At 31.9% G+C, this 62,146-nt stretch overlaps 7 protein-coding genes and 2 pseudogenes across 9 annotated transcripts; 7 read left to right on the plus strand and 2 right to left on the minus strand.

The window, feature by feature from the left end:
- Nucleotides 1-6,679: 6,679 nt before the first annotated feature.
- On the plus strand, nt 6,680-7,712 carry LOC140181482 (sesquiterpene synthase-like). The gene is made up of 2 exons (XM_072225092.1): nt 6,680-6,904; nt 7,422-7,712. Exons 1-2 carry the CDS (start codon nt 6,680-6,682, stop codon nt 7,710-7,712), a joined length of 516 nt encoding a protein of 171 aa, XP_072081193.1.
- A 1,082-nt stretch (nt 7,713-8,794) lies between these two features.
- LOC112770893 (protein HIGH CHLOROPHYLL FLUORESCENCE PHENOTYPE 173, chloroplastic) lies at nt 8,795-14,582 on the plus strand. Of its 2 annotated transcripts, XM_025815366.3 has the most exons (13): nt 8,795-9,637; nt 10,592-10,804; nt 10,914-11,118; nt 11,273-11,348; nt 11,451-11,586; nt 11,717-11,821; nt 12,327-12,407; nt 13,046-13,135; nt 13,271-13,336; nt 13,636-13,692; nt 13,791-13,868; nt 13,951-13,998; nt 14,125-14,582. In XM_025815366.3, the coding sequence occupies exons 1-13, from the start codon at nt 9,074-9,076 to the stop codon at nt 14,194-14,196; spliced, it is 1,791 nt and encodes a 596-aa protein (XP_025671151.1). In that variant the 5' UTR covers nt 8,795-9,073; the 3' UTR covers nt 14,197-14,582. The 2 variants fall into 2 exon arrangements, 1 of the variants encoding a protein (XP_025671151.1); XR_011875999.1 differs by lacking the exon at nt 13,636-13,692 and having other exon boundaries at nt 8,800-9,637; nt 13,271-13,367; nt 13,764-13,868.
- A 162-nt stretch (nt 14,583-14,744) lies between these two features.
- On the plus strand, nt 14,745-17,964 carry LOC112770894 (uncharacterized). Its single transcript, XM_025815368.3, has 3 exons — nt 14,745-15,906; nt 16,601-16,645; nt 17,496-17,964. Exons 1-3 carry the CDS (start codon nt 15,452-15,454, stop codon nt 17,551-17,553), a joined length of 558 nt encoding a protein of 185 aa, XP_025671153.1. The 5' UTR covers nt 14,745-15,451; the 3' UTR covers nt 17,554-17,964.
- Nucleotides 17,965-22,902: 4,938 nt separating this feature from the next.
- Nucleotides 22,903-23,595, plus strand: LOC114925807 (uncharacterized). Its single transcript, XM_029294955.1, has one exon. It carries the CDS (start codon nt 22,903-22,905, stop codon nt 23,593-23,595), a length of 693 nt encoding a protein of 230 aa, XP_029150788.1.
- Nucleotides 23,596-32,693: 9,098 nt separating this feature from the next.
- On the minus strand, nt 32,694-35,032 carry LOC112773215 (uncharacterized oxidoreductase At4g09670-like; annotated as a pseudogene).
- A 1,331-nt stretch (nt 35,033-36,363) lies between these two features.
- LOC112771154 (protein COFACTOR ASSEMBLY OF COMPLEX C SUBUNIT B CCB3, chloroplastic) lies at nt 36,364-38,436 on the plus strand. 2 transcript variants are annotated; one of them, XM_025815787.3, is made up of 3 exons: nt 36,364-36,505; nt 36,592-36,635; nt 37,768-38,436. In XM_025815787.3, exons 1-3 carry the CDS (start codon nt 36,463-36,465, stop codon nt 38,344-38,346), a joined length of 666 nt encoding a protein of 221 aa, XP_025671572.1. In that variant the 5' UTR covers nt 36,364-36,462; the 3' UTR covers nt 38,347-38,436. The 2 variants fall into 2 exon arrangements, with proteins under 2 accessions (XP_025671572.1, XP_025671573.1); XM_025815788.3 differs by having other exon boundaries at nt 36,399-36,505; nt 36,592-37,272.
- A 918-nt stretch (nt 38,437-39,354) lies between these two features.
- Nucleotides 39,355-42,396, plus strand: LOC112770514 (uncharacterized aarF domain-containing protein kinase At1g71810, chloroplastic-like; annotated as a pseudogene).
- Nucleotides 42,397-45,200: 2,804 nt separating this feature from the next.
- LOC140181483 (uncharacterized) lies at nt 45,201-45,881 on the minus strand. The gene has a single exon (XM_072225094.1). It carries the CDS (start codon nt 45,879-45,881, stop codon nt 45,201-45,203), a length of 681 nt encoding a protein of 226 aa, XP_072081195.1.
- A 3,385-nt stretch (nt 45,882-49,266) lies between these two features.
- LOC112772751 (uncharacterized) lies at nt 49,267-56,182 on the plus strand. The gene is made up of 3 exons (XM_025817752.3): nt 49,267-50,637; nt 50,797-50,898; nt 55,864-56,182. The coding sequence occupies exons 1-2, from the start codon at nt 49,554-49,556 to the stop codon at nt 50,877-50,879; spliced, it is 1,167 nt and encodes a 388-aa protein (XP_025673537.1). The 5' UTR covers nt 49,267-49,553; the 3' UTR covers nt 50,880-50,898; nt 55,864-56,182.
- Nucleotides 56,183-62,146: the final 5,964 nt, after the last annotated feature.

Here is a 62,146-nt window from a genome sequence, read left to right on the forward strand (position 1 = left end):
CCTGAAAGCTTCATCTTCATCATCCTTGCACATTAAAAGGACCCAATTTTTTTCTCCGATTTTGAACGCCACACATGTTAGCAGTATCATGACTTATCCCTTGTCAGGGAAACATTGTTAACGCCTTGGACCGGAAACACCTACCCCGAAGAAAGAATCCCCAACAACCACCTTTGATGACACATTAGTTGTGATAGGCACATGACACATTAAAAACGCACTTCATTCACCACTATCCCTACTTCCACATTTTACTTGCAGTTCACCTGTATAATTTCTTGTATCTCATTTGGTCATGATCGACATGCATTATGTATTTTCTCTTAATTTTGTGGGCTAGTATTAGTAAAAGATGGCCTGCTACACATGGTCCTATGGTTCCTGGGCATCCGGAAAGAAAAAAAAACAACTAATTCACCAGGAAAGTTAAAAGTAAAACAAGCCAACATTCTTTCAATCAAACTACTAATACACATTTTGTATGTGATACATGTTTACACGTCACCAATCAAATACACAGCTATCATATTTTCTTAGTTTGCCCAAATACTCATCGAACTCATGAAGGAAGAAGCTATTCGACCACAGTATACATAAGACAAGATACAGCCTTGACATGAGCACGACACACATGCACAGAACTGATATTTCTCCTGTACAAAAATAGGGAAATAAATAGAATACAAGTTGCTCCTGCGGGGGGTTAAATCCCAACACAGCGACACTGAAACTGCTGCTTCATTGGCAGCAATCGCCACCTTCATTGCTTGGGGACGCTACCAAGTTTTCCAGTGCCGTCCATTCTACGTATGACATTCTGTGTAAGGCCAAAAAAAGTTCGCTATCAAACAATTATAACCACATGGCAGGAGACTAAGAGCACAAAATAAGCAGTATTGAAACCGGGTTCTCCCAACTGTACCTGCCTCAGCCACCTCTCAAACAAATCCTCATTTGTCCACGCATTGAGGTTCCCGAAGCTGGTGCTGGCAGCCTGTGCGGATGGCTGAGCAATGTGCCTGGAGCAATTTTGTGTCGTGTAAAATTGCTCGATGTGTTGCCCGTCGAGGAAGAAGTTAGCCCCCGCACCCCCAACACCGACGGGGTTGCGGCAAAATGGACTGCTACACCTGTGAGTGATAGACGGAGTCGTCCCATCTGCTTGCGTCGGGGGAGTGTCACTAGGGTTCCCGTTCTCCGGTTGCAGTCCCTCCTGATCAAGCAAAACATTTTCACATAGATGATCAATTCTCAATGATTTTGGGTCATCTTATGTATGCCCAACTGATTGTTCTAACAGTAAATTTGTAAATAATATTTTCATCAATTCATCAATTTCATAAATTCTCAAGAAATATCCTACGTAACTTGTTATTTTGGCCTAGTCGACTATAAAGTGCACCCTCAAGGTAGCTTAATGTCAAGACGCTTATCAATATAGATACAGACACGGTTTATTTCACAATGACAGTTGTTTTACCTACCTAACTGCAACATTGAAGGATCTGCCAATCAACATGACTCAAACATTATAATGCAAACATAGCTAGTGTATGAGTAACAAAAGGCATGCTAAGGTCAGCAAGAGGTAACACCAGACTATTATAACAAAAAGCAACAACACTATACAAAAAACTTTACCAACTTCGTTAAATTCTCTTCTGCCGGAATCACATAACATTTGAAGGTAGTTAAAAAGTAACCCAATTGAATCGGAGAGTTGTACTACTCCAACTGACATAGACATATCGTATCAAGTATTATTTTTAGGGGTGTAGTCAATCCATTATTTTGTGGCGTCACATTCTGGCAAGTAACCAAACAACATAACCCACTTGTTTCGAATCTACATAACCCACTTGTCGTCTGAGCTCCTCCTAGGTGACCCCAGAGTAGATGTGATACCATCCCAGGCGATACAGCGAGGTCCCAGACGCGTCCCTGATATGGACCAGGTTCCTGATGTTCCAGACAGACGTCGTGTTGAGCGGAGGCATTGTGTAGGGACACGATCGAGCCAATGCGAGTGGAGGTTGTTGCTTGTTGGAGGATGCCATCAATGTGATGGAAGGGAGGGGTTGTGAACGGCAAGGGGGGAGGGGTCGCGGCCGTAGAGAAGCTAGAGGTTGTGGTCGAGGTAGAGCCCGACATGGAGGGAAAGGCAGAGAGGATGAGGGTAGCAGTGATAAAATCTGGAGTGGTCCTTGATATGTCATCGTCACTATCATCAGCTATCGTGGAGGGTTCCACATCATCATCATCATCATGTAGTGCATCCTCAACCCCATCCAGTACTCCACCCTCTCCGAGAATTGGGACTATAATAGGAGTACCGGATGTCGCAATCACAACCTCCCCCAAGGGTCTAGTCTCACCAACTCCTGCGTCACCACTGCGGTTCAGATTAACTGCAAAGAACAGAGATACAACTAAAACTGCCTCAGATACAATCACTGACATATAAAAAAACTAAATATACAAACTAAGTAGTTAGATAATAAAAAAATTAAATATACAAAATAACATATAATAACATAAACTTAATTAACAAATAATAGTAAATTAAGTAAATAACCAAATATATAAAAAATATAAAAAAAATTAGGTAAGACTAACAGAAAAATAATAAAAAACAATATTAAACAAAAAATTACAATGCTAGAGGTATATAATTTATTCTTCTTATCCTTTCATCCTACAACATAACATTTACTAATCCTTAAGAAATTGTAATATTAAATAGTAAATACAATTTATTTGTTCTATTTTTGTATGACTATGTGTCTTTGTTGTTAGTTTAATAATTCTCTTAAAATAAAAAAGAGTAAAAATAGAATTTTTTTTAAAAAAGAGGAGTAAAGAACCACTTGTTGAACTAGTAATTTTTTTTAATTTGCAAAAAAAAAGGCATGAATTAAAGAGTAGAAGATAAAAAGATTAAAGAGATAAAGAAAAAGAAGAATAAAAAAATTGTTACTGTTGGTCTGCTGCAAAGTGAAAGTAAAAAGTTTGAGTGAATGAGGACATTAGAAGAAGAATAAAGATTTATATTAAAGACCTAAAAAATAATATTACTGTATTAGTACTACTAGTTCACCAAGTAATGAGTTAGGAAGAGGTTGGAAAATAAAAAAAAAAGGGGGCATGTCTACTATTTTTTTTTTAACAAAAACTAAAATGAGGTTGGGGGAGTGCCCCCTTTTAGTTCTATGTGTTTCCGCCCTTGTTTGTGCTCCTTAATCTATAGTTGGTAAATATTTTTTCATGAACTTTCTTTAGGTAGTGCTTGGTGGAGAGACAGAGATAGAAAAATTGATACTGAGAGACAGAGATTGAAATAAATCTCAGTATTCTGTTTGATGCAAAATGAGAGACAGAAATTGAAACAAGAATGAAACTCTAATTTAATTTGCACAAAGGGTAAAATTAGAATTAATTAATTGAAATGAGGGTATTTTAGCTATAAAATGTTATTAAAGTTTCAGTCTCTATCTCTAAAAATTTTAATCTCCTATATCCCCACTTTTTGGAAGTACTGAAATACTAAAATTTTGGAGACAGAGACAGAAATTTTAGTACCAGTCTCTGAACCAACAAACATGATACTGAGTCTCAATCTTTCAGTCTCTGTCTCAGTACCTCAAAACAAATGTTACCTTAGTAGGTAAAGCCTGGGTGGACAATACCTCATTAGGGGAGAGATTATTATAAGAGCATATCACCTTCTTCCACAACGGACACTCCTCTTTTGAAAACCTCCACCACCACTTAAACAGAAGTGCGGTGTTACGAACCATTGCATTTTCGACTCTTAACCCCTAGCTTCTTTGGAACTTGGATCACTTCCCATCTAATCAAAGCCATACCATTCCTTCCATCATCCTTATTCCACAAGAACCTTGTCTGTAACAAAATCTGTTTCTCCGCAATGACCTTCGACATCTTAGATAAGCTTAAATAATAAACCTGCAGGCTACTTAATACAGCTTTGATGAGCACCAGCTTTTTCGCTTTATTGAGAATCTTCGATTTTCATAAGTTGAGCTTCTTTTTCACTTTGTCTATAATTGGCTTTCAAGTCTTGACCAATCTCGGATTAGCTCCTAAAGAAATTTTAAGGTATCTGACTCGCAAAGTAGCTTCATTGCACATTAACAAACTGCACATACTTCGAACCCACTGATGTTCACAATTGATTGGGATCAAACTGGATTTATCGAAATTGATGCTTAACCCCAACATCAACTCGAAACATCGTAGGAGCTTCTTGTAGTTCTTAATAGTCTCCTCATCTGGCAGACAGAACAACATAGTGTCATCGGCAAACTGGAGATGTGACAATTCTATATTGGCTCTCCCAACAAATAAAGGAGATATCCGGCCATTTCTAACTGCCTCTCTAAACATTCTATATAGGACATCAACAATAAGTACAAACTATAATGGAGATAGGGAATCATCTTGTCTCAGACCTTTTTCCATCTTAAACGATTTTGTTGGTGAACCATTTATCAACACCGACATAGAAATTGTGGTTACAGACTCCATAACTCACTCTCTCCATCTTCTCCCAAAACCCATTTTCTGCAGAACAATATCCACAAAGTTCCACTTAACTCTATCGTAAACCTTTTGAAAGTCCAGTTTGATTATTGCAGCTTCTTTTTTTCTCATTTTAAGCTAATGTATCGTTTCACATGCAATAAGAGTCTTATCATATATTTTTCGATCTTTGATAAATGCACTATGAGTCTCTCCAATTAGGTTTAGCATAACTGATGTCATCCTCCTAACCAATACTTTAGAAATCACCTTATACATATAACTAATTATACTAATTGGTTGAAAATCTTTTATCTCCAGCCCCAATGAATCTAACTTGTAAATTAACTAGTATTCATTTTAAATTTGATCATATTTGCAAAATTTATGAGATACATATACTGCTGTATGATCGATCAAGTTTATTCCATTGAAATCTGTTAAAGCCAAACTTGAGTTAATAATCCTTTGACACAAAAAGATGCAAAATTCAAGAATTGAAATTCGATTCTTTAAGTTTTTTATTTTTATTATATGAACAAATTATTTTAATAATTAAGTTTAATTAAAGCTGATTTTTTTGGTGTAAAAAAGGATGTCTTTTTATATGTGTAAAAATACATATACTATTAGTAGTAACTAGGGTATGTTTCTGTATCAAGTTTTTTATTTAAAAAATAAATAAAAATATATAATAATTATTACTATAAATATTTTACAAAGTTATAATTAAAATTTTAAAATTTAATATTTTTAATGTTAAAAATAATTAGTATTTGTCTTAATCAATTTAGGTTAGTTGAGTAGTCATTTTATTAATCTGTTTAAATAAGCATCAGGATTTAAATTCTATCTTGTATGTATAGCAACCCATTAGCTAATGACAGCCTTTAAATTGAGTTTTAATATGTGGTAGATTAGGATTTGCCTTGCCAAGTTTGAAAGAAATAAAATTTTGTATTTTTATATTAGAAATAGAATTTGATATTTATCCTAATAAAATTAAATAATTGATTAGTTATAATTAATGTATTTAAATAAATAAAACAAATTAAATAAAAATATTTTAAAAAATTAATTAAATTATTTAGTTGATATAAATAATTAGTATAATTAATTTGATTTGATTTATTAAATTTTAAAAAATAAATCAAAAAATAATTTATTAAATTAATTAATTGATATAATTAATTTATTATAATTAATTGAATTTAATAAATTAAAAAAAATAAATAAAAAAACACTCTTTTATAAGACAATATTTTTTTTAACTAAATTAATCTATATTTATTGTATTTAATTATAATAAATAACAAATCATCTATTTTAATATATACCTTATAAGGATGTTATGTTTCTAATAAAGTAAACTCACCTTTTTATTGTATTCACTACTAATACCTCACATTAAATTAAGTTGAATTGGTTTATTGGTTAGTTTATTAGTCTGTTTATATAAGTGTTGAAAGTTCGAATTTTAATTTGTGTATGCAGCAATCTATTAGCCAATAACAAACTCTTAAATAAAGTTCAATACTACAACAAATTAAATTAGTCTTTAACATGCTGAACCGAAGAATACCGTAAAAAAAAAATCCCATTATTATATTCGTCTATCAGTTTCATCACGTAGAATTATACTGTAGTAATTTTATAGACAGACAAATTCTATCTCTTAATAAAACACTTATCATACGGTTACAGTATACATTATATTTTTATACATGTAGAATGGCATCTTTTTTTATACAGTAGAATTTGCCTCAATTATATTGATCTAATAACTTAAAGATTAATAACAAAAATTTTTTGTTAAAAAAAAGAATTTAAAAAATTAAAATAGAAGTATAAAAAAATTAATTAAACTTAATTATAAAAATAACTTATTCACTTAATATTTTCATATATAATTTTTATGTATGTGGAACAAATTGGACAGTTATGAATTGATATATTTCACAATCTAATTGTAAATTAGTCTAAATATTCATTAATTTCTTTTGTTTATGTGGTTGGCGTGTTTATCCTTACTAAAATAATTGAATTCATCACATCACAGCATTGCAAATACACTATCATCAATAATGATTTTGTTATATAATACAAATGGCAGTTTCAGGAGGCAACTCAGGCCTATATGACTGAGACTAAATGGTTGAATAACACGTATATACCAACAATAACAGAGTACATACAGATATCAACATTAACATCTGGTTATCCATTCCACATGACAAGTTCTTACATTGGCATAGGAGATATTGCTATAGAAGACATCTTCAAATGGGTAACAAGTAAACCTAAAATTGTTATAGCTTCCACAATTGTTTGCAGGTTCATGGATGACATAGTCTCTAGTGAGGTATATTTTATGTGCAATATACAAAACACAACATAAAAGTTCAATTACAAAAATTAATCACCAAATTAGTTATTCGTTTAAAATATATATTAAAATATAAAATATACATTAAAAATAAATTAATATATATATATATATATATAAAAAATAATATTAGAAAGATAATAATTTAAAATTATCTTATTTAACTTAATATCTAAAATTTTATATGTAACTTTTATAATTACATATATATATTTAAAATTATCCATTTATTTTAACAATAATTAAGAAATGTAAAATAATAATAAAAATGTATACTGTTTTAAATTTGTTTTTATTGCCTTCTAAATATTAATTTTTGTTATACAACAATATATAGTGCTGATGACTTTTGTGTGCATATTGTATTTTTGAAAATTCAATTTCATATTATAAGTATAACTGATTTTAATGAATAATTTTTTTGAATGTTTTTTTTTATTCTTTAATCATGTAAAAATGATTTTAAAAATTAAAATCTCATTATATTAAACAGTTTGAACAAGAAAGAGAACATATTGTCCCACTCTTAGAATGCTATATGAGAGAATATGATATATCTAAAGAAGAAGCCATTCAAGAATTACAAAAGGGAGTTACAGAGGCTTGGAAGAATATAAATGAGGAATGCCTCAAGCCAATCAAAGTTCCAGTGATGGTTCTAATGCGTATTGTCAACATGGCACGATTTATTGATGTGATGTACAAAGATGAAGATTGCTACACTCATGCTAAAGAGAAAATGAAGGAATGCATCAAGCTTTGCTTGTCGATCCGGTGCCAATAAAATGGGAGGAGAATTTTCTTATTTAATATATTATCCTTTGAATTATCCAGTTATTTACACTTAGAGATTGTATGAATAAAATTTACAACCTTTTGCTGGTTAAGAAATACTATAATATAACACTTATTGTGTGGTTGGCCTGTTATCTATAGAGTATAGACTAAAATCCTGTGTGGTTGGCCTGTTATCTATAGAGTATAGACTAAAATCCTCTGTTTTACTAGTCACTACTTTGTCAATAAAACAAAAAAAGAGCAAATTTAATATTAAACATTTTGGTTGTAAAGAATTTTTATTTTTTATAAATTCTTGAAAATTATTATCATCAAATATATTAGTCTCTTTGTTATTTTAAAGAAACTAATTTATCTTATAATAATTTTTTAAAAATTTAATTATCTTATAATAAAATTCGTTAAGAATTTATTTATTTATAATTAAAATATGATTGAAGATGAAAAAAAACTAGTCTAATAATTCTTGAAAATTTTTAATGAATTAAAAATTATTAAAAATTAAAATTTTCCATCCGAAAGATTTCGGTTTAGTTTGATAAAATTTTTGAAAAGGTTTTAAAAAACACAAACTCTCTATTTTGTATTTAGTAAATTAACAAAATTATGTACTTATACTTTTAAAGATAAAAATACTTTTAAAGGTATTTAAGGTAAAATTAAAAAAAAATAACGTGTATTTATCAAAATTAAAAAATTTAATATAATTTTATATATTAATTAATATTTAAATTTAATTTTTATATTAATTTTTATTATAATATTTTTAAATTTTAAACAATATTTTATTAAATATATTTATTATTAATGATACTTATTAAAAATTATTTTTAATTTAATTTATTAAAAATAAATATTAAACATTATGAAACTAAGCCTCTCCCTCTAAAGACTTGGGGTGGAACAAACTGCATCCAAAAGAAAGTTTAAAGGATCAATATTTTTGTTAAAATTTGATCAATATTTAATTAATAAAAAATAATTTTATATTATTAAATATAATTTTAAATCATTAAAAATATTGATAATATTTAATTGATAATTATAAATTATAAAATTTGCTGTTTCCTACCATCTTTATCCAAAAAAACATATGTCCGAGCTGCAACTAAAGAGTATAGAGACGTGTACGTGGAAGCACCCAAGTCACCATTTTCCCTCCTTTCTTCTTTCCCATACCATGTGGTCCATAATTCTCTTACCTTCCTCTCCACAACCTTCACCTTCCAAACAACATCTATTGCTCTTTGCTGTACATCACACTGTTCCCTCTCGCAACAATTTCCGGTTCCCAAACGGTAACTAACTAACTAACAAACAAACACACGCACCTGAAATCCAAGAATCATGAGTAGCGCCGCGGCGGCAACAACCGCTAACACTGCTCTCTACTCAAACACTAGATTCTCTTCGGAGCTTCTAGCACCTTCCATCAACGCCTTCTCCAAAACGCATTTCAGCACGTGCTCTAATTCTCTGAGACCGAAGAGGAACACTCGGTTGATTCTAGCTCCACGGGCTTCTCCTCCTTCCGATTCCGCCAAGAGCACCGAAGACAGCGGCAAAAGAAAAAGGAGAAAGAAAAGTGACGACGGCAACGGCGGCGACGGCGAAGAAGGCGAGGATGATGATAACAGATTGCAACTTAGCCTTGACGACGTGAATCCGGTGGGACTGGGAAGGAAGTCGCGGCAGATTTTCGATGAGGTTTGGAGGAAATTCTCGGGGTTAGGACAGATTTCCAGGACAAGTCGTACGGACGATGAAGAAACCCTGTTCATAAGGGAGGGGCCGATGTGCGAGTTCGTTATTCCCGGTGCACAGAACACTACTGTTCTTGTTGTTGGTGCCACAAGTCGCATAGGCCGCATTGTGGTCCGTAAGCTCATGATCAGAGGTTACCTTGTCAAGGTGCATTGTTTCTCAATCTTTTCCACTTAGAGTCATGTTATGTGTATATATTAGGATTGTTAGGATGTGTAAATTCACCGTGCAGTTGTTTTTCGTGTTGATAGTTGAGAATGGTCACGGTTTTTAACTATCCAACTTCACAACTGCATGGAAGTCTGTGTTAGTAATGATGTGAAGTAGGGAGATCATTCAGCACAATGTTTGTTTATGCATGTAAAGCTGCCTTCCATGGGCATCCAATTATGTCATATATATATATATATAAGGTTAATGCTCACTTTGGTCCCGCTAGGAATGCGCTTCAGTCATTTGGTCTATGTAGGCTTTGATGGGTCAAAATAGTCTCTGTATCTAGCAACATGAGTCGAATTAGTCTTTTGAAGATCTCTCAAGGACTAATGTAACTCATGTTAAGAGACTAATTTGACTCATGTTGCTAGATACAGAGACTATTTTGACCAATCAAAGCCTACATAGACCAAAATGACTGAAGCGTATTCCTACAAGAACCAAAGTGAGCATTAACCTGGAATGTATATTTGACTACATGAGATGAGTCCCACACACCTGTCGAATGGTAGAAAAGGTGTGTTGGCTTGGTGTGGATGACAAAGGTGAGTACGTATAATATATCTCTAGCTCATACAATCTGCTATCTAACGTTATCCATTACATTCAGTGAGTGCTAGTGATGTATGATATATGTATTGAGCCAAAACGAACAAACAGATAACAGGTGGCAATATTTGTGTTTGTATATATGTATAATATGAGGGCAAAACAAGGAAAATGTGGAACAATATCTATAAAATCACACACTCATGTGGAACATCATTGCTGATAATTGCTTTTAGATTTTGTCTGACATAAATTGGTCTACTTTGATTTGATTTGGCCTATTTTTTGGTCTTGCTCTGCTTCATGACTTCAGTTAATTCTTTTTCTGCATTAAAGGCTTTGGTAAGGAAAGCAGATCAGGAGGTAGTGGACATGCTCCCAAGGTCGGTTGAGATAGTGATTGGGGATGTTGGCGATCCGGCAACCCTCAAGGCTGCTGTAGAAGGCTGTAATAAAATAATCTATTGTGCTACTGCCCGCTCTACCATTACAGGTGATCTCTTCAGAGTTGATCATCTAGGAGTTTATAATCTCTGTAAAGCATTTCAGGTGTGACTCAATTCCTTAAAATCTCTTCCCTTATGCCAAGGTGTTGCCTGTATGCAAGCATGTCTTCTCTACTGTGGTTTATTTATCAGTGCTTATATTTGATTTTCAGGATTACAACAATAAATTGGCCCAGTTGCGTGCTGGTAAAAGCAGTAAAAGCAAGCTTGTGATTACCAAATTCAAATCTCCGTCTTCATTGGATGGATGGGAAGTTCGACAAGGAACTTACTTCCAGGATGTAGTTGCCACAAAATATGATGGAGGGATGGATGCTAAGTTTGAGTTCACTGAGAATGGAGAGGCTGTTTTCTCAGGTATGGTGGATCTTAATGAATAATTTTAGCTGGGATTTTTGGCTGCATTGCTTACAAGAGAAGATTCATACGCTACTACTTTTAGTGTAAACAGGGAGTCCAAAAATTCTCCTTTGAGTTTTGACCCTATATATTCTTTTGTTGTTACTTTTAGGGTATGTCTTCACTAGAGGAGGATTTGTGGAACTGTCCAAAAAGCTTTCTCTACCTCTAGGTTCCACTCTTGACAGGTACTGGACACCAAATAAATAATTATTTTGTTTTGTGTTTCTGAAGATATAAACTTATATCTTGATTTATGTATAATGAGTCAAAATCTGTCATGTTGTTAGATATGAGGGTCTGGTTCTTTCTGTTGGTGGAAATGGAAGATCCTATGTATTAATTCTCGAGGCTGGTCCATTGGCGGATCCAAGTCAGAGCAAGTTATATTTTGCAAGAATTAGTACAAAAGTCGGATTTTGTAGGGTAACAATCATTGCCTTCTAATGAAGTTATGGTCCATTGATTCTACATTTTTTTTATTAACCTGCTTTGAATTCTAAGTCATGATAGGTAAAGTTATAGCTTTTGTTTACTATCTTTATTTATGTGGCAGGTTAGAGTACCATTTTCATCATTCCGGCCTGTGCAACCAGACGATCCACCATTGGACCCTTTCCTTATACATACATTGACTATACGCTTTGAGCCTAGAAGACAGGTTTCCTTTTGGCAAGAGCAATTTTAATTTACACATGTTGACTGCATCTTTTCATGTAGATAGATTTACAATCCCTTTCTTGTGCATATATTATGATTCCTTCTCTTGTACTTACACTGACAAATCACAATCTTGTTCATTACATTATTGGACAAAAAGCATGATATTGTCCCAAAACTAAATAAATTCTACAACCTTTTTCTATAGATGAAGAAATTTTTTAGACGGAGAAGAAAATACAAAGATTTTTTGGATGGGGTTAAGATTGTTACATTGTGAACCTAACTCTCTCCCCAAAAGCTAGAAGCTAGTTTAGAGAAAGACTAATGCTGTGAGAAACCACAAGGCAACAAACAAGAGAAATGAAGAAAGCTTCTAGCTTTCCCTCCTTTCTTTTTTAATTCTATTTTATTCCTGGTCTGTCTTTTTACCATGTTAATTTTTGTTTGTTCAAAGTAGGTAATATTTTCACCCATTGCTCATTTTATATTCATTATTGTTTCAGAAGCCTGTCGAAGTAAATGCTGAAACGAAACAGGATTTGAGAAGTTTTAAGCTTATATTGGAATATATAAAAGCCTTGCCTGTAAGTGTTGAACTACAGTTTATTCTTCATTATATAGCATGAACAATAATGTTGATTTGTGTGCATGTCTAATGTTCAATGTATGCTAATTGTAAAGCTTGTTTATTTGTAGATTCCGATGGTAGAGCTTATTCGTATTATTTATTACTTCTTGCTTGAGATGAATGAACCGGATAAATGATGTCCAAATTTCTTTTTCTTGTTATATTCGTGGGCAAGGATGCCAGCAACAGTATGGGTCTTAGTCTTAGCAGTTAATGTTATCAAAGCCTCGAATTTTCTGTCTTTCGCAATATGGAACTTTTGTATGGTGCTCTCAAAAATTCACTTCTCTCTTACACACTCGCTCCCTCACTGACACGAGTGCACATGCGCCCAATTGTATGTTTCACATTAGTTGCATGAGTTTATACCGATCCTAATCAAATAATTGTTCTGTGCATGGTATCATGCTATTGTCTGTTGTCATGTTAGCTATGTGAAAAATTCTTGCACAGCATAAATGTCATTGTTTGAAAGCAGAAAAACCAGCAAGCTGAATGTGCTTAATAAGGCATCTTGATGATATATATTCGGCATTAACAGTGATTATTCCTTTTTGTGTGGTGTTAATCTTTTGTTTGTGTGTTACACTGCAGACTGGGCAAGAAACCGATTTTGTTCTAGTTTCATGTTCGGGATTAGGAATTGAACCTTCTAGACGGGAGCAGGTTCTTAAAGCCAAGAGGGTTAGCTCCATCCCTTGAGTATTTGTTGGGATTTATTTGAGACTTTCTTCTTCTCTATTTATATTTTAATTATTTAGTTATATATCCTGGGTGAGGACTTATACCTGATTATGGAGCACTGTTGAATGTGTCCAGGCAGGGGAAGACTCCTTAAGAAGATCTGGTCTTGGATACACAATAGTTCGTCCCGGACCCCTCGAGGTGAACTCTATGTTGCAAATTGGAGGATATAGTTGTTAAGCTTACCAAATGGCTTCTGGGTTTCTAGCATATGCTTAATTGTATCATTGGAAACACTATAAGTGTCTTAGGAGTTAGAACTGAAGTTAGGTAAAGAAACAAATTGAAATTAAAGAATTGAAGACGAAATGGTCTATTTATAGGCATTTAAACAAAAAGTGTAATGTTGAAAGATGTTCGGCATATTCATTCAGTTTGTGGAGTCATAATCGTAGTTTTCTGTTCTGTTCTTGTTGTCTAACATTCAGATTCTCTGACAGGAGGAGCCTGGTGGGCAGCGTGCTCTAATATTTGACCAAGGAAATAGAATATCTCAGGTCTGTGTATTCTATTAAATATCAGATACAAGTATTTTTCTGAGTTTATTTTTCGTTTTCCAATGCATAAGCCTATACCTTTTCCAATGCATATCCAGGGCATCAGCTGCGCCGATGTGGCTGATATATGTGTGAAAGCACTACATGATTCATCAGCTAGAAACAAAAGTTTTGATGTGAGTATAACACTATATGCTAAAAAGAATAAGAATAGGCTTAAGCCAAAAGAAACTAAACTGAAGTCTTAACCTTGCCTAGGTTTGTTATGAGTATGTTGCTGAGCAAGGGAAGGAGCTGTATGAGCTGGTAAGTGAACAATGGTTAATATCATGTGTGTTGGAAAGAAATATAATGAGAAAAAAAAAGTACTTCTTTATGATCTGGTATGCATTCATGCAAACTCATCCCTTTTTTTAATTTGTGTTTGCTTAGGTTGCACACTTGCCTGACAAAGCAAATAACTATCTCACTCCAGCACTTTCTGTCTTGGAGAAGAATACCTAATCACCTCCAGTTGAATACAAAATACTTTAGGTTATGTTTTGCCTGGGGATAAAGAGTGGATTGAAAATCTTTGTGGATGAGTTCTACGTGTAATTTTTATAAATTACACTCTCATTCATGAACATTGTTATACCATTTTAACTCCTCCAACCAAACATAGCCTGAAAGCTAGATTTTAATGTATATGTGTATGTTCATATTCTACCCAAAATTTAATCTTTTTTCCTATAGTCAATAGATGAAATGCATTATGCAAACAAAAGCATGGATATGTAGAGCCTTGTTTGATAAGATGTACAGACTGAGTTCTTGGATCATTGGATGTAATTCTTGTAACAGCTTCTGAAGTAAAGGGAAAAATCAAAACTGCGAAAACCTTGCTAAAAGGCATCCCGTCTCGATTATTGTTGGTTAACCCTTTTTAATAATATAATCTCTTGAATGAGCACTAGGATCACGAACAAATGGAAGTAAGAGAGGGCTATGCTAGAGGATAAGCTTGTGAATTCTGATTGTCTTGTTATCGGATCACTGCCAATTAATGGGTTGCATAATAATTGGACAGTTCTAAACCAAATTGAAATTCAGCTTGTCACATGATCTGATGGCTTCTCGTGTGATTTTTACATGGAATATAGTTGTGCAAATATAGTTCCCATTTTCGTTAACTTCCCTGGTTAGTTTTCATGGCACAGAGAGGGCCAGAGAGGCTTCACCACAACACTTGTGGAGGACATGCATTCATGATGGTTGTGGACTTTGTGTCTCTTGAAAGAGCCACACTAGATTTTAGGAAAAAAAAAAAAAAAAAGAATAACTGTTGATTGAAACAAATAAAGTTACTTCAGGAATTTGATATTAAGATGAGATCAAGCTTGAATGAGGAGTAAAGTGATTGCTATCAAATTAAGACAGTAAAACATATATATAATAGAAGTTATAATTTTAATGGCGATTAATAATTCACTTTATAATCTTATTATTTTTCGCAGTTTAGAAGATTGTGCATTTTGACACATGCATATAAGATGGAATATTTATTAGATAAAAACAATGGGATGCTAAACGAAATTAGATTTAAAAAAAAGAACAATGGGTTGAAATATGATTTTTCTTTTTAATATTCACGTTTAAATATGCAGGAACTAGAGAAATAGTGGAACATTTAGAAAGAAAAAAAAAATAACATGGTAATTTAATATAAGAAATTGTGGGGATAGAATAGAGAAGAAATTTTGGCAAGAAAAGATAGATAATGCAAATTTATGGCCCAAGTTTATCGCCCCACTCTGCTTGTAGTTCCTCTTTGCCTTTCCTACGAGATTATGGCACATCAACAACAAGAAGAAGAAGAAGAAGCACCGCCATCAGCTGCAACTGTTCCAAGAAGAATAGTAGTAGCAGTATCCAAAGCAGAAGAATCGTCAATTCTCCCCCGATGAGCGGAGCACTCATCGGATTCCTTACGGCTTCGGCGGTTATGGCTTCTGTGGCAATGGCGGCAGTTGACGCGATTGGCGAACCGGCGGAGACTCTGTCGAACATACCGCAGACACTTTCCGGTGAGTGCGCGGCGGAGAAAGACTGCAAGAGAGGGAGGATACAGAGACCCAAGTCAAGGAAAGCGGAATCTTGCACAATTAAGTGCGTCACAACTTGCATTCGTGGTGGTGACGGTTCTCCGGGAGAAGGCCCTCTTAACGTTCGAAGGTATATCAGCAAATCAAATTTTTCCTTTGAACATTTTTACCCAAAGGATAGCTAACTTGTTAGACACGTATTATATTAAATAATTTTATCAAATTATTAAGTGAATTTAATTTTAATGTACTATTAGATTTACACGAGCATTCAATCATGTAATTGCGTAATGTTATATCATAAAAAATAATTATTTTTTATATTGACCGCATCTAAAAAAATAGATGTAATTAAACAGTATAATTCAGTGCATTAAAATTAAACTTTTGTTGTTCTAGAAAATAGAAATGGTTTAACCAATTAACATGTATTAACATGTTGAGTTGTTAACTTGCTATTATAATTCTATAATCAGGAACTAAGTTGAGTTGTTTTAGTGGTTAGCTCACTAGTTTGTTTAACCAAGTGTCGGAGTTCAAATCCCACCTTGTGCATGTAGTAATCCATTAGCCAGCGACAATCCTTAAATGGAGTTTTGATCCATGACGGATTAGTCATTGGCCTGGTGTACTTGTTTTGGTATTGATCTAAAGATATAGCAAAAAGTGATGAAATAGTTTCACTTAAATCTTGAGATTAATTTCTTAATTCTTTCCATCAAGAAAAATATAAAGATAAAATGTTAAGATCTCTCTGTCTCTCTCTTTTTGAGCCAATATTGATTATAGTGGTTTAAATACTATTTGAAATTTGAATGTTTCAGGCCTCTGGTTGTTTTCAAGCAAGGTTTTCGAACTCGTCAATACTGGTAAATGAATTCAACTACTATCTATACATATGCTATGAATTGTGTCAACTAGTGCCGGCTAAACCACTAGGATCAATAGAATACAATATTGAAGGTTTTGAACAGTTTAAACTTCATTACTGACAATGTAACACAAAAAGTTAGAGCCATCTTTATGTTCCAAAATTAAGAGGAGTTACAAGCTAAGTTTGATGATTGATCCTTGCTGACACATTAGCATAATGTTAAACAGAATTTGTCTTTCGGATGCTACAAAGCAATGATCAAACTTTAATAGATTATTTTCTTAGCAACTTAGATTTTCAAGAACCTATATTGAAGTTAGAATGGTCTTTAAGCTTTTTTATTGCTTAAAAGTTAAAACAGTTTCTAACGTTTTTAAATTAGTCCTTAAATTTTTTATTTTCAATAATACCCTCATTCTTCTCTCATAATTTTATACCAATCCTTCATCGTCTTTCTTTTTTATTTTGTTCTATCCCTAACCCTAACCATCACCACCACCAACTTGGGGGTTCTTGCTGCTTTGGTGGTGGGTTTGATTATTGATTTTGTTGTTATTATTGTTGTTGTTATGGTGGTGGTAATGGTAGTATTGATGTTGGAGTAGTGTTAATGAGATTAAAAAGTAAAATATTTTGGAAGAAAAACGATACTGAAAGGTTTCGAACAAATTATGGACTATTTTAAAAAAAAAAAAGTTAAAGATTCTCTTGATTGTAAATTCAAACGTTAGTGACCAAAATAATACAAATTTACTCTTTAACTTTTAAAATTAATATCTTTACTTAGAACCTTGCGTAGACACTCCAACTATTCAACTAATTAGTTCATGTGTTTTCCTATGCAGTCTGGTGGAATGTTCGGACATTTGTAATTTGATAGGTGATGCTGATGATGGACCTTAAATTTCTATACTTTCTATATTATTCAAATTAATTTTCATAAAGAAAACAGGCTGACCTCTAAAAATAGCTGAGTTTCTTAATCATCGTAATTATATTTACCTATTCATGTTAATGTATGAAAGAATAGTTATCAAAAGGTCGTATCTCTATAAGGACATCATGCCACCTTTTTGTTTTTGGGGTGAGGGAGAAGAATAAAGAAAAAAAAAATTGGTAACCTTTCAAATTCGTTGGCCAGTGTAGAGGTGTGTGAATAAACTCATCTGAGTTTGGTCCAAATATTTCCCCTCCTTGCTCTGTTGTTGTTAGGGTAATCCTGACTTTTTTTCGTTGTAATTAAGTAATTATTGTTTGTTGACTCCTTTTTAATTGTATTTTCATTTGATTGATAGTTGTTCATATTGTTCAAAATTTTTATTGTCTTCCTAGCACTCCCTTTTTTTTATAAGATACATCATATATTCCAGCAATGTTCATTATGAGTGAGAAAAAAAAAAAAAAAACATGTAAATTATCATTACATATGATCTGTCGCACACATGTTTATATATACTCGAAAATTGATTGTAATTAGTCATTATACTAACAGTCGACATTATGAAAATATTATAATTGTATATTCTAATAATAAAAATTATTTTACGTGGTTAATGTAATAATAATAATAATAATAATAATAATAATAATAATAATAATAATAATAATAATAATAATAATAATAATAATAATCAGTTTTGAATTATTATTTAAAAAATTTTAGTTGATTTTCAAGATAGATTTTTCTTGAATAAGAAAAAGAAAATACACCCAAACATGCTTTTATAAATTACGAATTAATACTCAAATTAATTTTTGAAATTACACTTTCACCTTAATAGATTTTAGAGTTTCAATTTACCAAATTTGGTTCCGGCAACTTGATATTTGATCTTGTTTTTGTCACAAAACGCATGTTACACTAGACTCTCTAACAGTTATTTGATGTGATAATTTATTTTTTTTTTAATTTACTCCTTAAAAAACCTTTAAAATCTTTAAATGAAATTAGAATTAGGATTTCAAATATTTAGTAAAGAGTAAATTGAAGTAAAAAAAAAGCTTCAATTCAATTATCATTTCAGACAGCCGCTAAGAAATCTAACAAGGTAACTATCAACACGTCGTTAACAGTTTTGTGATAAAAATAATGTGAGAGACTAATATAAATCACAAATATTAAATTAAAAGATCAAATTAAATAAATTAAAACTTTAACAATTAAATTAAGATATAAATATAATTTCAAAAACCATTTTAAATATTCACTAAATATTATCCTAGAGTCTCAGTTGTCCAAAGTATTATTAGAATATTTGTAACTATATCCTTTGTAACAAGAACAAATTCATTGGATATTTGGAATTGAAAATAAATTCTTAACCACAATAGTTCTCTGTGACAAGAGTAATTTTATTGGAGTTGCAATTGATAGTAAATTCTTAAATATAGTAATTTACTTGTCTACGTTATATATCCCTTCAATCTTAAATTCTTAATCCAATTCGAAATCTTCTAACTCTGACACCATCAATGGGGTTATCGTTAGCATAAATTAGGATGTTTGATTATTAAAATTAAGTAATTATTCACATAAAGATGTTTTTATATTAAAATAATAACAAAAAATTATTAAATATTTGACTAAATATAATATGTGCTAATACAATAATACTTTAACTATCATTTTTACGTAAAAATATTTTTGTGTGAATAATCATTTTAAAATTAAGGATCCAAATAAAGACTTTATAATAAACTATCAAAACAACTCTCAATGCAGTTTTTGCTACAAAACTCATTTCCAAAAAAAATTCCAAACATAACAAATTAGACCAAATTTAGAATATAAAGTTGTAATGGAAACCTCCTACCTCCTAATTGTTATTTGTTACTCAAATGAGATAAAAGAAACATCCTCACATAAAGATACTAGTGATATTTTAAGTAAGCCACATGCAGTGTGATATAGGAAAGGGGAGTGCTAGGGAGACAATAAAAATTTTGAACAATATGAACAACTACTAATCAAATGAAAATACACTACACCCTAATTTAATGCTACTAATTAAATTTACTCTTTTAAAACCCTATTAATTCACATTATTTACACATTGTTCAAAAATCTTGTTTGTTACCTATACTTTTCCTAAAAAAAAAATAGTAACACGTCTCAAGTTTTAACCTCTGGAAACTCGAATGTTAAGGACCTTATAACAAGTCAAATCTACAAAAATAAACAAAGAAAAGATAGAGAATGATATTCAACTGAAAAAGAGAGAGGAAACAAAACAAAACAGAACAGAATAGAACAACTCTAAATAAAACAGGGTAGTACAAATGAAGGGAGAAGGGATTCGTAATTTGTACTACATCTACATGTACTACAATGAACAACCCCCACACACATCCAACAAAGTACTACTACTATGGGAAAATTGCAATATTAAACATTTGAGTATGCTCATAATTCATTTTAAATTACCATTAAATTAAGAAAAACTCTTGAAAATTAATCATTTTTAGTATTTTTTATTATTATTTGATCAGTACAAACACTAAAATAATTTTAACAAATAAATTTTATTAATTTATGTTATGAATTCTAAAAAATATGAATATAAATTATATTTATTTATGTGTATAAATTTGAATAAATATAAGTATAAATTATATATTTTTTGTATATAAAATTTTTATAAATATAGATATAAATTATTATTAATCAAATATTTAAGGATTATATAAGGTTGCTTTTAAATTATATTCGAAACAGATTTTTTCTTTAGTGGGATATTTCAAACATATCTTTACGAGATGAATGTTTATAGTGACAAACAATATAATTGATAATAACTACGTATACACACATGTTAAAACAATTATTTGATCAATTTTCGGTTTTTCACATAGAGAAGCAACTCTCTTTGTTGTTGCTTCTTAGTTTAGTTTTGTCCACCAAGAGCGGTGGCGCCGTCTTTGATTGGGAACCAACGGCCTCGTACCTCCGCCGTGCCGCCGGCCTCGGAAGATTTTCCGGAACGATGGTTTCCAGCGAGCTGCCGTGCCAAGGCGGGCATGCCCTTTTCTCACTCCATTTGCTGCCGCTGCCAACCGAAGAAACTAAGGATGAGTTATTTGATGCCACTCTACTTTTCATGATCTCCTCAGCAAAAGCTTCATGACCCAATAAAGAATTATTGATGATCAATTCCAACCCTATTAATGTCACTCCCACCATAACATGTCTCTTCCAATTTCCTTCAATTTTCACCCTTTATATTATATTACAAGAAGGAAATTATATTATTATATATTTGTATGAATTGAAGTGTATAGATATGAATATATTAAAAACTTACAATGAAACTTGAGGTGGCTTTATGGGGATTAGAGAAGCATTTGGAGCTTGGTTTGAAGTTGGAATGGGAAGGTTGAGGAAACAACTCGTTCTCATATCTTATGAATTTGAAGATTCAAGATTCAATCAATTCCTTCCTTTGATCCCTTTCTTGTTTTTTTGGGTGTTGTGTTCTATCAAGTCTTAATTAATGTAACTTAAAGAGAAAGGTGCCTATATATGTACATATATAGTATACGAGGAAGATGAAATAAATATCTTATATCTTATAAATCGGTAAATAGAAAATTAAAAAAAAAAAAAGAAAAAAAGAAAAAAAAAAGCGGTGCATGGATGTTAGTCAAATCATCACGGCAACTTTTGACGAACAAGAAATATCTGTCGTATTTATTTTCCGTGCAAAATATTTAACAACATATTTATTATTCATCAAATGTTGAATGTAATTTTAATAAGATTTGTACTGCTTTATTCAATATTAAATGATAAATTATTCGATACATATAACATCCTATACAAAATAAATAAGTTGATCATCACTTATATAATTATATAAAAATATCTTTATATATGAATAATTAATTATGTGATGTATACACTAAAATTTAGTCATTAAAGTAACTTTATATAAAATGAGTTAAAATACATATATTTATAGTAATTAATTTAATGATTAGTTTTTAAAATACATATAATATTTTTAGAAGACAATAATTAAAACATAAATAATATTTATTTTAGGACAATTTACCATAATAAAAAAACAAGCCTCCAAATGTATCACAATAAACATTTTGCAAAATGGATGTCGAAATACATTTTTTTCATAAACTATATAAACCGCGACAGGAGTCCCGTGGTTTACGAATGCACGTAATCCGCTACAGGGGTGTCGCGGTTTACGTTCGAAGCAAAGCATCACATAATATGCGGTAGGGGTGTCGCGGTTTATGCTTTGTCAAATTCGCCTATATATACCACTCAAGATAGAGAGTGGGGCATTTGAGGTGAGTCATTTTCACACTTTCACAAATGGATAGTGAAGAGAGCTTGTTGGGTCTAGTCCACTGCTTTGGTAAAATAAAAAAAAAAGTAATAGGCATGGTGTTAAGTCACTGATAAAGAACCACTGAGCATTTTTATCCGTTCGAATGATACTTTGTCGGATCTAAAGAGGAACATATTGCAAAAGGCAGGGTTTTATGGGGCCAAGTTGGTGAAGAAGGTGTTCTACAAGATTCCGATGGCGGTCGTGTCAAGTGGTGTGCAGTATGAAACATTTGTGATAGGGTCGGATGAAGACATGGAGGTCTTGTTTCATTGTTGGCGGAGTTTTCCGGAGATGAGAATACATGAGTTGTTTGCCAAGTTGGAAGACCGTGTTGACAGTTCCAGGGCTTCAGCGCCAAATCCTCAGTCGACGACGGTTAGCTAGAACACCTAGTTTGATTACTGGTCTTGTTGGTAGTGGTGAGCCGGATCATGTTGAGGATGCAATGTGGGAAGATGATTCGGACGATGAGTCCGATCACATATCGGGGGATAGTGAGGAGGAGACTCCGATGGCCCCACCTGCACCTCAGGGGCCATCCAGTTCTGGGTCCCACCAACAATCGCCCCATTCCTCGATGCTGAACGTGGAAGCAGTGAGTCAACAACCGGATGAGGCACACACCTACGGAGGCCAAGGATTATACAAGGGCAATACTTCTGGAAAATTTCAGATTGCATATCGACCATATTGCATTCGACACGTTGCATTGCTCTCAGTTTCAAGGGTCAGGATGCAAGGCGGATGCTCGTGAATGCGGTGTATGCCAAGACTGAGGCTGAGTTTGACTACTGGTTTGATATTATGAGGAATGAGAATCCGGCCATGTGTGATTGGGCCAATCAACTTGAGTACGATAAAGTGGACCCAACACCCGGATGGAGGCAGACACTTCGGCCACATGACGACGAACATATTAGAGTGTGTCAACTCTGTCTTGAAGGGGACACGGAATCTGGCAGTTACTGCACTTGTGAAATCCACATATGGGAGGTTAGCAGAGCTTTTTGTCGTCCGAGGACAGACAACAAAGGCACAATTGGGATCAGGCCAACGGTTTTGCCAAGCGCTGGTCAAGGCGATAGAGCGCAACTTGAAAGATTCTAGGTGCTTCATGGTTACTCTGTTTGACAGACATCAGTCTGAGTATACCGTGGCTGAGACGACTCCTACCGGTAACTTTTCGCTTGGGACGTATCGGGTTTCTCTCAGAGATCGCACTTGTGACTGCAGGTACTTTCAAGCTCTCCATTACCCGTGCTGCAATGCGATTGCATGCTGTGCTCAGTCCCGGTTAGACTGGGCTATGTACGTCCATGAGGTTTATACCATGAGTAAGGTGTTCAGCGTATACCTGATGGGGTTTTTGCCCCCTATTCCAGAGGGTCTGTGGCCATCGTGCACCGGTCCTACTATCGTTCCTGATCCTAACATGAGACGTGCCAGAGAAGGGCGACCGAGGTCAACAAGAATCCGTAACACCATGGATGAGGCCGATACTAGTCGGCCGAAGCGATGTGGGCTATGCAGACAGACAAGACACACTCGCAGGACTTGCCCTCAGCGAGGATCCGCCTCCAGTGCCGAGGCATAGGTGTCATTAGGTCGTCATGATTAGCTTTCATTTTTCTTTTCTTATTTGTGTTCTTGTCCTGTTTTAGTTGTACCTACTGTTCGTTTTACGGTGACGTGGTTATTGTTAGCGATTCTCTATGTCGTTGTGATTCTCTTGAGTAAAGGTGTTCTAATTTTGTTGGTAATTCTATGAGTTCAAGAGACTAATTTCAATTAAATCAAAGCACCAACCTATGTTGCGCCATACATAAAAAATGCAAACCAAAGTTTCATCCAAAAACTACTTATCCTCCATGAAAAATGAACTTAGTCCACACTAAAGCATAAACCGCGACACCCCTACCGCGGATTATGTGATGCTTTGCTTGGAACGTAAACCGCGACACCCCTGTAGCGGATTACGTACATTCGTAAATCGCAGGACTCTTGTCGCGATTTACATAGTTTATGAAAAAAATGTATTTCGGTATCCATTTTGCAAAATGTGTATTGTGATAAATTTGGAGGTTTATTTATTTATTATGATAAATTGTCCTTTATTTTATTAAAAAATTAATTTAATATATCAAATTATTTACGGATACTATTGTTTTTATCTATAAATAGGTAAAATATATTTTTTGTCTCTAATATTTGTCATTTTTTTAAAAAATATCCCTAACATTTAATTGTATTCAATTTTGTCCGTAATATTTTTGGTTTGTATCAAAATTATCTCTGAATATTAATTCTATGTAAAATATTTGGGACAAAGTTAAAAACGTTTAGTAAAGATAATTTTGAAACAAATAAAAAATTTTAAGAACAAAATCGAATGAATTGAAAATATTAAAAATAAAATTAAATAAAATTAAATATTAAAAATATTTTTAAATAAAATTACAAACCATAGAAATAAAAAATAATTAATTAAAAATATTTTTCATGGTAGGAACGTGGTTGTTCTCCCAAATGCTTGCCGTGTTTGCACATAGAAGAGGACAGAGAAGTCGCCATCTAAGGAGCCTTTCATTCTAACTTGTGTACTCTTCTTTCCATGAATCTTGGGTTGAGAAGTTAGACTTCTCTCTACATCCCTAATACACCAACTTCGTATATTTTGCATAACTTAATTAATTAATTAATTAATTTCAATTTGAAATGTTCAAATCTTAATGGATCCCTAACAAGATGCCAAGAGATTATTAGGTATTTTGTGGTTTTGGAAAAAAAATGTTTTATTTCATTTAATGTGCTTTCTGTTTTTAGATTTATATAATTGAAAAAGTAAACAAAACAATATATTATATAAAATCCTGAATACAAAATATACTATAAATAAAAGAAGTCGTGGTTAGAATTAATATTTGGGAGTCCCTTTTTTTATGACCTATTAGAAAAGAAGACTAACATTTCTTTTGGTATATAAACGGGCCAAAGTCCCAAAAAAAAAAATTATACTGAGAATAAACGAGGTAAAAATGTCTTTTGCTTATTATATTTATTAGTAATTTAACTATTTTTTAGGAGGAATATTCTAAAAATAGAATCTTGAGTCTAAATTCAAATTTTTACACACTAAACAATCTGTATATTTGTTGTCTTTTTTATAGATATTCACAAAACAAATTTGCCAATTTCTTTGTTTCCACCTACTAATGTCCTTAATCAAAGTATTTGAGTTTTAAAAATTTTTCTGGATTATTGATATTAATATCTACAACAGCCTTGGAGTCACACCCCCACTTTCACATTCCTTAAACCCACAAAGTCCACAATCTATGCTAGTTCTATTCCCTTTTTGATTTATCAAAATTTTACCACAAACGCCGAACACTTCCTTATGTTAAAAGAAAATCCAGTCACCCATTTGTATCTTCGATGGTATTTACGTTAGTCCATAGTTTCTTTGTCCAACATAATTAAAGTTTTTTATTTGCAGAATAGTCATTAGCTTATTATTACGATATTAGTATTGCAACTCTTCTTAATTATAATAATAACTCAATATTGGTCATTTATAATTATAGAGGTAAATATCAAATCGTTACTCAAAAAATTTTGACTTTTATAAAATAGTATCTGATTTTTGTTATTGACAAAATAGTCTCTAAAAAATTTTAAAATTTAACAAACGTGTCCCCAAACTCGTCGAAACACATCTCCAACGAGCACGATCCTAATATGGTCACCGTATTCTGGTGACCTGATAACTCCCCAACCCAAACCCTAATCCCTCCCCCTCCCCCGGCACTCCCTTCTCTCCTTCTCTAATGCACTCCCCTTTCCCAATGCAGCCACCTCTCCCTACCCAACGCACTCCCCTCTCTCCCCCCCCCTCCCTTTTAAGTAGCTTCCACTCCTACCTTAAAAGTGAATCCACAATATCAATATCATTATCATCATCATCATGTGGTGGCTGCAACATCATCAATAAAGATTTTACACTCTTGATGTCCCCACCATCACCACCATTATTTATGTTATGTTGAGTAAGTTGTTGAAAGTTTAGATTTTTCAGCCTAACATCAACAGTAAAGCCAACCCCAAATTCAATTTTAGGTGGAATTAGAAATGAGACTTGGTGTTCATGTCCTTCAGTAACAACCTGGAGGTTGATAATGTTCTTGGTGATGACAACGAAAAGAAAAAGGTGAGACCTTTGGGCTTGTTCCTTGATAATGTTCTTGATAATGTCTTTCATTAACATACATACATACATACATATATATATATATATATATATATATATATATATATATATATATATATATTAAGTCATGTTTCTTTTCCTTTGTTCCCAAATGTTTTCGTTGAAAATTTTTCCATTATATATACATAATGGACTAATAATAATAATAATAATAATAATAATAATTCTTTTATTTTTTTTGAAGTATTTCATTATAATAAAAATTACTTAAAATTCTAATAGATCTTAAACTCAAAATATTATTAAATTTAATTTAATTACTTTTAGAAAAATATTTTTTTTTAAATTAAATAATAAATTACAGATAAATTATTATGTAATTTTTTTCAAAAATCCAGAGTGTCACAGTAAGAATTTTAAGCAATGTTTGATGGAAACGATTTTTCACATTAAATGGATGAAGAATATCAAATAGATAATATTAAAAATATTGTCATAGTTGATTTTCTGAACAGAAATGCTCATGAGATGAAATGTTTTCTTTTTTCTAATTTTCAGACAGCATTATTTCTATTACCATTATGCAAAATCTACTGGTTTTGGTGTTAGGAAAAGTAAGTCTTGAAAAAATAGTAAAGAAAAATATGTGAAGCAATTATTTGTCTTCTCTCGTGAGAGATTTAGACCAAAGAAATATTATAATATGAAAAACAGAAAAAGGGAGCTAAAATCTAAGACTCATTTGCCTAGCTAGGTTTGTAGTTCATTTTGTGGCTTACACCAGAAGATGACATGTGACTTTGTTTGTTCACTCGCACAATCATAAATCTCTTTATCGTAGGTTAATTGGTTTTCTTCCTACATATAGAAAAATGACAGAAGCTGATGCTGGTCAAATAAATATGAAGGATGCAGGCATTAGCATGCCCCATATATATGCTATGTTAGCTAATCAAGCAGGTGGTTATGAGAATGTTAATTATACCTTAAGGGATATGTATAATGAGATTGCTAGGCGAAGATGTCATGTCCTAGGTGATGCTAGAGCAGCATTGCGATACCTCAAAAACCAGAAAGATGAAGATCCTTGCCTCTATTATAAGCACATAGTTGATGCTAAAGGGATGTTGCGAGCTTTATTTTTGTGTGCTAGAAGAAGCTAGTTACAGTATGAAGTGTTTGGAGACGTGCTTGCCTTTGATAAGACATACAAGAAGAAAAAGTACTTGTGTCCGATAATAGTATTTTCCGGTGTGAATTATCACAACCGAACAGTGGTATTTGGAAGTGCTCTAATTATTGATAAGAGTAAGGATGTCTACGTGTGGTTGTTACAACAACTATTGGCAGCCATGAAGAAAAAAACACCTGTATCTGTGATTATAAACATCAATGAAGTTTGCAATTGAGGTAATATTCCCAAATGTCCATCATAGATTATGTGCTTGACACCTCATTTGGAACGTCACAAGTAATGTTGGAAACCCAAAATTCACATCTATATTTAAGAAGTGTATGCTAGAAAATTATGAGATTACCGAGTTTGAGTAAAAGTGGTTTGAGATGGTTGAGGAGTTTAGTATAGCTAAAAGAATTGGATTATTGACATGTATGAGAAAAGGCATATGTAAGATACTACACATTTTCAAGGCAAGCTTTTTGTAGGATTTAGGACAACTTCTTGATGCGAAAGTTTGCACTCTATTATTGCGAAGTATGTTAAATCGCAATATAATTTGGTTGAATTCATAAAGCATTTTAACTGATGTCTTACCTACTAACCTACATATGATATAAGGAGGTTGAAGCTGACTATGTTTCCATATTTGGTCTTCCGATACTTAAAACAGCATTGGAACCTTTAGAAAGGTTTGCATCAAATGTCTATACACGAGAGAGATATTATTTTATTTCGACTAATGTTTGTTAGGCCTGCAAGAATGAAGGTTGTACAAGATGAGGCATTTGAGTCATTTGTGCTTTATACAATATCTAAATATAGAAGTTTAAATACTTCATGGGAGGTGTCTATTGATAACGAAATGACGAATTTCAATTGTTCATGCTTAAGGATAGAATCTTTTAGAATTCCATGTGAGTATATAGTTTGTGTGTTGGTGTTTCTTAACATCCTTGAGCTGCCAAAGTCTCTTGTGTTGACAAGGTAGTTGAAGAATGCCAAGACAAGCACTTTTGATTCAAATGACTTTACTTAGGACTCTATAATATTGAGCCAATATGGATGCTTGATAGATTGGTGCCGGCAACTGTCCTATATTGCTAGTCGAAGGAAGGAGAGATTCCACCTTATTCGGGATACTGTTATAAGCCTAATCGAAGATTTCAAAATTGAGGATGGACAAGAGAAGCAAGTTGGTGCTGAAGTTGATGGTTCGAATGACATTTTTTCTAAGAATCCACAAAATTGTAGATCTAAGTGTTGTCCAGGTGAGAACGTGAAACAAAAACCACAATGACGCGGTATTTGTTGCATGGAAGGGCACAATAAAAAATCTTGTCCATTAGCAAAGGATATTCAACAAACCAATGCTAACTGTGCAACTTCTCATGACATAAATGGGAACCTTTTCTAGAAAGACTTGGATGCAGATGCAGAAATGGTAATAACTAGTTCAATAATTTGCGTACCACAAAATGCTAAATTATATAATTTTCATTAATAAGGATACAGATTGATCAATATTTTGTTTGCAGAGATTTTGAACATCTGATATTAAAGAAGATTATGATGAAGAACAAGAAGAGTTTGGATAAGAAGTTTTGATGCAAGTGCCAACATGGAACTTAGTGAATAGATCTCAATATAATGTTACATAATTTTAGATGTCAATTTTTTTATAATTGTTATGAATTATGATGAATCATAAGAATTGAATGGTAGTTTAGCTTCATAGAGTTGCTACCAGCAGTTATGATGTTTATGCTTTTGCTTTTGCATTACCATAACTGACTTTGATGTTCATGGTTAATTGAGATTTTATCTATATATTTGAACATTAATCAAATTATTGATGTGTGTATTGGCATATATTTTGAAGCTATTATCAATAAATTATTTCTTGCGTTGAATGTTTGGTTTTGGTTAGACGAGTGAGATTTATCCATCTCCCTCCACCATGTCCAATTTAGGAAGAGCCTCCAAGCCCTTAAAATCATGAATATTCGAATTGGTATTATTGAATTAGCATTCCATTAGCAAATAGGGTGGTTAAGTATGTAACGAAGAAATTATTGATGGATTTCAAGGTTTCTTTCAAAATTATTTAACTATTAATAGTTCATTTCTTAATTGATAACTTTTCACTTTGTGCCAACGATGGGAGATGTTCTTGCTTCACTGACCCCAATTTATGCAGTGGAAAATGTTCTTACTATCCTCCCGCATAAGATAGATTATTTTGTTTGAAATCGTGATTTTAATTTCTGTTATAAAACACTGCAATGGTGGATCAGCAATTGGTGTCATTATTGAATTCCTGTCTACGCTTTGTTGAGTAAAATCAATACTGCTAACTGAATATTTGGTTAGCAAATTTGCTTGTACTCTTCATAGTCTTTGCATTTATTTTCATTATGGCACATCTTAAACTTCATCATCTTGAGTGATCTCTCTATATTGTCAGAAACCTTAATTAGTTCCTCCATAGACTTCTTTAGTTCTCTCAAGTCCTTCACATCTCTCCTTAAATCCAGTAAATAAACAACACCAAAGTCTATGTTAATGGTTAAACAAGTAGGGAGTGTAGACATGTTTAAATGATTCTATTCCTTTAGATTATTGAATTAGTATAATCTAATGGTTAACATACTTCAATTGCATGTAATAATTCATCTGTAGACATATTTTGCAGTTGCGGCAAAGTCGGATCTTGCGTAGAGGTTGCACTCGTTGCAACAAATTCCACACCATTTATACGCATAAAAGGATCAGTTTCAAACCTGCAACTAAATATTGGCAACATTAATTGGCAGTATATGTAAAATGAGCATTGAAATCAATGAAAAGTTAAATTATTCACTTGGAATTTGTGACGGAATTAGATGCAACTGCAGTGACATCCTCTGCAATGGCCATTGAAATTGTAAAATGTATCGTGACAAGGTTAGATTGGTTGACAACAGCAATAAAAGTTTACAAACGGTATCCATTATAGGTTTTATAAAGGAACAATCATGGGAGACAGACGGAGTGAAATAAATTGATTTGTCCTCACATTTTTGCACTCACCAAAATTAGGAAAAGGAATGTAGTATGCAGGATCCTTCAATACACATTTAATTCGATGCTAAATTTAAAAACTTAGCTATCACATTTATGAGCATTCAAATTTTTGGAAATACCTAGACGTTGCGCTAAATGTCAAATTTTAAATTTTAATATGTCAGATTTTAAATTTAAAATGTGGTATACAAGATCATTCAATACGCATTTAATTCGATGCCAAATTTAGAAACTTGCTATCACATTCATGAACATTTAATATTTGGAAATATTTGGACATTACGCTAAATGGCAAATTTAAATTTTAATCAAATTTTAAATTTAAAATTTAGAAACATGCAAGAAAAAAAATTCGGTTATGGAGATTGTAGGATACTATAAGCTTACTCTACTAGCTGTTAAAACCGCTTCATTTTAAAGAAGGAAGTAGTCATCACAACTGTTGTAGTCTCTGAATCTAACAAGTTCATGCAAAAACTCTATGGTACTACGTCTTGTTAAGCTTTTTTGAATTTCTTTCTTTCTTTCCATTAAAGATATGTTGAATCTTGTCACCATTTAGTGATACTTTGGTAGTTTCTTGTGTTGTCATAATTTGAAAAACACTTGTTATTCTTTCCTAAATAATGAATAACTCTTTATCTTTAAAAAAAATTATTAGTTAACAATGCTATTAATAATAAAAAAATATAACAATAATATAAAGGGCAATTTACCATAATAAATAAACTGACCTCCAAATTTACCAGAATACATATTTTGCAAAATGGATACCAAAATGTATTTTTTTCATAAATTATGTAAACCGCGACAGGGATCCCGCGGTTTACGAATGCACGTAATCCGCTACAGGGGTGTCGCGGTCTACGTTCGAAGCAAAGCATCACATAATCCGCGGTAAGGGTGTCGCGATTTATGTGTGATTTGCAAACGTGCATAAACCGCTACAGGGGTCTAGCGGTTTATGCTTTAGTGTGGACTTAGTTCATTTTCCATGGAATATGAGTTATTGGATGAAACTTTGGTTTGCCTTTTTTATGTATGGCGCAACATAAGTTGGGGTCGTGGGATGTGGTGTTTATTTATTTATTTTTGTTCTTATTTCTTTTTAGACTATGCCTTCTCTAACTATGGACTTATTTCATTGGCTAAGTTCTCTGTCATTTTGATCAAGGAAATCTCAACGATGATCCTGATTCTTCCTTCAAGTTTAAGAACAATTTATTTTTATATAATATCAAATGTGAAATAAATTAGAATCTTAAAATAATTAATTACATTTATATAGATCAACCATTAAAAAATAAGACTAGTAAGTTAATCTATTATTCATCATAACTCTTTTAATTCAGGTAGTACGTACTCAGTACTAAATAAAAAAATTTAACAAATATACTTTCAATCCTAAATTTTAGAACTATAAATTTTAGAACTAAATTGACTATAAATTCAACAAATATATTTCATATTTGATATTATATAAAAATAAATTGTTAACTTAATAAAAAATTAAATAACTAAAAACGTACATTTAATAAAAATATAATTTTATATTTTAAAATATTAAAAAATACATTTTAAAAATAGACTATCTAAACATATTTTTATTATTTTCAACATTTAGAAATAAGATATCTTTAAAAAAAAATTAAATGTAAAAAATTGAAAATAAAAAATAAAATCTAAACCTATCCCTAACAATCCCCTTCTCTCTTTCTGTGAAACATCCAAGCTTATTATTATTTTAGTAAGAAAATTCAATATGATTAGACATGGGTGAAGCATTGAAACTGGTGAAAACTATGCTAAAGTTAAAGGTTTAGGTTGAAAAAATGTTCAACTGGGAGCAAAAAACACATATACACAGAAATCCCCAGACCCCTACCGTATTTTCTAGCCATTTTACATATCAACATAAACCACTGTAGGAGTGTAGCGGTTTATGCACCACATTTGCAATTCACACACAAACTGCAACACCCAATAGCGGATTATGTGCAGTTTGGCTTGAACGTAATCCGCGACACCTCTGTAGCGGATTACGTGTATTCGTAAAGCAAGAGCTACAACAACCAGTCATAAATAAAAGCAAAATGTAATAAGTTGTTACAAGAAAAAAACATTACTTTCAGTGTAAATTGTAAAACAATACCAAAACTAGTTTTTTCAATCTCTTTCCATAGATGCTGAACTCCTAAAACTAGTTGTTGATATAGGAATTGAGATTCCTAAAATAAAAACATTAAACAATGAAAGTTGTGTTCATTCACCATCACCACCATTGAAATACACAAGCAACGAGTTTCCAATGTTTTTAAGAACAGATTTTTACAATGTCTTAATACAAAATGAAGGGAAAAATGTGTGACTTAAGCAGCAAGGTACAAGCTCCTTCATTCTTGAATTTGAACAGGCTCAAAGCCCCTTTCAATTGAAGCCTTCACAGCATCTAAGACCAGCTGTGTTTTCCTACTAATTGTTGGCCACTTCATCTCAGGTTTCGAGTTCTTGAATTTGATTTCGGTCACCAATTGCAAAAACTCTTACCATAAGAACCTCCTGAGGGAGATCAGTGTTTACTGTATGCTTGCTTGGCTGAGAAGCCCATTTTGTAACAAGGTCATCAAAACCTGACTCAGGCTGCATAAAACGATGCCTCTTTCTCTTCATAAGGGATGATAAAGTCATGAACATGCAGAGTTCCTTTTGTTCCAACGGCAGTTATGTCCATTGCCAAGTTGGCCATGAAGGAGCAATAGAAGGTTGCTACTTTCCCGTCTTCCCAGTGCAGCAATGCGCCGCAAGCCATTATCACCCCTGCTTTGTTGAACACAGGATTGCGCGAGGCAATTACAGTTTTCGGTAATTCATAGTTGGCAGCCCACAGGATTGCCCTAACACAATATCAACCTTCGTCGCCAAGGGAACCAAGAGCATCAAGATCCGGCTTTGCGCGAATGTCGTTCTCCAGAAAATCAGGGTCAACAGCAAATGTAAAATAGGTCTGAATCTGAGCAACCCAGAAAGATCCATATATCAACATAAAGCATACATGCAATATAAAACATTAAGATTAAGATTATGTTAAATTAACTGATGTGGAAAAAATGATGAATATACATCCTTAACTAGGACAAAATAAGAAAGCTGAATACAAAGCAAACAAAACTAAGAGACACATTAAAAAGCAAAAGGATCAAATACACAAACAAAAAGCTAAACATGAGACTTTTCTTCCTTGCTTTGGCTTTTATACTACTTATAGAAACTTCTAAAAAGTTCCTAACAACATAATTTAGATGTAGCCGCATGTTTTATATCAAAATAATTGCTTATTACTTTGTATCTAGTACAAACTTTTTTTACACACAACAAATAATCATCATATGTTGACACACAACTCTTTTGACTATCTCAATCAACACATCAAATATAAAACACATTTATCAAAATTAATCTCGCTTCTACTCTTAGAAGTGAGCACGGGTCGGTTTGGTTCGGGTTCAAGATGAAATTAGAACCAAACCGATTAAAATGTAATTGGTTCAATTTGATTCGGATTAATATTTTTTATGTATGTACCCGAACCAAACCAAACCGATTAAGAACGGATTGGTTCAGTTTAGGTAATTGGGTATCGATGACTTTGAAATTCATAAAAAAACCAAATTTTTATCTTAAAAATTCAACAATAACATCAATAGAAATAATCGAAACATGTTAAACATCAAATACATTAAAAACTAAACTCATTAAAATCTAAACATACTAATAGTGAATAATCTTTGTCTAATGGAAATACAAATTTTTTAATTAAACAGCAATTTATTTATTTAATTAATATATAATCGGGTTTATGGGTTGGTTCGGATTCTACACCCCTAAAATCGATACCCGAACCAATCACTAACAAAGGCCATCGGTTTGGTTCGAGTTGGACCCGATTACCCGTTGATTCCAGAACCAATTTAATTGGTTTGATTTGGATTCGGACAGATAATCGAGTACCTACTACCGTGTTCACCCCTATCTACTTCCACTAAAAACTAGTTGTTTATTTCGAATAAATAAAAATAAAAATTGAGAATATAATGAAACTAGAAGTAACGTATATTACCGATTTGAGCTGGCCAAAACGGTGCGCATCGGAGAGAAAATCCTTCATCTGATTGGTCCTAGGGTGGTGCATCCACATGGTACCATCCATGAGCTGCACCCCTCTGGATTCACAGGCCCGAATGATCTCATCGAACTGAGACGCATTCAAGGCCACGGGCTTCTCAAGCAGCACGTGCTTCCCCTTCTAAGTTGCAACCACGGCCCAACGCACGTGCGGGCTCGTCGGCAGAGGAACGTACACGGCGTCCACCTCGGGATCGTCCAGAACCTCCTCGTAGGAGCCGTACACCTTGGCGTCCTCCGGGTAGCCGTTGGCGGCGGTGAAGCGCCGGGCCTTGTCGATGGAGTAGCTACCGATGGCGTGGAGTGTGGCATTTGGAGCTAGTTTGATGGCGCGACACTTTCCGGGCTATGTCGGCGCATCCTATCACGCCGAATCGGATTACCGGCGTTTCTGACATTTTCTTTGTTTCTGTCAGAAAAGACGAAACGAAAGGCATTTCAAAACGTTTGGAGTTTTTGACCCTTAAATGGTTCCAAAACAAAACATGTTTTTTAAATGTTTTAATAATAGTTAAATAGTTTTTTTTTTTAATTTTAATTATAAATTAACTTAATATATTTTATTTAATTATAAAAATTATTTTTTATTTTATAAATTATTATTTTATTATTAATCTATTATATTTATTAACAATAAAAAACAAAAATAATAACGAATCAGATCTTTTATTCATCGTAATAACGAATCAGATTTTTTATTAAATATAATTTTTTAATCGATTGAAATAGTAAAAAAATTTATTACAATCAATAAAAAATCTGATTTGTTATTATTTTTATTTTTTATTGTTAATAAACATAATAGATTAATAATAAAATAATAATTTATAAAATAAAAAATAAATTTTATAATTAAATAAAATATATAAAATTAATTTATAATTAATATTAAAAAAATTATTTAACAATTATTAAAAAAATTTAAAAAATATATTTTATTCTAAAACTATTTAATGGTCCAAATATCCTGACAAAATCAAATCCTTTGGCCAGTGAGTTGTGTGTTGTGTCCAGTTTTCACTTCTCACTGGTCAATGAAACCTAGGGGTGCACAAGACTCGGTCTGGCCCGAAGACCCGGACCGGACTCGATGACTTCGGGGCTAATTTGGTCCGACTTCGTTATGGCCCGGTCAGACCCGAGATTTTAATAGATGGCCCCGGTTATTTATTAAATCGGGTTCGGGTCAAGCCTCGGGTCACCCGGCCCGGCCTGTTGGACCCGTGTAGTTGTTTGCTACTTAATATTTTGTTGTTATTGGTTGGTATTACACTATAAATTATTATTATTATGTTAATCTTGTGTTGGTTGTTAATTTTGTTTTAATTGTCTTTTGAACTTTGAATGTTTAATGTGTAATTGATATAATTATTATTATGAAACTTTAAATTATTATTATTAGATTCTAAATTATTATTATGCGAATGTTGCATTGTTATGGAATAATTATTTTTAAAAATTTAGAGGTTCAAAAAATGTAGAATCTAATTTTTGGTGATATCGTGATAAAGTTGATCAAGACCCGGACTTCACCCGGTCTAGACCCGGCTTAAATGTGGCCCGAAAGTAACACGATTTCATCGGGTCTAGGGTTGGGTAAGGGTCTCATAAATAGACCCGGTCATTATTTAGAGTCGGGTTCGGGTCACGGCGAACCCAACTTCACCCGGCCCCATGTGCACCACTAATGAAACCTAATAATGTAACAAATTAATTAATATATATTTTTTTATAAATATATACTATTTATTATGAAGGAGATAATGCTTTAGCTTAGGTTCCCTAACCGCCACCATACTGTGTTTTGGTGAGGACCCAAATAGATAACAATGGCCACCCAATCCTATCTGCTCAACTCCGTTTATCTCAGAGGTACTCTCTTCATTCTCCCATTTCTCAAACTCGCTTTCTTTTCATTCCAACTTCTTCTCTTTAATCTCCCTCCCACAATTTTGTAGGCTGGCAACCTTCAATTTCCAAGTCAAGCACTTTCGCTGTCCCAGTGAGTTGGAACTTCATTTGCCTCAAATTTTCTATTTGCCATGCTTTCTGCAGCTGAATTTGACAAAACCCACTTCAAAGTTTGATTTTTGCAATCTTGCCATTCATGTTCATATATAGAAAAATTAAAACTGTAGAAAGGGGCGAAGTTGAGTGTAGAAGTAGAAGACACACCATTTGGGTTCGGAGTGGAAGAAGGCGCGGCGGGCAGAGGTAGTTCTGCGGGTTGTGGTTGTGGGTCCTGGTTCAACCATGCAGGTGAAGCCATTTATGAAGCACTGATCTGCATTCAGAATCAGGAACTCGAAAGAGTGAGTGCGATATTAGGAGCTAGGTTTTATGAAATCGCAGCGAGAAATGAGAATTGTAAGTGGGTAATAATAATAATAATAATAATAATTTGTAACGGCGCATAGGGTACAAGAAACTTGGGAGAAGAAAAGTGAAGGATGGTAAAGACAAGCCAGTGAGAAAATTAGGAGTGAGTTTGGCGCTTTATGGGGTTTTGAGTTTTAGAGATTGAAAAGGGAGGTTTGTCAATAATATAATTGGGGTGAGGACTGAGGTTGGTGTTGCCTCCTGCTTGCGATTCATTCAACGGGGTAGCGCCTTACTAAAGTTTAAAGACTAAAAAGATGGTAAAATACTACGTTTTTAAAATGGGTTTAGCTCTAACTTTTGTACTAAGAGCTTAGAATTTGCCTAGCGCTTTGGCTGTTAATTTTGCCTTATGCTTTAAACTAAAGTTCCTGATATGGTAAAGCTGCAAACTTTTAACTGTGTTCTTGTAAAATATACTAGTTATTGGAGTATGAGAAAATGACATTTCAAATTTCTTGTCACTTGTGTTGATTAACTCAGCATGAACTAGCTCTGTTGTTTATACTACTAAATATAGATATGTTGATTGGTAGAAATGATTTATCCTTTGAGTTATCATCTTAAATGTTCTTCTAATTACTAAATGAAGGAAGAATTTAGTTATTTCTTCTTTTTAAGATTGTAAAACATGGATTGTATCTTCTCTTAATCTAACATTTAGACAGATTTTTAGGATGCTGCATGGTATAAAACTGGCTTTTCTAGGAAGCTACAAATTTTCTCAGGATGCTTTTGAATTTTATTTGTTGTAGGTAACTTCCAAGTATCCTACTAAACGAAACATCAATGGAAGTACTTCTAGGACCTTGCAATGTTGCTCGTGTTACAAAGAAATATCTGAGGCAGCAGCAGCAGCTACTACTGCACAGACCACACTTGATTCAAAAGCAGTCTTAAACAGTGTCAAACTCAGCATACCTGAGACATCATTACATTATGTTCCCTCAGATTTCATGAAGAGGTTGGTTCTTGCTGACTTGGATCCTGCCACTGCAAAGCTAGCAATTGGGTTTCTAGGCCCTTTTCTCTCAGCATTTGGTTTTCTCTTCATATTGAGGATAGTGATGTCATGGTACCCTAAACTACCTGTGGGGAAGTTCCCTTATGTAATAGCCTATGCTCCCACAGAGCCTCTTCTCATAGCAACATGGAAACTGATTCCTCCCCTTGCTGGTGTGGATGTTACCCCTGTGGTCTGGTTTGGATTGCTTAGCTTTCTTAATGAGATATTAGTGGGTCCACAAGGAACTTTTAAATATTATGAGAAACTTTTTGCAGTCAAAGTTAAATATTTTTTTCCTTTCAATTTACTTTGGGCAGGAATAGACTGAATACATTGTAGAAATAGAAATATGCAATAAAATTGTTTGCACTTGGTCCACAGAATTACAGAAATATATGGCTTAAACATTCTTTTGTTAGAATCCCTTGTTCTGGATGCAATTTAATGTTTTTCTTGTGCTTTCATTTAGCAATAATTTATGCAGTATTAATGCTTTAATTGTTAGTTGTTATTTGTTATTTATGAGCAGGCAGTTATGTGGCTCTATACCTGATGTGGTGATTCCTTTGATGTATAAGGACTATACAACGCACAAAGTTCTCGTGATGGAATGGGTTGAGGTATTTTACTATTTGCTGTTTGCTCACCACATTTTAGCACACAGACATTTCAATCCCTGCATGGAGTAGAATTCCTCAGATAAATTTATTATATATCCTAAATCCTAATAGAAGAGTTCCGAGTTTAGAACATCCTCTTTTGTAATGCTTTGAATTGGAATGCTAGAACCTCCTTAGATAAATGGATTTATATGCCAGCACGAATAGTATTCCAAATTGTTTCATGCTTCTTTAAGCTCTAGTTCCTGAAAGAAAGTATACAAAGGGATTTATCTTTTTGGATTCTCTCGTTCATGCCTGCTGGAAAAATCTAGTCTGCTGATGGATTATCTTTCTATGGGTTTGTAGGGGAAAAAGTTGTCAGAAGTGAAGGATCTCTACCTTATTGAGGTCATACAATGTCACTTGTTGCAAACAAGTTGTTCTAGATTTCAATCTGCACAGCTTTTTAATATTATTTCCCTTATGCTGATTAGATAGGGGCTCATTCAATCAACTTCTTGAGTGTGGATTCTATCATGCAGATCCACACCCTGGAAATCTTCTTCGAACGTATGATGGAAAATTAGCATATTTAGGTAATTGAACATTCAAATTTGATACTTTGATTATATGTCTTACTCTTTTTCTTGTATTCTTTGGCTTCTTGGTTTGTTATTATAAACTTAAATATGGTATTTTGTTTATTTGTTTTCTGTTTTCCTTTCTTTTGCTCCAGATTTTGGTATGACAGGTGAGTTTAAACAAGAATTGCGTGATGGATTCATCCAAGCTTGTCTCCATCTTGTAAATCGCGATTTTGATGCATTGTCCAAGGACTTCGTCACTCTTGGGTATTTGTTTTCACCTACGTTACACTTTCAGTTTTCAAAAAGTATTATCAGTATAGGATTGGCCCATGTGAAATATATAATGAAGGATCTTGCGCCTTATAAGCCTTGTAGCTTAAGTCCTCAGTATAGTTGTCCCTAATAAGGTTCTAATCACGAAGCTTGAACTTTAGTGGACCTATGCATGGTCCATGCCTAAGCCCAAAGAATTCAGGAAGGGATGCTTAGATATATGATAAAGTATCTTTTGAGTCAGGGATAGGTACTTGACAGCATACTTGTAAATTTTATCAGGTTTCTTCCACCGACTGCAGACAAAGAAGCTGTTACAAAGGCTTTGACAGATTTTTACTTTAATAAGTGATTTAGAAAATACTTGTGACTTATGCAGGTTTTTAAAAATACTTGTTAAGGGAAGCTACTAATTCTGTTGTCTGAATTATTTGTATGCAGGTGTCTTCCAAAATGCTGTTGCCCAAGGAGTTCGCAATATCAGCTTTGGCGACCTTTTAGGAAACTTAGGAACCACCATGTAAGTTGTCCACTATTATGTAACATTTTTGTCATCTTGGTGGTAGTTGCCTACTTGTTTTGTTTTCCTTTGGCATGCTACTTATCTTCTTATTCCTGTTCTCTAAAAATTTTCAGGTATAAATTCAAATTTAGAATACCTTCATACTTCTCTCTTGTCATTCGAAGGTAGTAACATCACAAAATGGCTTAAAACAAATGGTTTTGTGTCAAACTCTGAACAATATCTTGTCTTTTAGCCTTGCTGTGCTGGAAGGAATTGCAATTTGATTTAACCCGGATTACAAAGTTTTGGGTAGTACTTGCCCTTGGATCGCTCGAAAAGTACTTACTGACAGCTCTCCCAGCTTAAGGCTTCTTTGGAGACTCTTCTGTATAAGGTAAAGACAAGATTGGATTCTTTTTGTTTCATTTCTTTATTCAATTATATTGTAATATTTTCTAAACCTCTTAACGTAGCCCTTGGTTCCTTACCTCTTTTCCAGGATGGTGTTTTCAGAGTAGACCGTTTAGAGTCTTTGTTGACAGAGGTGAAACCTTTCTGTCTCGTTTTCTTCTTTTTTTACCATTCCAATTTTCTCCCTAGTAAGATCCCTTTTATGCTGAATTTGTTTTAAAGTTCTAACCTAAGATGGTTCCTTCAGTCTCTTCGTGCCAAAACAGAAAAGTCCTTAGTTAAACAACAACCTGAAGGCACTGATTCAAGAATGGCAATGAAGGAAATACTTTCTTTTACTTTAACAGAAAAGGTATTAACAGCCAGTTCCAATTTCATTCTACATTGTAACTACCCTCCAACTTTTTCCTCACTGATGTTGGACTTGTAATGAACCTTTGCAGGGTGAATATGTGAGAGAAATAATTGTTCAAGAGTTTGCTAAAGTATGTTAATTATTAATTGTTCATTAAAATCATAATAGAAATGTGAAACATGAAAAATGAAAACTTTAAAATTAATTGAATAAAATTAAATGCAGGGTTTTGATGCACTTGGACTAGCAACCTTGGAAACAGCTGCTTCAAGGGTTCCTTTCAGTGGATTCTTTTTTTCCTCTTTAATGATCGAAGAAGATGTGAACAACCTCAGAACCTTCCAACGCCTTCTACTCTTGTTGTCAGGGACCAGATGAAAAGAAGATAACAATGTAAGATTTCAGTTATCCTTAATTGTAGATAGACCAACTACTGCACAATTCTAGATGTTGATGGATTCATGGATATGATGATCTTAGGAACAAATTTCTCTCTTTAAAATTTTTCTTTACATGCCATTGTTGGGTTGGTGATACTTGCTTCAAATGTTCGAGATATGAAGAGTTCAAGTATTATTTAATAGTTATTACTTTATATTTTTAAGTATTAGAATGTCAAATTTAATTTCATCTATTTTGATTTTGTTTATTTAGTTAGTAGATTGGACTTTACGTTAGGATTTTCTTTATTGAATAAGTGCCTCTCTTGTTGCATCGGGGAATTGGATAAAAAGTTGAGTGATTCCCTTCAATTCAATTTCCAAACTATGATGTAGACAAGTTAGGTTGAGGAGTCGCTTTCTTGTTACGTTAAGAAAAATTTGATAAAAAGTAGAATGATTTTCTTTATATTCAATTACAATCTATCCCTTTTGTTTTATATTTTAATTTCAATTTATCTTTTTATTCAATTTCAATCCTTATCTTCATGTTTATCGATTGTTTTGTATCAAGTGGAAATTAGTAGTCCTTTCAATGTCAAATGACATGCAGGGAATCATACAGGTTAGCCAGTACCAGAACCAAACACTTCACATGGAGAACCTATCATTAGTTCCAACTCAACTTGAATCTGTTCAAGAGATTCTTCCTGTTCTATCTATCGTTTGGATTTTCTTGAATACAGCATTGTAGCTATTTCCTCAATTCTTCTATGTTTGTAAAATGTTAACAGCTACCACCAGAATCCCAGCAGCAGTTACTTCAGTTGCCAGCTAATATGGTGAGACAGTTAATATCTCGCGCCGCTGCAAGAACAATAAGGAGGATTTTCTTATGAACTCCGGGCAGTATACATGTGTCACACACTGAGCAGATGAATTCTGTTTGCTCTAATCAACTCACCATCACCAGATAACATTGAAACATGTAGGATCCATATGACAGGGCATTGAATTTGTACATAAGCATAAGAATAAGCAGCATAGCTTATGCACATTGCTGATTCAGCAAGAGATTTTGAGCCTTACAATTCATGTTCAGAAGAACTTGTTTTGGATACTATCTGAAAAAATGAAAGTATTCATAGTATCTTCCATGGTATCAACTCTGGCCATGTTCGTTTTCTCTTTTGGGATTGTTCTCTATATGCATGGATGCAAAACATATTATTATTATTATTATATGGAAGCTGTATTATAATTCATTGTATCTCGAATTCGAATATGAAAATGAAGAACACAACAACAAAAACGTTGACTCAATTCTTGTTCAAAGCAAGACGATGCAATCATGCAATATCTTATTGGCGTGTGAGAAGAGTTCTTCAAATACCATGACGAAATTTAAAACGAAATTTCTACATTCCAAGCAATAAAATTTGAGATTGAAATAAATGAATGTTAAGATGAAAAATTAATTCAGCAGGGATGTTTATGATTTTTTTTTTTTTTTACCAAAGATAAGAAACTCGAACTCGCAACCTCTTAATTGAGTATGGGGAGACTATGCCATTTGAGCTATTACTCATTGGCAGGGATGTTTATGATTAGGCATTAATATAAATTATATTATATAATTTACTATATTTCGGATTGAATTTTAATTTGGCTCAAGTTTTGACATTTTGGATTTAATAGGAACTTGCTCAGTTTTGACCAAGTATGTATATCTCTTAAATTTTGTTGAAATTACATAATGAAAATTTAGCATTCAGTTGCTTGGTCTTGGGAGGCAAGTTCCTCTGCCCATTTTTTAGGTAAAGAATGTGAAGTTGTAACATCCAACACTGTTTTCAAGGTCCGCATTGACCACACACACAAATTAAACGCCTTAAACTTTGGATATTACCTTTGAACACTCTCTTTTATCTTTCCATCACTAACCCCTTCCAAAAAAAGCAGCTGTTACTAATTCAACTTCCATCTGAAAATAAAACAATAAAGAAATACGGGCCTGCTACACATACAAGTTTACAAGCTTACAAGTTGGCCCAGCCCAAATAGAACTCACGCGCATAAAGAGAAATAACATGGCGCGTCAAAATCACGCGCTCAACACTCAAACGGTTACGTATGGCAGATTCTTCCACTTCTTCCACTTCTCAAAGCGCTTCGAAAACAAGGAAACCCTCCCATTTTCGAACGAAAATCAAAGTTCAAAATATACAAATCGTTGTTCAAAACCTCCATCAAAACACCATCAAACTCTCCGTGAAGAATCTGAAGAGAAAACAAAGCAACAATACTCAACGTAAGTTCATTAAGATTCTTGTATATTTTACTTTTCTTCTACGTCGTTCTTCTAGGGTTTACTATTATTCTTGCTTCTTTGTTACACTGTTCTAAGTTCTACGTCGTTCTTCTAAGTTCTACGTCGTTCTACGTTCTTGTTCTAAGTTCTCCTGCTATTGTTGTTGATTTTTGGGGGTTTATTCCGTAGATTGGGGGGTGTATACTGCTTAACCTTGTAATGTGGCTTGATATTGAAGCATGGTTGAGTGATATCTATATGGATGTATCTGAATAATATCTATGGGTGTATCTCACTGTTATCAATGGGTGTATCTTGCTGATATCTTTGGGTGTATCTGACTCATATATATGGGTGTATCTTACTGTTATCAATAGGTGTATCTTGCTATTATTAATGGGTGTATTTGACTCATATATATGGGTGTATCTTACTGATGTCTTTGGGTGTATTTTTCGTTTCAGAGAAAATGGCAGCAAGAAACCAAACAAAAGACCTTAAGTGTGCCACACATCTCCTGAGTGATAAGTTCAGAAACATGACTGAGGAGAAGAAGGCAATTGTGAGGGATTTCGGATTCGGTGGGTTGATGCACATCCCACCACTAAGGGTGGATCACCAACTCTTAAGGGAGTTGGCAAACAACTTCAAACTTGGGGAGAACAGACTGAAGACAGGATATGGTTCTTTCCAAATAACACCAAAAAAAATAGGTCATGCGCTTGGCATCAATGCAACAGGTAACTAGCTTAAAATTATAGGTGTATATTAAGTTGTTGCTTGGGTGTATTTAAGTTTATGGTTGGGTGTATTTGAACCGACTTGGATACTTTGTTGTCTTCCTTTTTTGTAGGAGATCTATTTCCTGAGAAAGTTGAGTATAAGAAACTTTCTGATGATGACAAAATAATTTATAGAAGATTCCAGGGTAAGACCCTCAAAAGTCTTACCGATGAAATGATGGAAATCGGCGTTGGCAACGAAGAGGAACGCCTGATGTTCAAGAGGATATTCATCCTCTACATACAGATGGCGTTCCTTTTGCCAACGACGATAAACAAAATATCGCCCGTGCACCTGGCCCCAATTTTTAAGATGGAGGGCATATCGGAGAGAAACTGGGGGGCATGTTTTGACCTTCATGGTCAAGGGCATCACAGACTACCAGGAGAAGAAGAAGAAGGTAATTAATGGCTGCCTCTTCGCCCTGATGATAATCTACTTTCATCTTTCAAAAAACAAATGCAAGAAGAGGGCTGAAAGACCACCAAAGCCCTGGATTGCCAACTGGACTAAGGAGCAGTTGGTGGAAAGAATGACTGCAGAAAGAGAGGAAATTTTGGTAAGTAAACATAATATGTTGGGTGTATTTTATTTACCTGAATGCTGCTAACTAAAATATCTCATGTTTCAGGGGATTGTGAAGATGGTAGAGACAAAAGAAAAAATGAAAAAATTGTATTGAATGAGTTAAACACTCTTTGAAGCATGCCACATCAGTTTTATCATTAAGTACAGACATCCGATTTTTATATAATAGAATAGACTAGTGTATGAACCCGTGCTCAGCACGGAAAAATTATATGCTTCGATATTTAAAACAAAAATACAAAATAATTATTATTTTAAGAAATTTATAAAATTGTTATCAAAATCAAAGTTTAACTTAAAAAAAGTGGGTAATAATTATTTTATATTTTTTATGGTAAAATAATTATACACTGATACAGAATTTAAAATAAAATTAAAATATTTACATTAGAATACTATTTTTTTAAAGACTTCTCTATAAACAACATTGATGATTGAATTTGCAGACATTCCTACGTGATTCATAAGTAAAACTTTTAAACCTCTCTTACTCTTAAATCTTGAAAGTGCCACATATAGTTGGCCATGTGTAAAAACTAGTTTGGGTAAGTACAATCCAACATGAGATAAAGTTTGTCCCTGAGACTTATTAATTGTCATGGCAAACGATACTATTATGGGAAATTGTCTTCGTTGGAATCTAACTGGGACGGTTTCATTTGTTGGTACCATATTCATTCTTGGAATCAAAGCAATATGACCAACATTGTTACCCGTTAAGACTTCACATTCTATGACATGATTTCCAAGCTTTCTAACTTGTAGCCTTGTACCATTATAAAGACCACCGGATTTGTCAATATTCCTCAGTAACATCACTGGAACACCAACCTTGAGTATTAATTTATGTGGAGGCAAACCAGAGCAATTTATGCTATTCAGTAATTCAGGACCATAGAGATCTAGTTGACTCTCCATATTCCCTTCATCCATACAAATGGAATCCAAACTAAGATATAATTTTTCCCCTCCAGGAATGATAGCCATCAGATGGTTGTTGACCTCTTCAACGATGTCTAGTGTGGGAGCCAGTATAGTTCTTGCTTTGAAAAAATTCTTTGAGGACATGTTTTCCAAAATATTTGTATAAGAAAAATGAACCAATTTATCAAATGCCTAGTCCGAAGAAGGAATAACAATATCTCCTGGAAGACATATCTCATATTCACCATCCATATTGTCACCTATTAAACTATCACCAACTTTCAATAACCACTCACTAAATTGCTCTGTCTCATCTTGTCCGTCAACAGGATCTAATTTGTTCACCCTTGCATTTTTAAATCAGAATTTATGAAATTTGCTAATAGTTAAATAATCAAAAGCCTTGTATAAATATTCTGCTGGCCACACTACTGATCTATACACTGTACCTTGCAAAGAAATCCCTGGCAGCTGGAAACTCAACATTGATAAACAGTTTCGAATTGTAGTTTGTGTTTGAAACACCTATGACCCCTACAAAAAAACATAACCATCTTCTTTAGACTCTGCATGAATTTTTTTGAACCGAACACAATTGAATCCGTTCAATGGAACTGAAGAATCTTGTACCGGACGCACAATCGTGTCCCTCTTGAAGTTGATTCTAAATTCGTGTCTAGTAGGCTTGAACTTGATGGTATTCAAAGCAACTACAAAATTAGTGACCACGTACATGTTGCCCTCAGCGAGTAGGCCCTCGAAGATAGAAACAAATATGCCTTTAATAGAGCATTGAATTGTATCCCCCTGAATGCATTAGTTTTATAGATTCATAGATAAATGAGGTTTATTGCTCAGTCATTACGAAAATAAATCTCAAATGCAAAGAGAAGATTTTACCTCTTCATCAAGGACAACCATCTCAATAGGTGCCTTCACCCCAGAATTCGCAAAGTGAGAAACGGTCCAAAGTCTAATGACACATATTTTGAGCTTCCACACCTTATGCTATGGACCAGCATTGATACACTTGATGAGATCATACCTAAAAACAAAGTCCTCATATTTAGTGAAAGATAAAAAAAAAATATTGTGAAATTCACCACATGGCACATGAACTCACCTAGCTGCCATTGCTACATGCCACAACAAAATTACTCAAATATTATGAACTTCAGTACAGATAAAGAGTAAATATGGTGATCATCCATGCTATATTTATAGAGAGTCACAACACTGTTCAGCCCCAGTATTGGTAAAGATTGCAAAAATCTTGACGTTTCTATCAAAATCCAACTAAAAAAAAAAAAGACGGAAAGTTTTTAGACTATTCAAGATTAAAGAATCTGAATCATATCAATAAAATAATTATCAAAATTAGGATAGAAATTAACGGCCAACATTTATTGTGTTTCATTTACATGGCAAAATGAGGTTTAATTTTAAAAGAACAAAATAAGAAGCAATATATGATGAAGAGGAAATCACCGTATTTACATGCAATAATTAGGTACTATAAATCACAAAGAGTTTCGAAAAGACATGAAATTATTTTATTTTTGTATGTTGACAAATCATTCTGTATCATAAATACTGGCATTTCAAGACGTACAGAATTAAAAGGGTATGATAATAAGATTTGATATATAGCACCAATTTTTTGTTTCTTAATCTGATATAATTCCGGTTGGTTCATTTATTTTCAATTTTAAATAATGAAAATATTAGTCTAGGCTATATTTCTGAAAAGGTTCAACATACTCTTTATATATATTTCTACCACAGAGAAATAAAAAATGCAAATATAAATTTTTTAATTAGACTTTTTTTAAACTTCAATATTATTAGTTTTGAGGGGTACGATTAGAATAGAAGTTCAAAATTGAAGGAAAAGGTTTGTTAACAGTTGCATACCTTCAATATGACCAAAGGATGTGTTGATCGTAGCAAGCCATTTATCTCTTTCACCCTGCATCCGTTCTATAAGCATTCTCTTTTTATGATCCTCAGTTAATTGCTTCATGCGCTTGGCCTTCAGCCTCTGCTATTGCTTTAACTATAATAGTTTCTTCTTCTATCTCAGTACACTCTCTCTCAGTCTGACGCTGCGGTGGCTGCGGGCTCGCGATTTGGGGAGCTAGGGTTCTTCTTTCAATTTCAGAGAGGAGAAGAGAGGAGTGTGGGAGTGGGACTGGATTACGGGCTTAAGCTGTTGGGAATTCAGTTTTTTTTTAAGTCAAAACGGCACCGTTTGGAGGTGTTATTAACAAATCGGAAACCCTTTAATAAAACCAACCAGTTTTAACGGTTTTCCGATTAATCACATATTCGACCGATTTTGTAATCAGTTTTTTTGTCAGATGGTTTATTCATAACATCTTTTAAGCGATTTTTAAATTTTATAAAATTATTTATAACAATTACAAAAAGTAATCATAATAAAAAATTTTAAAATTTTATAAAAATATTTTATTTAAAATTATTTGTAAAATCTTAGTTGTACTCTGTTTCAAAATAAATAATTATAATGATATTAGTATTTTATATAACAACCCATGCAAAAAAATTCAAATTTTATTTTTTCGTTCATTTTTAATAGCTCATAAATACAAAAAAATATTGTACGAAATTTAAATTATTTTTGTATTAATTTTTATATAAAATACCCATATCATTATAATTATTCAGAAATTGCATATAATTCGAATATTATGAATTCAATTTATTATGTATTTGCCTAAATCGAATTTATTCAATTCGATTTATATAGAAATGCAAATTCAATTTATTTAATTTAATTTATTTTTGTATGTGGTATGATTTGATTGAAAGAGCAACAATTTATACTGCTTCATAGATTCTTCTATAATTTTATCTAGTATCAATAAAATTCAACTATCACTGATTTAAAAAAAAAAATTAAAATCTAAAACGATGGTACAAAATAAATAAAGAGGATAGATTTAATTCTTCTATAATTGTATGCGTTTTTTTTTTCCTGATTTGCGTTTTTATCACAATCCACAAATTCTATAGTTTATAAATTAATGTTAATTCATATATAGTATATAAATAAATTTAATTAGAATAAATAACAATTTATTTATTTTATTTTAGACTTTATAAATAAAAAGAGTAATTCACTAATACAACGAATTATAATTAATGTAGTATAATTAATTAAGTAATATAAATTATAATAAATTATATTAATTATATTAATATTTACATATCTAATCAAATTAATTAGTTGATATAATTAAGTTAGTGCAATAAATTATATTGAATGAGTTAAACACTCTTTGAAACATGCTATATCAGTTTTATCATTAAGTACAGACATTCGATTTTTATATAATAGAATAGATAGATATAATAACAAAAAATATAGAAGAAAAAAGATGAATATAAATGTGAATAGATTGTGCGAATATATACTATATATGAAAAAAAATTATCGCTGATTAACATAAAATTTGCCTTTTAAGTGAGCAAATTTTATAAAAATATTAAAGTTCGTCATTACAGTGGACGACCTTGTTTCAAAGTCCAAAAAAATGTGTTCTAAAACTTATGGATAAAATTATTTGTTTTGAAAAATAAATATATATTTTTTAATTTATTTCGAACAATTTTTCCGAACAAGATTTATCTTGAATTTTCTTTTTCGCGGACCAAAGGATTGGCTGGGTGAGAAAAAGCGGGGTTTGCATACGATCTTAAATAACCGAAACCCTAGCCTACGTCTGCCTTCTATCTCCCAGCCTTCTACATAACAAACAAATAAATCCTTTCTTCTCTGTGTTCATATTGTTGATGATGGAGTCGGCGGAAACAGGAGCATGCCTGTGGATGGTGACAAACGACTACATCTTTGGCATCCGCGTTGAGAAGTTAGAAAAATTGGGGAAGAATGAGGATAGGGATTGGAAATCCCATCTTGAGCAGGCTCCGTTTGATTTCTGTTTGAATCTTCCAGAGTCCAGCATGTTGGATTACTTTATCTTCGACTCGAAATTTTTCTTAGTCGGTGGCAGCAAGATCTACCAAATCTCCTATGTCGGCGGCAACACGTTGGGCACATCTGAGGCAGTAGAGACGGGCGCACTCCCTCCGCTACCGACCGAAGACTTCATTTTCCTTGCAAACATTAAAGATGACGTTTACTTGTTGGAGCATGGTGCGGTACCACCGTCAGGAAGAAAGACGGGGTTATGGGTTTTATGTCCCAATCCCCGTCCCCCGAGCTGGCATTCCGCGCCCGCTCCTCCAACCGAAGTCAACTCTGATGATTATAGTTTGCCTGTTGGTTTTGTGCTAAATGATAAATTCTTTTTGCATCCCCTGTCCGCACCAGGAATTGCATATCTCTACGATCCCCAACTTAAAGCATGGATTAAACTGGAGCGCACATTTTTTGTTCCTGGTTATGATCTTTTCGTGCGTGTGCGGTCCCTTGGGGATGTAGGCGATGGCAGTGTGGTGCTGACATGGAAAGTGAAGGGTCTTCCACGTGGTGTGAAATATGACATACAGGCTTTGCTGGTGGATAATAAAGATTATTGCATTCTTCGCCATCAAGGCCTTGATGAGTTGTGTGAGGCGATCCAACCATCCTTCTTTGATGATTTTTCCTCCGAGCTCAACTTGGTTGACCTTGGCAACAGCAAAGTATGTGTTACCATCTCTGGTCTCGCAGAAGGCATTCCATCCTTTTGCATTTTAGTAGTTGAATTAGGGTTGGTACAAGAGGAGCAAAGGTTCTTATCTGTGCGTGTACTCGTGAATCGAGTCTTCGATACGAGGCCTTATTTCTTAGTTGACCGCGTTCAAGTGCTCTACACCTCCTTTCTTTTCTCCCTCAGAAAGGGTATGCCTCGCAAACATCCATATTCCCAAGGTATAATGTTGCTTTTGTCAGCATGCTTCTTGTTATTCTGTAAGAGTTACCATTAAATTATATCCATCAAAAACATTGTTAGGGATTTGGTGAATAAATTTTCTTTATTTTTTAAAAGACTTGTTATTCTTAAGACTTGAGAACAAAATTACGTTACAGATTGCATCTCTCCAAGGAAAGAGCCCAAGCTAGCTGGTGGGACGAATCCAAGCAACCCAACAACAGTATTCGAACAAGAATGACTAACTTCAACCTGTTCATGTATGCTTTGTTTTATTGTTGTTCCCTCTGCTATGATTACTTGTTTTTCATTGGCGATCAGATTTTGAATACTGATGTGTTTATTTCGCTATTAAATAAAGTTAGACATGTTAGTAGGATTTCAATGTTCATATATCATTTTGTACTTTTTTAGGTTATAATCTTTTTCATTCACAAAATTGAGAAAATATCAAGTTTTAGTCAAAAAGAATAGATGAATCAATAAGAGCATATGAGTCAGAGGAATAAGTGATGTATCTATTTAGGTGAATTCTATGATGTAGAAGGAAGATTCTTTCTACACCTATATATTTGTGTTGTTAAAAGGGTTGTGAGACAAGTGTATAGAGAGAATGTGGTTAAAGACAATCTATTCATAGTAACTGACATACTTCATATGTTATATCAATATCACGTGATGATGGTATATAGAGGAAGCTGCTTAATTGTGTTTGTTATGATTAATTATTAAAAATGATATTGGGCTTAGTTGTAGTTGTGTTTTTAGTTTAAAATTTTTTTTTGGTGACTGTTTAAATTATTTTGAGAAAGTAAAAATAATTTTTGATTGTGGATTAACCTATCGATCCCAATATATTTTTGTCCTATCAAATTTTGAATGTGTGTTTTGTGAATTGTTAAGCTTGCAAAAGGACTATATGTACTCATCAAAGTAACTCCACTAAACTTGCATAAAATTCAGACTCTCTTTTTTCATGAATTAATTTTTTTTATTCACATATGAAAAATTAAACTTAACTCCCAAATATTTATTAATAACTACTTATTTTAATATGTATATATAATTATATATCCATATATAAATATATATTTAATTATTTATATATAAATAAATAATATTTTTTCAAATTATATATTACTAATTAAAATTTTTATTATTAGGTAATTATATTCTAACTGTTCTCTTAATAAGTTTTAACAATTATTTTATAAAAATTATTTAAATTAGTACTTTAAATACTAAACACATATAGCCTAAATGGTAAACATTTATTTAAAAATATTCAACGTTAAATCTTACACCCCGTATCCCCTAAATCTTAAATCATATCTTTTAAATCCTAATCCATAAATCTTAAACTTTAAACTTAAATTTTAAATTTTAAACTATAAATTTTAAACTCCTAAATTTTTAACTTTAAATTCTAAATCTTGTAGTTAAAGTCAAATTGTGACTCTAGAAGTAATACTTCGAACAAATATAATTACTTTCAAGTATTTTTACGTGGAAAAATGTTGTTTATACCATTAATTATATCTATATAATAAAAAAAAAGTTTAGGGGGTCAGCAGTTAACCAATAAAAAAAATAAAGTAAATAATTCAACACCATTAAATATAATTTCACACTATTAAAAATATTAATAATAATTAATTAGTAATTATAAATCACAAAATTTAATGTCCTTAGCACTCCTCTGTAATAAAACTATTTGATATATTCCATTCAAATTACATGTCATAATTACTAAATTGGTATATCAAAAATTTAATATCATCATATTTTAATGAAGTATATAAATATATTTCATTGACATATTAATCAATTAGGCATCTTTTTATATATACTCAATCAATAGTTGAAATTCATTCGGCTTCTTTTATAGCTTTTTGAAAAAAAAAAAATATTAGGGTCATATTATTATTATATAAAAAAAAATATAATAATAATAATAATAATAATAATAATAATAATAATATTAATATTATTATTATTATTATTATTATTATTATTATTATTGTGTCACGTTAATAAAATTGGTACATGTAAAATTAATATACTATGAAAATATATCATATGTATTATAGTTAACAACCAAAAAAGTTTTCGAATTATTCAAATCCTGATAAAAATGTACTCAAGTTTTATTATCAACAAAAATGTATTTAAATAATTTAAAAACACGATAAAAATGTTCAACAGTAAATATGTATTTTCAAAAAATGCTTTAGAGATTGAATTTAGATGCGATTTTTTGCAATCATGATTAGAAAAATGAGATATTATTATTCTTAAAATTTGGTGACTTTTTTACTAAGTATATATTTTCTTGTGATTTTTTAAAAATATTATTGATTGTTAACAAAAAAAATTACAAAAAAAAATTATATACTTAAAAAAATGATCAAATTTTAAGGATAATAATATCTCATTTTTATAATTTTACTTACAAAAAATCACATCAAAATTCAGTATCAAAGACATTTTTTGAAAATATATATTTATCGTTGGAAATTTTTTTCGCGTTTTAAAAATATATATTTTTCAAATAGTTTCATTTATAAAAGAGTGCTAAAGGTAGTAAATTTTGTGATTTGTAATTATTAATTAATTATTATTAGTATTTTTAATAGTGTGAAATTACATCTAATAGTATTGAATTACTTATTTTTTTTATTGGTTAAGTGCTGACCCCTAAACTTTTTTTTTATTATATAGATATAATTAATGGTATAAACAATATTTTTTCATATGAAAATACATGAAAGTAATCAGACTTTTTTGAAGTTTTGCTTCTAGGGTCACAATTTGACTTTAACTACAAGATTTAGAATTTAAGGTTAAAAATTTAGGAGTTTAAAATTTATGGTTTTCAATTTAGAATTTAGGTTTAAGGTTTAAAGATTTATAGATTAGAATTTAAAAGGCATGATTTAACATTTAGAGTACAGTGTAAGATTTAACTAAATATTTATAAATGAATGTGGGCTATATGTGTTTAGTATTTAAAGTACTAAATTTAAATATTTTTTTTAAAATAATTGTTGAAACTTATTAAAAATACGGTTAGAATATAATTACTTAATAATAAAAATTTTAATTAGTAATATATACCTTGAAAAAGATATTAATTTATTTATATATAAATAATTAAATATATATTTATATATGAATATATAATTATATACACATATTAAAATAAGTAGTTATTAATAAATATTTGGGAGTTAAGTTTAATTTTTCATGTGTGAATAAAAGAAATTAATTCATAAAAAAAAGAGAGTATGAATTTTATGTGAGTTTAGTGGAGTTACTTTGATAAGTACATATAATCCTTTTGCAAGCTTAACAATTCACAAAAATACACGTTCAAAATTTCATAGGACAAAAATATATTGGGATCAATAGGTTAATCCATAATCAAAATTTATTTTTACTTCTCAAAATAGTTTAAACAAAAAATACAACTACAACCAAGTCTAATATCATTTTTAATAATTAATTATAATAAATGCAATATTAACCAGCTTATTTTTAATAATTAATTATAATAAATACAATTAACTAGCTTACTCTATAGGGGTGAGCACGGGTCGGTTTGGTTCGGGTTCAAGATAAAATTAGAACCGAACCGATCAAAAAGTAATTGGTTTGGTTTGGTTCGAATTTGCGTTTTTTTGTGCTTGTACCCGAACCAAACCAAACCGATTAAGAGCGGCTTGGTTCGGTTTGGGTAGCGGGTACCCGATGACTTTGAAATTCATAAAAAAAAAAAAAACTAAATTGGCAAATTTTATCTTAAAAATTCAAGAAATACAATAAACATGTAACATCAACAGAAATAATGCAAACATATTAAATACGAAATACATTAAAAACTAAACTCATCAAAATCCAAACATATTAATAGTAAATAATCTTGTCTAATGAAAATATAAAAGTGCAATAGAAATATTAGAAGTTAAATACAAAAGTCTAGTGAATAATCTTTGAAAGAAGCTAAAACAAAAACACATTAAAATCTAAACATTAGTGAGATAGGATTAGCGTTATGAGTTAGAAAACACATAAAAAGTCATATATATTTATTTATTTAATTAATTATGATCGAGTATACGGGTTGGTTCGGGTTCCGCACCCCCAAAACCGATACCCGAACCAATCATCAGCAAATGTCATTGGTTTGGTTCGGGTTGGACCCGATTACCCGTCGGTTCTAGAACCAATTTGATTGGTTTGGTTCGGGTTCGGGTGGGTAATCGGGTACCCGCTACCCGTGCTCACCCCTATTACTCTATATATCAGTATACCACTATCACGTGACATTGATGTCAACATGAAGCATGTCAGTTATCATGGACAGAGTTTACCTTTAACCACACTCTCTCTATACACTTGTCTCACAATCCTTTTGACAGCACAAATATATATGTATAGAAGGAATCTTCCTTCTACATCATAGAACTCACCATCTATTTAACTTGTGGCTTATTCCTCTTTTTCTTTCTTTCTTTTTGATATTTTAATATTTTACTTTTCTGAATTTTATATTTTTACTTTTTTTTTAAGTTAAGAATTTTCACATAAGGTGTTTGGAATTTGAGATAGATTTTACCTTTGTTGATGTCTTGATCTTTTCTTAATTTTATTGTGGCATTTATAAAATGATAAATGATCGACAAACATTCAAATTCGTTTCTGTATAATTTTTAAATTTCATAAATTATTGGTACCATGTTGATTATAATTTATATAAGCCTTTATTGATAAAGAAAAATATGCAATTCCAAATTTCCAACGCAGTTGACACTTTTGCTCTTTTTAAGCCTTTGATAGTCTTTTTCTTTGTAAAAATTTTGAGCTTTTTTTCCTTGGTTTTAGAATTTCTTTTGGTTAAATTGCTATTAGTTATTGAATCATTATTTCAAAGCCAAGGTTATAGTAGGGGCCTGTTGACACTTAAAGGGTGAATGCTAAGATATGGTAGGGTCTTGTGGGGAAGGAGATGTTGCTGTTGTCTAATTATCTTAGAATTTAGTTTATTTAACAAATTATGCTCTTTCTCATTTGTTTTTTGGTGATTTGTTTCTCTGGCTTATTTAATTATATATGTCATGAGAGTTATTGTTTGTGCTATTTCTAAATCTAGATGAATGAATGATAGTTAACGGAGATCACAGCAAAATTTGAATTTGACAGAGGAGGTTATTTTTGGTCTGCAGATTAAGTGTTATATGAAGCAGTTGTTGTCGATTCTCGGACATTGTCATGCTAGGGGTGTGATGTACTGGGATATCAAGGGATCAAATCTTCTGGTGAATAATGAAGGGATACCGAAGGCGTGGTTGAATATAATAGTACATTGAAATTTTCTTAGTGCGGTATTGGTTGGATTTGATGATTTTTATGAAGAATAGTTCTGGTAGTAGTAGCTTCTGCTTGTCAAATCTATGGATATAAGACTTTTAAAAGAAAATTAGATATAGAGATGTCGACTATTTTACATAACATCCTTTTCAGCAATAATTTTTATATTATCAATGGTTGGAATTGTTCTGTTAACCTGCAACATTTTCCAGGTTAGACAGACGGTGGTTGCGATAATGTCAAAATGTGACATAAGGTAAAGATCTGCTACCCTTCCCCCTCCCAAAACCAAAAAGGGTCGTGCAATATTTGCTAGCTGGAGTCCATTATATTTTCCCAGGTTTTGGTTTGGGTTTAGTAATCTCAGGAATAATTCGAGTGCATGATGATATGCTTATGGTTGAATTTCATCTGTGTTTGTGAATTACAGTTCCTTAGTTATTGCTGCAGATTATATATATGCTACCTAGGACATTTGTTAGTTAAGCATTAAAAAGAGATGTCCTACGTTGCATGAGAGTTCAATCCTTAAGTAGAGTTTCACATTTCTTAGGAAAATTCTTTTTGTTTGTTATGTTAAAATAGTTGGAACATGGAATTAATTAAGTGCATACTTTCCCTATCTGGCTATAAATCTCGGATTTTTGACGAAAATGTGCAGAGATATATTTATGTACATTAAAATTTTTATATTTTGAATGGTTTTGTCTCTCCTATTCAATAAAAAAAAAACACAATAAAATATTCATGATACGAGATATCTATGTGTTACGGGTCTTTCTATGATGATTTTACTTGCTATTGTTCTAAACTTCTAAAGGCTTTATTATTTCACTTATGAAAGCATTAGTGGTATGTTATTCGTGATCCTAATCAGCAGTAGCTTAAATTCCAGCAGCTCCCCAACATCCTATATTGTTGATGGCTCAATATTATTGTTCATTACGGTCAGTGGTTTTAATGTATAATAGCTTACCTAATAGGCTTTAGCCAGGACTAAACCTTGAAAATGAGATCGACTATTCATTTACAAGGCATTTTTTGAGTTCGTCGAACAATTGATTGAAATTTTAAGACTTTTAATTTCTTTTAAAAAATATAAATAATAGTAAATAGGGGTGTTCAAAACTAAATAAAATAGACGATCGAAATAAGAAAATTAAATTATTATACGTGCATTCAATTATATAATTATATCAATAAAAATAATTATTTTTTAGGATAAGTTATTGAAATAAATTGTTTGAATACAACATTTGAACAATGAAGAGGCATTCCTCTAGCGGTTAATCAACGCATTCCTCTAACGGTTTACATGTGCCTCTATAATTAATACTATCATATATATAATATACACCAATAAAAAGAATTTATAATTTCATTATATTGCACAAATTTTATTTTTTAAAAAAATTAATTAAATTTAAAAATATATTTTTTCTAGATTAACTTTAATATTTGTAGACAACAACGTTATTATTTGAATAAGATAAATGAACTAAAATTACAATTAAAAAAAAACTAACAAATAAGGTATATATTTTTAAATTTCACGAAATTCCAAATACCAAAAAATTTAAATGCCTCAATTGAATTTTCATTAATTATAAAATTTTTCATTTGATTGAAATCAAAATATTAGTTGCATTTATAAAAAAGGTTTAGCCAACATGTACTTCAATGTACAAAATTTAAGTTTCTAATATATTTTGTATTTATTAAAAAATTAAAACATGTTTATTATAATAATAATCTTATCATATACTCAAAAAAAAATATTTATAAAATTCTTTATATAGGTAAGGTAATTAAAAAAATATTCGAACAAAAAGTTATTCTTTATATACTCTTAAAAAAAATATTCCTTAAATTTTATAAATTCTTTCGAATAAAATAAATCATGCATTGAAGAGAAACTAAGTCTAAAACCATACAAAATAATTTGTATATATATTGATATATTATATTACTATATAAAAAAATATTTTGAGTACTCTGATGTTTTAAACGTTTTAGTAATTTTAACTATTAATTTTAATTATATATTATAGTTGAGATTAATAATTAAAATTACTATAATACTTGAAATACTTTTTATGATATATAATAAAATAATTATCAAAAAGAAGAAAGAAACACAAAACTAAGAATATATTGAATTGGGACATGAATAATGTATAAAAAAAATAAAATAAACAATATAAATTTATTATATAATAGTAATGATACTATAGAATAATGATAACAATATATTTTATATAGTATATAGGATAACACGATGATCAAATAAAAGATATAGATTGAATTGAAATGATACATGCGAAGTAATTGCTGTAAGAGTGCCGCAGTTTCTTTTTTGTTCAGTTTCTTCAGAAATCGCTATAGGATGTAGCGATTTCTACTTGCACGCTTTTCAATATAAACTGTTGTACCCTCTAGCAGTTTACGTGCCATCCCTAATCCGCTATATCTCTTCTGCGTTTCTATAGAATTATAAAAGTTGTATTTGCGTTTTCATTATTCATATGTTGTATTATGGTAATATTGTTTTTTAAATAATTTATTTCGGTAACTTGTCCTATTTTTTTATATTAATTGAGTGAATAATTATACAAAAGAATAGATGTGATTATACGCAAAAAATAAATTCTCTGGCCATGTAAAACCCTCCCCTTAAGAGTCCAATAAAAATATCAAGACACTTTGACAAAAGTAAAGAAAGCCAAAAAAAAAAAGTGATAAAATTAGTAAAATGAGAGGTTATTATACTTGAATTTGTAGAAAAGAAAATAAATAAAATGATAAGATAAGTGATTAATTATCATTAAATTTGTAATTTTTATCATATATACATTTTATTATTTTAATTTAAGAGTGATTAATTTCTTATTTTATTACTTTATTAACTCTCATAATTTAAAAGATCTTTAGCTAGTACACTTATATGTTTAGGACGCAACTAAATTTTTACTATCCGAATTATATTATTGAATAAAATTGCTAAATATTAGTGAGTATTCACATAAAAATAACAGATAAAAATCACTAAATAATCAGACATATTTTATTAAATCACTTAACATAATAAGTGTAAATATCACTCGTGTTATATTTATGTGAAAACATTTTATGTCAATTACTCTCATAAATCTAATACTATCTAATATCTAATCTAATACTATTCTTTTAATAGAGGATTTTAAATTAGTAGAATTCAATACTTTTAGTTATGAAAGTACTGTTCATGATATATATATCATTCACCACATGCCATACAATAATTTATACATACATTCTCATTGGTTAATTGGCTTATGTCATCCATTACATGCCATGTTTCAATTTATTTGTACACTTATTGGCTCCTTTCACAGTTGAGTTCTACTAAGATTGAGCGTGAAATTTTCAATTTTCAATTCAAAATCAAAATTGAAAAGGAATTGAAAAGGAATTTACTTTATTTTTCTCTCATTATCTTCTTCAGTTCCTCCTCTTCTGTTTTTCTTCTTCTTCTCCTGATCTCTTTATCATCGGATAACTTTTCTGTCATTTGGTGATACCGTGCCAAGATCATGGTGGTCACCAATGTGGTGGTGGTGGATACAGACAGTGACGGATCTAAAAAATTTTGATAGTGGGCGCAAAACATATATAACATTATAATAATTTTTATAATAAAATATTATGTTTAAATAAAAAATTAGTTATTAAATTATCTATTATAAATTTGTGTATAAATACATATATCATTTAACTTATTTTTAATATGTATTTTATATTTTAAAATTTATATTTTAAGATTTATTCTGTACAAGTGATTATTTTATGTATACGTAGCATAATTGTTGTTATAATTATATTTTGTTATTGTAAAATATGATTAGGTTTCAAAATATCTAATTACAAATTAAAATACTAAAATAGTAATTTAAATAATAACATATAATTTAAAATTTAATTTTTTATATTTCATATTTTGAAACCTTGACAATATAATTAAAATGTCTTTTTTTTGTATATGTCGTTGAACAATCATTTAAAATTCGACTTTCATACAAATTAGCTCTTGATGATATTCATAGTTGAAAAAGTTCATTCAATTAGTGTAGTTATTATGAAAAAAAGTAAAGCTAATTTTAAAAGAAGAAACACAAATGGATAGATAATATTCTTTCGAGTCGATCTCTAAGAAAGAACACCAATCTTATTTAAATTTGAAAATTGATCATTATAATAGACATCTAATATGAAGTTTTCAAATTGGCTATTAAGTGTCGAAAGTTGAATAAAAAATTATTATGGGGTTAAATTTAATAATTTAGTGAGGACAAATAAATATTATTATCATATACTACTCAATAAAATTCTAAATTGTAGTGGGGACACTTGCCCCCACACCCACATGAGTGGATCCGTCCCTGGATACAGAGAAGGAAGCGGTGAAAGAGAGTAAATCGATGGAAAGATATTTTTATTTGTTCTTTTTCTTGTTGGGCCAAAAAGTCTTTAATAGGCCTTACATCCATGAAAAAGATATTTGTATTAAGTCTACAAAGCTCATTTTTTTGCCTTGTTAATTAATTATAATAAAAAGTAGATACAGTATATTTAGTATTCAACCCTATCGTTTTCCTTATCTCGTGTAAAAGTAAGTATTAATCTCTACATACAAGCCTTTTCACTATACAAGTTCTGCAATTGCCGAAAATTTCTAATCCCTAAAATGCGCTTCTTATGGTACGTATGTTTCACGCGCCTTATTAAACTACTCTTCTACCTTAGCCCATGACAATAATAAAGAAGTCTCATAGCCCACAAATTCAGCCCAAAAAATACATAAATTCAATTACAAGTTTAGTCTTTATTATCTTATCTTATCTTATCTTTATCTTGTCTTTAGTTGTTCTTATTTTATCTTTATTTGCTTTTATCTTTCATAGGACAATGCTCTATATATATTTAGTTTTACCCTCATAATTTACAACATACTTCAGTACAATTCAATCAATCAACAATCAATAAAAGTTCTTTTCTTTGCTTTTCCTATTCTTTCACAATTTTATCATGGTATCAGAACCTTGGTATCCTCCTTGAAGAGCATACATAAGCTATCATCTTTCCGGTGAGAAATCACCCTACTTTTTCAACCTCCTCCCACGATGAATAATCAATCTTTCAATTTAGCTCAGCAACCAATCTCTATTACATCCATCCAAGTAAAAATTCAACATCAGTCTTGGTTACACCTATTCTAACAGAAACAACTATCATTCATGGAATAGTCACTATGGCCTATCTGTGTCTTCTTCTGGCAGTTTCATCTGCACCTTCTTCCAAGAGTTTCGTCTGCATTCTGTTTCAGCAGTCATGTCTGCATTCTATTTTAGCAAGTTCAATCTGTTTTAGCAGCTCCATCTGCATTTTTATTGCGCTCCACGCGCCTTCTTTTATTGCGCTCTACGCGCCCTTTCAAGACCAATCTTATTACGCCATATGTACCCTCTGAACACCAATCTCATTGCGCTCTACGCGCTTATTTTTTCATTTTTCTTTTGAAGATCACTGCTCAAGCACAGCATCTCCTTTTATATTTTTGTCGTCGGCAGCTCAAGCTCCGCCGCACGCATTTTTGAAGATCGCTGCTCAAGCGCAGCATCTCCTTTTATATTTTTGCCGCCGGCAGCTCAAGCTCCGCCGTACACATTTTTTGAAGATTGCTGCTCAAGCGCAGCATCTCCTTTTATATTTTTGCCGCAGCCGTCGCACACATTTTTTGAAGATTGCTACTCAAGCGCAGCATCTCCTTTTATATTTTTGCCGCCAGCAGCTCAAGTTCCGCCGCACGCATCTTCCTCCGCGTCACCACGTCAGACGCGTCTTCCTCAACAATTTCATCGGAACTTATCCAAGTTGTGGATTATTGACATCTTCCATCCACCAGCTTGCGGGGGCGTATTAAACTACTCTTCTACCTTAACCCATGAAAACAATAAAGAAGTCTCGTGGCCCACAAATTCAGCCTAACAGAATACATAAATTCAATTACAATTTTAATCTTTATTATCTTATCTTTATCTTGTCTTTAGTTGTTCTTATCTTATCTTTATTTGCTTTTATCTTTCATAGAACAATGCTATA

This window comes from Arachis hypogaea, chromosome 18 (genome assembly GCF_003086295.3).
Source record: "Arachis hypogaea cultivar Tifrunner chromosome 18, arahy.Tifrunner.gnm2.J5K5, whole genome shotgun sequence".
NCBI lineage: Eukaryota > Viridiplantae > Streptophyta > Magnoliopsida > Fabales > Fabaceae > Arachis > Arachis hypogaea.

What these genes read in the sequence shown, in the direction of transcription:
- LOC140181482 (XM_072225092.1), top strand. Translation starts at nt 6,680, where the DNA reads ATGACTGAGACTAAATGGTTGAATAACACGTATATACCAACAATAACA. An exon ending in ATGACATAGTCTCTAGTGAG is followed by an intron (nt 6,905 to 7,421) that starts GTATATTTTATG and finishes TATATTAAACAG; the next exon opens with TTTGAACAAGAAAGAGAACA.
- LOC112770893 (XM_025815366.3), top strand. Translation starts at nt 9,074, where the DNA reads ATGAGTAGCGCCGCGGCGGCAACAACCGCTAACACTGCTCTCTACTCA. An exon ending in TGGAGAGGCTGTTTTCTCAG is followed by an intron (nt 11,119 to 11,272) that starts GTATGGTGGATC and finishes TGTTACTTTTAG; the next exon opens with GGTATGTCTTCACTAGAGGA. An exon ending in GCTTTGAGCCTAGAAGACAG is followed by an intron (nt 11,822 to 12,326) that starts GTTTCCTTTTGG and finishes TTATTGTTTCAG; the next exon opens with AAGCCTGTCGAAGTAAATGC.
- LOC112770894 (XM_025815368.3), top strand. Translation starts at nt 15,452, where the DNA reads ATGCAAATTTATGGCCCAAGTTTATCGCCCCACTCTGCTTGTAGTTCC. An exon ending in GGCCCTCTTAACGTTCGAAG is followed by an intron (nt 15,907 to 16,600) that starts GTATATCAGCAA and finishes TGAATGTTTCAG; the next exon opens with GCCTCTGGTTGTTTTCAAGC. An exon ending in TTTCGAACTCGTCAATACTG is followed by an intron (nt 16,646 to 17,495) that starts GTAAATGAATTC and finishes TTTCCTATGCAG; the next exon opens with TCTGGTGGAATGTTCGGACA.
- LOC114925807 (XM_029294955.1), top strand. Translation starts at nt 22,903, where the DNA reads ATGACGACGAACATATTAGAGTGTGTCAACTCTGTCTTGAAGGGGACA.
- LOC112771154 (XM_025815787.3), top strand. Translation starts at nt 36,463, where the DNA reads ATGGCCACCCAATCCTATCTGCTCAACTCCGTTTATCTCAGAG. An exon ending in CAACTCCGTTTATCTCAGAG is followed by an intron (nt 36,506 to 36,591) that starts GTACTCTCTTCA and finishes ACAATTTTGTAG; the next exon opens with GCTGGCAACCTTCAATTTCC. An exon ending in CAAGCACTTTCGCTGTCCCA is followed by an intron (nt 36,636 to 37,767) that starts GTGAGTTGGAAC and finishes TATTTGTTGTAG; the next exon opens with GTAACTTCCAAGTATCCTAC.
- LOC140181483 (XM_072225094.1), bottom strand. Translation starts at nt 45,881, where the DNA reads ATGTCCTCAAAGAATTTTTTCAAAGCAAGAACTATACTGGCTCCCACA.
- LOC112772751 (XM_025817752.3), top strand. Translation starts at nt 49,554, where the DNA reads ATGATGGAGTCGGCGGAAACAGGAGCATGCCTGTGGATGGTGACAAAC. An exon ending in CAAACATCCATATTCCCAAG is followed by an intron (nt 50,638 to 50,796) that starts GTATAATGTTGC and finishes ATTACGTTACAG; the next exon opens with ATTGCATCTCTCCAAGGAAA.